The sequence below is a fragment of the Rhinolophus sinicus genome, linkage group LG02 (assembly GCF_036562045.2).
Source record: "Rhinolophus sinicus isolate RSC01 linkage group LG02, ASM3656204v1, whole genome shotgun sequence".
Lineage (NCBI taxonomy): Eukaryota > Metazoa > Chordata > Mammalia > Chiroptera > Rhinolophidae > Rhinolophus > Rhinolophus sinicus.
Window position 1 is genome coordinate 36,015,720 of NC_133752.1, and position 72,089 is coordinate 36,087,808.

The 72,089-nt window shown below is 37.6% G+C and overlaps 1 protein-coding gene and 1 pseudogene across 2 annotated transcripts; both read left to right on the forward strand.

Annotated features, from left to right (window-relative positions):
* The first annotated feature begins 11,718 nt into the window (after nt 1–11,718).
* On the forward strand, nt 11,719–44,851 carry LOC109461429 (large ribosomal subunit protein uL23; annotated as a pseudogene).
* A 2,721-nt stretch (nt 44,852–47,572) lies between these two features.
* On the forward strand, nt 47,573–52,741 carry DDIT4L (DNA damage inducible transcript 4 like). 2 transcript variants are annotated; one of them, XM_074323086.1, is made up of 3 exons: nt 47,573–47,865; nt 48,718–48,857; nt 50,611–52,741. In XM_074323086.1, the coding sequence occupies exons 1-3, from the start codon at nt 47,804–47,806 to the stop codon at nt 51,099–51,101; spliced, it is 693 nt and encodes a 230-aa protein (XP_074179187.1). In that variant the 5' UTR covers nt 47,573–47,803; the 3' UTR covers nt 51,102–52,741. The 2 variants fall into 2 exon arrangements, with proteins under 2 accessions (XP_074179187.1, XP_019613213.1); XM_019757654.2 differs by lacking the exon at nt 47,573–47,865 and adding an exon at nt 47,991–48,411.
* Nucleotides 52,742–72,089: the final 19,348 nt, after the last annotated feature.

Genomic DNA, 72,089 nt, shown 5'->3' on the forward strand with positions numbered 1-72,089 from the left:
TACAAGCGTTCTAATCCAGAGCCTTTAGTAATAACCTCTATACCAATGGTTCTCAACTAGGGATAATTTTACCCCCAGGGATATTTGGCAATGTCTGAAGATAATTTTTGATTGTCACAACTGGAAGGAGAGAGTACTACTGGCATCTAGTAAGTAGAAACCAGGAATAGTGCCTAACATCCTATAATGCGTAAAACATTTCCCCACAACAAAGATTTATTCAGCCTAAACTTTCAATACAGTGGAGGTTAAAAAACCCTGCTCTATATTATACTGCCTCTGGGATGAGTTATACCTTCACTATGAAAACTGGGGTCTGCAGACTAGCAACATTGTATCACCTAAGACTTATTAGAAAAGCCCACTCCAGATCTATTTTTAGAATCTGCACTTTAGTAAGATCCCTAGGTGGTTCATTTACCTGATGAAGTTTGAGAGGCAGTGAATTATATGTTCAGCCCTACTATGCTATATGGCAGGTTTCGATTAAGACAAATCCCATATACCAGTCTGGTCTCCATACACAGGCACAGAGGGACAATGTTAGGAAGATAGTGGTGGGGGTGTGGGGGTGGGAAGATGGACAGATTCATCGGTGATGGGATATTAAAGACTGGAATTTTCTTTAGCAAATGGTTCTTAAATGGATGACTTCCTCATAAAGATGAAAGGTTGCAAGCAATTGTGCTAGCATTCCAAAAGGATAAATGGCCTAGAAAAAAAAAAATGTATATTCTATGGACTATACAAATATCACAGAATGAATCTACATATAAAAAAAAATCCCACTGAGAGAATTCATCAAGCCAGATAACTTGAATTGTGCTGATAAACACAAAAAGAGAATAGACTGAATTTGACTTTTTTCCACTTTTTAATTACTAATGTTGGTGTCATGTAAACTTAGTTTTGAAACCAGTGTAACTCTCAGTCATTTCCAGGCATATCATACGTATTGACTTGTCCTCCAACCACAAAGTATCCCATGCAGTTGGCATATCTTTGATGATACACAAAGATCTGGTCTGACCAAAGCAATGGCAGTGCAGCTCCATCTATTGCCACTCTCCAATTCAGATTTCTAATTGTGTATATATGTTAAACCATTTCCTAGAACCCATTTTTCCCTTTGTAATAGGGATTTACCTAATCTTAATTTTGTATTTCTATATTATTATTTTATTATTCACACTCTTGTTTTAAATAACTTCAAATCCTTATGGAATTGTTGATGAATAAATATATAAAGAGAGAAGAATAAAAATAGAAGTGATAAATTGGGTGTGCGGGACAACAAAAAATAGGTGTTTAATTCAAACTTTCTTGGTTTCTTTTAAAACACTGACTTAGAGGATTGCAAATTAAGTGATAAATATAATTTTGAAAACTAAATGATAAATATACAAATTTACATTTATAATATAAATATAAACTTGAACTCCCAGAAAAGTGTGATCAGCTGAAGCAAGAAACATCCACAAATTAGGGCGTGTAGATAACCCCTTTCTGGAGACAAAAGATGGAAAACCACCTATGTCTTCTACACAAACTATGTTCATACTTCTGACTTTAAACATCTCCCGTAAAAATTTTTTTAGTAAAATAAACATATACATTTTCTTGTGGCTAATGTTTACAAGGTCCTTGGCTATTATAGGCATTGAAAAAAAAGAAAATGTATATACATGTACAACACACACATTTATAGTCCATTATAGTGCAGAATGTATGCACTAGAACTAAAAGGTCAAAGAAGCTCTCCTCTTTCCCCACTCTGAAAATATGTAACCAAACTTTGGTTTTGATTGAAAGTATTTGTTCCATGTTTGTGTGTCATCCAATTTCTAGCTGAGTTTGTCTTGGAACCTTCCACCTTAGCATATCCAATACCTTTGGTTAAAAAAGACCTGTCCTCCCCTTCCTCATGCAAGTAGTAAGTATTTGCTTCTGTTGTGCACCGCTTGGAACTTTGCTTCAGGAAGAAAGCCCCTGTAACTCTCTTTTAATCTAATTCATCCAGGGATAATCCCTAGGAAGTTCCCTGAGAGCCTGACTGGGTTATAGAAAACTGAAATTCTATGTTGTTTTAACTAAATATATTTTTGACCTTATTGTTGGAAGTGGGACTTACTGACATTTGATATTAATCATAGACACTGGAAAAACAGATCGGGGAGTCGGGATTGTCATCTGTGACCAATCAAGTCTCACTGGACACAATCCACTGCTCAGTGCTGCTTTAATTTGTTGTGCTGAAATGTCACACCTGTCAGACAACTCACACATCTTTCCAAGGACATGCTAGGTTTTGTTTTCTCCCTGTCTATAAATGCAACATGTTAGCAATATGCATTGACAGATTCCAGTAGTATTTTTCCCCTACTCTAGCTGTTAGTTCACTTGTCAAACACAGGAATTTCTCTTTCGTCTTCAAAGAATTCAGAACCACAATTAGAATGAGGGGAAAACAGCAAAGCAGATTGACAGGCTACCCATTAAGATTTTCCAGCAGTTCCTTAGCTGTTTATATACACTGCCTACCCTTCCTCCACCTCTCCAGCAAGTGGAAAACTGAGGAACATACCTGGATTTTACAGGTATAGACAACTGAAAGACCAATATAGATGAAGTAGTGATTTAATGAGAGTTAATTTTAAATTGTCCAGTTAACTGGGGCTAGTAATTTTTTATGGTGTATACGCAGCCTCTTTGGTGACCTCCACATGTCTAGAATCTACTCAAGAAGACAGAAAGTTTGAGTGATGAATAGAAGCAGCATAAAACTAAGGAGCAGATGAGCTTGGAGGTGCTCCACAAGAGGCCTTTTTTCAAATTATTAAAGCCACATCAGAAAATGCAAACGATGGTGGATAAAACTGTGCTTAAGTGTAGCTATAAAACATGAAAGTTTTAGAGGTTGCTATTGAACAAAATTGTGGGAATAAAGTAAAAGAAATTTATGGTTGAGTAAAACTAGATTGTCAAGTATTTAAAGCCAAGAACTCTGGACATGAAGCTGAGGATTCTGCTTAAGTGGTTCCTGAGACATCTCTTTGAAGCAGTTTCCTCAAACAATCTGGGAACATAAGATGTTCAAAACAATTACGGTCATGAAAAAGGAACGAAGATGAATTATTCAGGACTCTAGCAGGAACATGGTCCAAGAAGAATCATTTTTATTTTATATAGAAGATTGTAAGCTCTTAACTAAAGAGGCATTTCTCTATTTATGAGAAAATGAGACCATGTTTGGGATTGAGTAAAACCAAGGTCTCTAATGCCTGCAGAGCAGTCTTAAGTTCTGCAGTCCCTTTGGCCATCAGGATTTGCTTCGGACTTCCCACTGCAGCTGCATCAATCCACACATCTTTTTAAAAACAACACTAGTCATCAACAAGGCCTTCGGAGATCCCACTTGTGTTGAATCAAGAGCAGGAGAAACATTCAAAAGTTTTCTCTCCATCTCAAGCAAGCCAGAAATACTCACTTCATTACTAGCGTCACTTCATGTCCTGGCATGTGGCAGATTTACTCACACAGTAATAAGTGAAGAGATGGTTTTTTTTTCTTTTCCATAAAAATTTAAATTCAAAATGATAAGGCTAATAAAAAGCAATTGTGTATATAAGCTACATGTTTATGTCATTGACCTCTCAGGTAAACCAAGGGATGAAACCCTTGATTCACCATCATTTTAAAGAAAACCCTATTGATCCATACTCACATAGCTGACAAAAACTTGGACAGGAATTACACTATGTTGGGCCCTTCGAGGAGTACACAAACAATAAATCTTTGTTGGTGTGATTGCCTCATGTTCTTTGCAAAGCATTTTGTTGCCTCATTTACTATTAACACCTACCTGAAATAGAAGGAGTAAAGTTGATCTCTCAGTGAATGGTTGCATTGACCCAAATTCCCTAGGATCCTGTGTCTGGCCATTCCCTGAGGCCACAAGCATTCAGCCTGGTCGCAGGCTAACAGGAGGTGTCTCCTTTACGCAGGACGTGGCTGCAAAACCTCAAGGACAGCATGACCCACTCCAGTTTCACCATTACCTTGAAAAGTATTCTGCATGACTACTGGTGATTAGAAGGCCACATGGTACGATGGAAAAGAAACTGAATTTGGAATCAGAAGGCAAGTGTTCTTGTTCCAGTTCTAATCCATATTGGCTCCACGACTTCGGGCAAGTCTCTTCAAATCCCTGTCCTCAGTTTCTCATTTACAAATATGGGTAATGATAATTTACCAGACCAGCTGGTTTTTAAATAAAATAATATGTGAAAACATTTTGTCAGTGATGAAACAATATACACATGTGAGAAATTACGTGTAATTAGTAATCAAGGCTTAATATTTCTGATCACAGGATGTCAACAAATTAGCCTACTCCCACATAGTTACATGAACTGATTATTCAAAAGAGGTCAATTAAACAAAGACTGTGGTCTCCTTGCTCAAAGTGCTTGAATGTTTATTCTTCTAACATGGTTATGTTAAGAATCCAGTGTGCACTTTAGTCATGTAACATAGTCCAAAATTTTGCATCTGCTTTCATGAATCCAACGTCACATATTTCTCATGGCCAAGTGAGAAGACTGAGTTATGACAAAAAGAAATGCTGCTCCATTGACAATTTCTGATCTCAGAGGCCTGTTTCAGCCACGTTTAATGGTAGGCAATGAATCTCAGAAAAAGCACCTCCACCTCACCTTTGGATGACCAAAAATGATAGATAAGACTCAAATACAACCTTGTCTGGAGCTGACATGGGCAGACTCCCAGTCAAGGAGTCAGAAAACTATTGCAGTGGACTCAGCTGTGTTAAAAGCACATGTTATGGGGGAATTGTAAAGTATTGCAGCCACTATGGAAAGCAATTTAGAGATTCCTCAAAAAATTCAAAATAGAACTGCGTACAACCCAGCAATTCCATTTCTAGGTGTTTATCTGAAGAAAACGAAAACACTATTTCGAAAAGATATATGCACTCCTATGTTCATTGCAACATTGTTTACAATCACCAAGATATAGAAGCAACCTAGATGTTCATCAATAGATGAATGGAATAAGAAGATATGATACATATATACAATGGAAAATTAAATGAAATCTTGCCATTTGTGACAACATGGATGGATCTAGAAGGCATTATGTTAAGTGAAATAAAATGGACAGAGAAAGACAAACACTGTATGATTTCACTTATATGGGGAATCTAAAAACCAAAATAAACAACAAACAAAACAAAACAGAAACAAACTCATAGCTACAGAGAGCAAATTGATGGTTGCCAGATGGAGAGAGTTGGGGTAGAAAAGGGGAAGGGGATTAAGAAGTATAAACTTCCAGTTATAATATGAGTCACAGGAATATAATGTATAGCATAGGGAATAGGGTAAATAATATCACAATAACTATGTATAGTAGCAGATGGTTACTAGACTCACCGTGGTGATCACTTTGCAAGATATATGTATAAATGTTGAATCACCATGTTGTACACATGAAACTAATATCACATTTGTCAATTATAATAAAAAATAAATTTAAAAATAAAATAAAAGCACATGTTACATCAACATGACACCTAACCTCTATGGAATCTCTTTCATCATCTATTAATATTAAATGGAGAAAAGAGGGGGATTAGAGTTCAATTTTTCCTAATTTTTGTGTGTGTCATGGGTCTCTTTAAATCACAACCACCATATGAGGAGATATTAATATTATATCCACCTTATTATTAGGTCACTTAAGCATAAAGTACTTAAACAACACAAAATAAAATTTGTAACCAGTTCACAGAATTCAAGGACTCACATAGATGACCTATAGAAGACTCGTCAGTTTAAGAGTCTCTGAATTAGAACATATAAGATTTCTACCTGAGCATTTCTTTTCTGAAATACAGGGTACATGTCTTATTTGGGTCACATACAAAATCATGACCTGATGTGGCCTATTTCCTTCCAATAGATAGAAAATTACCTACCAATGGGTATATAACAATACTATCCAGTGAGATAACAATACACCAGCATTTTTTCAAATAATGCTGATGTTCTTCAGTAATAAAAATGAATTCACTTTATCCTAGTGACACCCAGAGAAGCTGCTTCTAGTAAGCCCTGAATTTGCCCTTAGGCCATTCTCCTCCTAAATGCAAACTACACGCAGATTGTACAATTTTGTCAGGGATCATGGACTTTTATCATGTGAGTGCTCCCCTGTAGAGAGCACAACTTTTTCAAATCCAAATCAATATCAATCAAATGTTAGAATAGAAGAAACCCATTTTCAAATATCCAAATTGTCCAAAGAGATTGCTTCTAAGCACTTTTTTTTTTTTTTTTTAGGGAGATTGCTGGAGGTTGTGCTCCATGAATACAAAGAATTAAACCAAAAACATCAAGAGATAAAATCCAAGAAAAGGAGCTGAAATGCAAGAAGAGATCTCTTTGAATGACAGCAAAGATAAGTCCCAGGACCATAGCTAAACAGAAAAGAAGGTATGTGGAAAATAGAATGAAAACTTATTTTAACAGAGCTGTTAGACAATGTGGAAAATATTAACCAAAAAGTAAAAAAAGAGGGAATGAATTCATGGCAAAAATAAAACTTTGCACAAGAAACACATTTAGCAGTGAACAGGTACAAGTACAAAATAATGAAAACCTTGAATGTGCACTTAACCATAAAGCTATTTTGCAAATTTTCAAGAAGAACAAACATGTCTTTGTGCGAAGACGGGTATAAGAAAGCAAAATCCTTATCTTTTATAGTCAATAAAGAACATCTAATACATAAAATACGATGAAGTAGTGGAATAAGGACACTGTTAGAAATATGTAGGTAATTACTGGAAGCAATAGCAAAAAGAGTTGAAAATGATTATATAGGGAGAAGGTAAGGAAAACCTTGTTATAATATTTGTATTTTAAAATTGTATACAATAAATACTTTGACAAAGATAAAGAGTAAAAATTAACAAGGTAATACAAAAGAAAATAGATAGCAGTCACCTCTGCCTCACTCTGGAAGGATATCAGTGCCGTCACTGCCCTTCTCTTCAGATCCTGAGGTGTCCTACCCCTACCTGAAGTGATCTTTACATAACTTTCTTGACCCCATTGTACATTCTGGATGGCATTGGAACTGAAACTGCTTCCTGGTCTTTCATTATTTCTCTTTAGTTATGATTAAGAAGTTACATGGAAGCTGCTAAGGAAAAGATAATATTGTTGTGTTTCAAATACTCATTTTGAGTAAATGATTCAGTGCAATGTTACTGCAACATTGTCAAGTTCAGTTGTGGGAAGTCTTACTTTTGTCCTCAAGTTCAACATGCCAGTGTTTCAAAAGCCATCACTGTTATACTGCTATGTTGCCTGGTAAACAACTCACACAACTTCTGAATTTATGTGCTCTAAAATAAAAATAAAATGGCATACCAAACAGGAAATCCTGACCAAAGATATATTGAGAATGTGGGGTATCCCCAATGCATTTGGTTACCAACAGGAAATGTCCTAGGTCACTACTACCTTCCCGAGGCTTGAATGCACCACAGGTGTGCCAACATTTGCTTAAATAATCTGTTATTTTGCCAATGTGACAGATTATTTCTACTTCAGAAAGGATAACGAAGAGCAAGGCTTCAGAGAGGGTGTCAGTATAAATACAGTTTTTGTCCACTGGATCCATCCAGTAGCTACAATAGACACTGAACTTGGCATGTAACAAATGAATCCATAGTAACAGACTTTATTTTAGGAAGAATCATTTAGATTTCTCCAACCACAAACCCAAACCACCATGGCAAGCATCTCATAAGTTTATACATTCGAACACTCAGGAAAATGAAGAAGACAATGCATGTGGTTTATTCTCATTGTTACTAGGAAAACAGTTCTAAGTATAAATCCTAACATGCATGTTTCCAGATCAATTTTCTCTAGTCTACAAAGTGTGTTTACACACATATTTCACTGCTGAAATAAATTTGTAAAGATAGCTGACCACTCATCTAATGCATATTTCCCACTCTATCCCTGCCAGTTATGCAGCACCTCTAGAGATAGAGATCTCACTTCTTCCAAAAGCAACCTATTCTGTATACCACTGAGAGTTAGAAAGACCTTTCTTTGATCTATGACATGGTAACTTCCACCAATAATGCTTTCATTCCCTTTGGAGTCAAAAAACAAACAAACAAAAAAAAAAACACACACATACACACACAAAAACCATATCTAACCTGTCTCCCACATAGCCCTTCAAATATTTGATGACAGCTTCCATTTCTCCCATCACAAGTTTTCTTTTTTCCTCTACTCTTCCCTATCCCCGCATCCCCAACCTCCACAGTAATTTCTTCAGCCTTTTCTCACAGATTATGGCCTTAATCCCTTTCACTCTTCAGGGTACTGTGAAGAATAGGGTCACATGGGGCTTTGAGCAGGGTCATCAAAGTCAGAAAAACCAGGGTTTTAATCTACATCTACCCTGTATGTATATGACTTTGAGCAAGTAACATCTTTAAGCTTCAGTCTCCTAATCACACACACACAAAAATGCAATAACAATACTTATCTCTTAAGGATATAATATGGGCATAGACTGATCGAAGTGCCTGAAACATAGTAGGGTAGATATCAAGAAAATGCTACATTGCTGCTGTGATGGTCGAGCGTGCATGTTCTGTGGTTTGCACATTCTCTGTAAAGGGATATGCCCAAGTTTCAACATACTGTTCTGAACATGATCCAACTGGTACTAAGCAATGTCATAATCTTGAACGACTGGGCAGAGCTTTCATGATTGGCATGTCTCTGTCACTTGTTTACTCACCCCTCCATCTTACAAAAACTATTAATTTCAACTAAGGCCATGGAGCCACGTCATCATCTGCAACTATCCAGGTCTGGCAGTGAGCTAGAATACAAATAAAGGAAATGCTGAACTATGCCTGACTTCCAAAGGATCTCTCCTATAGCCCAAAGGGGAAAACGGCAGTGTGCTCTCCCTGTCACGAAGGTAGAAGGAAACAAGAGTAATAAAAATCGTCAGATTCTCCTTTCTGATCCATTTCTAGCAATTTAGGATGCCAAAACAACCCTGAAAATAAGACGTTGGATAGCTAAAGTGGAATAATTACTGAGGAGACATCAATGCTAATGACAACTGGACTTTACGTTTATTTGGATGTCAGTATTTGGGTATCAAAGAAAATCTGCTTAAGGATGAACTCCTGGTAATCTGGAAAAATAATCCATTTGAATTGCATTTAGTTCATTTTTTTAAAATGTATCAATAACAGGTGACCAAACAACCAAATGAATGAACATGTCCATGGATTCTGTTGGCATTCTATGGATATAGCCCCTCAGAAAAGAGAAATTCATGAGTTCTCTGAATTTTTGGAGTAAGAAACCACAATAAAGGATAGAAAAGCTAAAAGCGTGACTGCTTAATTAGGATATCAGTAATATATAAATTATGTGAATTAAATGCATTAATTTTTTTTGTAGAACTAAGACTACTCAATTTTTAAATATAATAGTTTTTGCTTTTTGCAGAAAAATTAGAAGACAGGCAGAAAAATATGAAAATATCCCATAAAAACCACTATAGATAATCACTGTTTAAAAACTCTGGGTACAGGGGTCGGCCCGGTGGCTCAGGTGGTTAGAGTTCCATGCTCCTAACTCCAAAGGCTGCCGGTTCGATTCCCACATGGGCCAGTGGGCTCTCAACCTCAAGGTTGCCAGTTCAATTCCTTGAGTCCTGCAAGAGATGGTGGGCTCTGCCCCCTGCAACTAAGATTGAACACGGCACCTTGAGCTGAGCTGCTGCTGAGTTCCCGAATGGCTCAGTTGGTTGGAGTGCTTCCTCAGTTGGACTCCTGCAAGGGATGGTGGGCTGCGGCCCCTGCAACGAGCAACAGCAACTGGACCTGGAGCTGAGCTGTGCCCTCCACAACTAAGACTGAATGGCACCCTCCACAACTAAGATTGAAAGGACAACAACTTGACTTGAAAAAAAGTCCTAGAAGTACACACTGTTCCCCAATAACAATAAAGTCCTGTTCCCCTTCCCCAATAAAATCTTTAAAATAAATAAATAAATAAATAAATAAATAAATAAATAAATAAATAAATAAAATTAAAAACCGTCTGGGTACATAAGGCATTTTTTTACACCATTTTCATAAAAAATACTGCAAAAAATTAAAAAAAAAAAACACCCTGAATTTTATGAGACTAGCCACCATCAACAAAGAACAGAAATAGCAAAAAAGTTATCTCTGAACTCTAGTAGCCAGAACACTAAACATGGATTCCTGTACCTTTCTATTTAATTTCTCCTAACAATTACATCATGCCAATGATTCAGAAAAAAAGGTTTTTCTGGATAATTTCAGACACAATTATAGTTTTGTAGAAATCGTGTAAACCATTTTTGCCTGCCCTTTGTGTTTAACCAGAAGAGTCACAATGTCAACCTGACAGTAAAATTTTAATTATTGAATAGTGGATGGGTTCTGGAGAAAGGAAATGGGATGTGGCTAGTGAAACCAGTTTTTTGCACAGGGAGCTTTATGGTAAACTCAGACTTTTAAAATGATAAAAAGAAAGATGTATACCCAATGAAAAATACAACTTAAAAAATAATGGCTAAGAATGGGACTCGATTGAGGTGGTGGAGTAGGTAAATGCTTTGCTTGCATTCTCTCAAAACCACATCAAAATTACAACTAAATTACAGAACAACCATCACTGAGAATTACCTGAACCAAAACTCTACAACTAAGGACATACAGAAGAAGCCACCTCGAGACTGGAGGACGGGCAGAGACATGGAACAGGATGGTCCCATGCCTGTGTGTGACCACTAAAAACCAAGCGGGATATCTGATTATCTGGATGCTCAATTATCTCATGGAGAACAACAAGATTAATTCAACAAACTACCTCCACTGTAGTTTCTCCTACATTTCTATTTCTTTCCTTGGCACTTTCCTTGTTCCAGTCCTACATGTCTAACTACTCACAGAATAACCCTACTCGGATGTTTATGAACTGCACAACTGGGGATTCTGACAATCTGGGTGGGATGGAAGTCTGTGGGAAACCCAAACAGCCTCTAAAAAGCCTGAGCACAGACTCACTTGCTCGCAGGCACTCACCTTGAGTTCCAGCAGGGAGACGTTGACTCAAGGGGCCTCGGAGACATGCCACAGTAGGCCTTGGGTAGAGGACTGGAGGACAGTTGGCATTTTTGTGAGGGGGTCCTCTTTCTACACAGCCAGCAGGTGGGCGCCATCTTGCCTGCATTAAGCCCGCCCACACAGGCCAAATTTAAGTCTGATTGGCCTGGTGAGCTCCACTGCTCTGCCCTGCTTATTCAACTGGGATCTCGCCCCACCCAACTCAGGCATTGCCAGAGGCAATTTCTTGTGAGCGGCCAGCCCCTTGTATATTGCACTCTTTCTTGAAAAATTATCAGAATCCAGCAGGCCCCAGGCAGGCAGCAATTGGCCACTGTGTGCTCTGAACTTTTGCTGAGTTGCTCCAGGCTCAGCCCTGGCACCAAATCAGAATCTACATTACCCTGGTAACCACAACTCTTCCCACTTGAGTGACTCCCTGAGGCCCTGCCTCACCAACTCACGTACTGCGTGAGGCTTCATCTGCAGCTAATGAATCCGGCATGTGGCTGCAAGCCACTGGGTATCTTGGCTTTTTGCGGAGTTACCCTACACCTGGTTCACAGAGAGGCCTCTTCCACATGCCTCCACGGTTAGCACAGGCAGCAAACAACCACGGATCACTTTATAGCCCCTACCAGGTGGTCCCCAGCCAGTCACAGGCAGTAGCTGACCTAGGCCTGCACCGAAGCCCCTCCCAAGAAGCCCCAGAACCAACATACTTGGAGGTTGGCTTCAGACCACCTTCAGACCTCCTTCAGAGCACCACCCAATTAGCCCCACCTGTAGCACACACAAAGGGCTGCCTAAAAAAGACTTCAGATTGAAAGTCACATACAAACAACTGTAAGGATGGTAAAAGTTATTTCATGAAAATGGAAACAAAAAAGGAAAAAGAAAAAGAAAAGCTTGGGTAGCAATACTTATACCAAACAAAGTAGACTTTGAAACAAAGTATATAACACGAGACAAAGAAAGACCTAGTAATCCCACTTCCAGGTATTTATCTGAAGAAATCAAAAATGCTACTTCCAGGGGACCTGTGCATCCATATGTTCCTTGCAGCATTATTTACAATAGCCAAGATGTAGAGGCAGCCTGCGTGTCCATCAATGAATGAATGAATAAAGAGGAGGTGGTACATATATGCAATGGAATATTGCTTGGCCATGGAAGGGAATGGGTTCTTGCCATCTGCAGTGGCATGGACAGACCTAGAGGGTATTGTACTACGTGGAGTATGTCAGACAGAGAAAGACAAATGCAATGTGATTTCAGTTATAAAAGGAATCTAAAGAACAAAATAAACAAATAAAGAAAACAGAAACAATCTCATAGATACAGAGAACATTTTGATGGTTGCCAGTTTGGGAGGGGGGTTGAGACGGTGAAAAAGGGGAAGGGATTAAGAAGTACAAATTGGTTGTTACAAAGTAGTCATGAGGATGTAAAGTAAATTATAGGGAATATAGTCAATAACATGGTAATAACTATGTATAGTGCCAGATGAATACTAGACTAGACAGGGCAATTGCTTGTTAAATTATATATATATATGTCTTAACTACTATGCTATACACCTGAAATTAACATAAAATAATATTGAATGTCAACTGTTATTGAAAAATTTAAAAGGGTGGGGAAAAAAGATTGATAGGTTATATTAATTCTTCCTTAAATGTTTTATAATGCACCAGTGATTTTCTGGGACAGGACTTTTATTTGTAGGAAGATTTTAAAATATAAATTGTTTTTTATGTGTATGGGACAAATCAGGTTTCCTACTTCTTGAGTCAGTCTTGCTAAGTTGTTTTTCAAGGAATTTTTTCATTTCACCTAAGGTGTAAAACTTACTGGCTTAAGTTGTTCATATTATTCTCTTAAAGTTCTGTACAATCTATAGATATTCCATCTCTCATTCCTGACATTGGTAATTTGTAATTTATCTTTTTTACTGATTGTTCTTGCTAAGTGTTTATGAATTTTATTAACTTTTCACAAACCAAATGTTGGCTTTGGTAAAATTTTTCTGTTGGTTGTCTCATTATTTCTGTTCTTATTTTTCTAGCTTCTTCAAGTAGAAATTAAGATAGTTGATTTGAAGCCTTCTTCCTAAGCATTTAAAACAAATTTTCCTCTAAGCACTGCTTTAGCTGCATCCCACAAATTTTTATTTGTATTTTCATCATTATTTAGTTTAAAATATTTTCTAATTTCCCTTGTGTTTTTGGTTCATAGGTTATTTAGAAGTGTATTTAATTTTCAAATATTATTTTCTAGATATAGCATTGTAGTGTATTGATTCCTAATATAATTCCTGTAGTCAAGGCTTCGATCAACTAAAATTTATTGAGACTTGTTTTATGTCCCATCACATGCTCTATGTTGGTGAAACTTTCATGTGCATTTGAAAAATTGTTGAGTGTAGTGTCCCATAAATGTTAGGTCAAGGCAGTTACTATTGTCATTCAGATCTTCTCTTATTTTTAAAAAATATATCCTGTCAATTCAAGGGGCATTAAAATATCAAATGATGATTTTTTTTTTAAGTACAAATTGGTTGTTACACAGTAGTCATAGGATGTAGGGTATAGCATATGGAATATAGTCAATAATATTGTAATAACTGTGTGCAAGTATGGTGTTTGTTGGTATTAGATTTATCAGGGTAATAGATGGGAGGGAGTTAGGTGGCATGGTGAAAAAGGTAAGGGATTAAGAAATATAAATTGCTCATTACAAAATAATCATGGGCATATAAAGTAAAGCATAGGTAATATAGTCAATATTACAGTAATGACTATGCATAGTGCAAGGTGGGTACCAGATTAGTCAAGGGACTTACTTCTTAAATTACATAAATATCTAACCATTGTGCAATATAACTGAAATTAATATAAAGTAATATTAAATGCCAAAAAAATAAATAAATAAAATTCTGTATTAAAAATAATGGCTAAAATACTGGCAGAAAAGCTAAAATTTTAAAGTCAAAAAAGAACTGAATATAATAAAAGGGGCCTTTTACATTGGAATTAAAGCAGGTAGAATAAAGGAGGTAAAATATCCCTGATTCTAGAAGATGGTGTTATGTTCACAGATGTTTGAATAAAGATAGAAGTCTTTATTTTTTGCTAATCTTCCCCAAGAAGCAGAACGGTCTTTACATTGGAAAGCATGGATGATCACTTAAGTCCCTTCCAACTCCAACAGAAGGGATTCTAGGGATGTTTTACTTTTCAGCAGATTGCTGGAGTTTTGGGTAAATACCACCAGATATGTGATTTTAAATCCAGAAAACTTCTTAGAAATTTCATAACTAAGAGGTAACTTTTCTTTGAATAATATATCTGATATGAAGAGATTGAAAACCTTATATTAGGAATATGAATATGTGTACCCATAATATTATACACATACTCAAAAAATTACATTGCTACCTACAACTAAAAATAAAAAATCTTAAATTTGAAAGGCCAGAGTTAAGGAGCATAACCTTTAGCATTTTATTATAATAACAGTCTTTTTTTTTTCAAAAAAATATCCAAAATCACAGCTTGCTTGAACACATATCGTTGATTTCATTTTTCAGAACATTTGCTTAAAAGTAAAGAAATTCAGGTTGAGTTGAGTCCAAAAGGATAATCCAAACTTCTTTTTCACTCAAAAATACAAGAATGATTTTCCATACTAGTCAATGTGCTGCGATTACTCTCCAACTGTTTTCTCAGAATTAAATGACAAGGAAGCATTGAATTTGTGAATTTTAAATAAATAATTTCACAATTAAATATGTGTATGTATATACGTGTGTGTGTGCATGTAAGCACAGGCGCATGAACACACACACAGAGATTTTTGTTCTTTTGTTTATTTGTTTTGCTTTTTGGTAGACAATGCTAGGCCACAGGATGTTTTTCCAAGAAATGTGTTTTTAACCACAAATGCATATCTGTCTCAAGGAACTATCAGATCTGCCTTAGTAGTACCCCAGTGCTGTTGTTTTGTAATCTGAGGCACACTCAGACTGAAATACATCTATGGAAGTAATTTTATATGTAACTTGAGGGAAAGGGTGTAGTCCTGTGTAATAAATATAACATTTTAAAAATTAGTACGGTTTCTACTCTGTCTTTCTAAGTACATTGCCTAAATCATTTGTTTTTTGTTGTGGGGTGGGAGAGAAGGTACAGATAGTGATTAGAAATGCAAAGAGAACAGGCAAATTCTTATGTTCAGACTAGGACTAGGCAGCAAGATCTAGCTATTGTGTTGAGAGATGGTTTTCTAAATAATTTAATTCCAACCTTCTTTGACAAACCAGTCACCAATCCAAGAAGAGTGAATCCCTACAGACTTTCTAAAGTGTAGAGAAGACAACCCTGTCCTCCACAAGTCTTGGCTAGAAGGAAGAGGGAAAATAAGATGTAAGGAAAGTAAAAGTAAGATACTCCCCTTCCAGGCCCAGTAATGGTAGAAAAAAGAAAGTGAGGGGAAAGTGGGAGAATAAAATGGCATAATGTGGACCCTGATATTCCCCTTTGGTGATTTGTCCCAGCTTCATATCATTGAGGGTAAACAGAGGTTAGAAACAGGCTATTGTCCCTACTCCTTATAAGAATTCAGGTAAGAACTGACCTGTTCCAACATCTATCTGGTGTGTGGCCACTTCAGTTTGCTGGGAAAATGTAGACACATGGAGATGGAATGAATTGACTATTAGCCCTTCCTGAATCACCCTTGGTGCACAGATGGCTCATGGAGAATTTGTTGAGAGTCTGGGTTGAAGGGATTGGGAGGTACTTGTCAGCAGACTTATCACAAAGGACTCTACAGAAAGAGCTATGAAGCAGACCCCCAAAGTCAAGGCTAAATGCGATATCCCATCGGACCTAAGAGAGTACTCTAGCTCCACAAGTGCCCAGGTAATGCCAAGCCAGCTTCACCGCTGAAGTGGTAGGATCTCAACTTAAAGTGAGAGTTACACTAGCCACAAACTTTAGCTGTGTATGACAACAGCCAAGCAACATCAGGTCAACAAGGAACATCTAATTTGAGCACCCAGATCTTCCCCACCTCCACAAGGCCACATAAATTACACCCCTTCTCCATATACCTTAAGAAACAAAGCAGAGAAAGAGGGAAGCTACTGAACAGCTGGGCATTTTTATCCAAGAAAGAAAAACTATTTTCTAAATGGATTAAATTACCAGATCCAATTAAGCTTTAAACCACATAAGGCATTTACATTTTTTTCTTGCTAATTAGTAAATAGGGATTTTGGAGGAAGGCCAATTAGTTATGGACATAATAAAGAAATTGCTTTTTTATTATACATTCTAATTGTGAGATGAATTGCATTTGAGAATCTGTACTCCGGGTTCTGCCCACTCACAAAAATCTTAATTCAAATCGTCTGCTACTTCCATCCTTACAATATTTTTTTGGTTTTGGTTTTTGTTTTTTGTACTGGGATTTTGAGGGTACAACATAAAAGGATTACTGAAAAACAGTAAATCCGTACACTGCAAAAAGAACCAGAGTAACCTTAGGTATAAATCTATAGAAACATCTAGAAAGATACAAATTCAGGTTTTCATGCTTCATTTTCTCCTCCAAAAGAAGTGGGGAAAACCCTTAGTTGTAGATTTTGGGCTTGTCTCCATTCTGATCTAGTCTTCATATGTTGTCTAAGCTTCTCCTCTGCAGATCCCAGGTTTTCTTGTCTCATGTCTTAGATGCTGCTTTCTTTTATCAGGGCCTTTCGTTATTATCTAGGCTAACATACTTGCTCTAAGTCCCCAGAGGTGCACTGGACTTAATGACTGTACAGAAACTGGCTTCCTTAAATATGCATTACTACACTGTGCCTTCCTGCTTTATAATCCTAGGCTTGCCTTGTGTCACCCTGAAGTCCTCTTTCTAGCAATAAGGCTCTCTGTCCTACCCTGGCATGAGGTACACATCTTCAAGACTTACTGAAAAGTGCTCTCCCAGAGTTCAGCACAAGGGTGCTATGAGAGGTCCTATGTAACATCATTAAATATCCCACAATGCACACCGAGTAGTGTGTAGGCTTTACCATAAAAAAGGGATCTTAGACATTGTAAACTTCCTGCACATTTTCCTCTAGATTGATGCCTACAATTACATTTTTGACAGCAGTAGCTTTGCATTTATTACTTGCTACTTTGGATGAATTGCTTGGGTTTTTAATATTTTTTATTACTCTTCTTCTGAATGTCTTAAACTTTTGTAGTTACATGAGTACATTGCCTTTACTTTGTTACATTAGAGTTTAGAACTTGAAGAAGTTATATTTAATGAGATTGTAGGAAAATTTTGCTTGGGAACATTTCACGGTCTAATAATTAAGATTTTTATTCCTCTGTGAAATCAAATGATAACATCTCTCTAATGCAGTCAAATTTTCATAAAAACTAAAAGGAGAAGAATCTTTTCTGTTCTGTTCTTATATAAACACATTTTTCAAATACCAAGAATTAAATGCAGAATAGGAAGATAAATGTTTCATTTCCATGAGATGGACACTTAAACCAATAAACAACACATTATGAGGATCAAAACTAACTCCTATCTTGGATGTGGCTTCCTTTTATCAGGGCCCCTGTTGGCAAGCCTCTGGCCAGCTGAACCCAGACACAGGAGAAACAGAGCCCAGAACTTCCATCTCTGTACAGTGTCTGTCACCTCTGGCATCTGAGGTGAAAGAAAGACATGCAGTCTGAGAGGATGCACTTTGCCAATGGACTACATATTCCCTAAGACACTATATACATGCACTCAAGAAATAATCTCCTATTTTGTACCAGGGACTGACTCCTACACTCTAGAGTAAATGAGAAAAGTTTCCACCATCCAGGTGCTCACAGGCTAGTAGGGGAGATAAGATGGCCACAGATTATCCTAGTAATAAGGAAGGGAGAATGACGGTAACAAATACAGTACCAACAATAACACTAGAGAAGATCAAAGAGGAAAAAGAAGACTTCCAGCTCAGTGTTTGGGAAAGAGTTCAACTAGAAGATGGTTTTCCTTGAAGGATGCATGTGATTTCCCAAAGTAGACATGAGGATTGTGGCTTTTACAAGTGTAAAATAAAAATACATGGAAAGAAAACCAATAAGTCTGGTCACAGCATAGACGTGACAAAAATTCAGAAATAGGGACAGGAGAGCAGTGAGAAGTGCAGCAACAGAGAAGGAAGAGAAGGTGCTGCATACGAGGGGGAAAGGCAAGAGATTCTTGGTCTTCTGCTGCAGCTCTGCTGCAGCTCTGCTCTAGACTCCCAAGGCACTGTCAAGGAATCAGAACCATTTTCAAACACTGGACAAGTAAGGCAGATAGGTTTGTTCAACAAACAATAATGGAGGCTATTTAAGAACATGTTCCCTTGAAACAGGAAGAGCTGACTGTGTTAAGGTACACTGCCCTTCTGCTGTATTAGTTTGAGTTGGTAGATTTAAGAATCTGTGCCTTGTTAGAAGTAAAAATGTAAACAAGACCAAGCAAAATTTACATAAAATGTTTTATTCAGCTGAGTTTTCCCTGAAATTCAAACAGGCTGGATAAAAACAAAAACAGTGGAAGACTTTTAACAAAGTCAGATTTCTGTAAAAATGGCTGTATATTGCAGCCATGATTTTGCAGAAAGGCTGTCAGCTAGAATAAGGGGCCATTTGCTTATATTTCATCAACACTATCCCACCGTCTAGACCAAAGATATTCTGTGACCAATAAGACTTCTAAAAGAAATATTCCAAGAAATTTGAAGAATTCTTTAAATTATCATTTAGCAAAAGTTTGTGATAAATGTAAAAGCAAAAGAAAATTTTTGGCAAAAGTAAAGGAATGATATAGATATTTTTCATCTTTCAAGAGTGCACACAACACTGCTATTCTATTTTATGGCTCTGAAAGCACAACTGCCATAGAGACAACGAAGGGCAACAGGCACATGATTTCAAACTGTCCAATGAACACTGTGTGCCACTGTGATTTATTTTCTTTACTCACTAACAAGTGATTTGTTAATGTGCCCTTTTAATTTGGGGGAAAATTCAAGCACCATAACAACTCTGGCATCATTACCATGTAACGTCAACACATGGTTTTCAATAGAAGACTATCTATGGAGACCATTTACTCCAAACAAGTTAATCATGTATTGCCCTGGTTCAACAATAACTTGGTATCCAAATAGAAAGGTCAGAATCAAAGACACCAAAGGGGAGGAAAGGGCAGCACAACGTAGCTGGGCTTTGTAAATTTTCCTTATTGTTCTGTGCTGTATGGCTTAATATGAGGCTGAAACATCCACTTGCATCAATAAATCTAGCTCAAATGGCTATTTAAAAAGAAAAACAAGTCCAATGCACATTAAAGAGATGACTTAAATTTTCTTCCTAATGATTCAATAAATGTTTGACTAGAAACATGGGGAAAAAAGACTTTCAAGGACAAGATGAAGCAGAAGCTTATCATCCTTCAGCAAATTTGCACTCTGAGGGAAAATATCCATCTTATTTTCTATAATATGCTTAGTCAAATACAGACTTACTACAAAGCTAACCTAAGTATAGATTAGGAAAATGAATATTTTTACATTATTATGCCAATTAAAAAGAAACTCCACATCTCTGCCAGCCTTTAGAAAATTTAAGGAAAGAAAAGAAAAAACTTATTTTAAATGTGCTCTCACCATTAAGCACAGGTCAGCATGGAATGACAGACCTAGAAGAATAATGAATCGCTTATTTGTGACCTTAGACAAGGATAGTGCCATAAAATGTGAAGTTCTCTAATTATTCTACTGCCAAACAATTGCAAATTTGGGGCCTGGGGAATCTGCTTTTTTAAAGAACAATATACACAATCAGTCAAGTCAGCCACCAATTCTTGAGGTGTTTATTGAAAAGTTATTACTTCCCAGCCATTGTTTGGAACATGTGGAGTCTGGTGATACAAAATTAAGACACAGTCTCAATCCTTAAGAAGCTCACCAACTGGAAGTGAGGGGAAGGAGTCAGGACAGGTAGACTAAAAAATTAATATATGAAATGGTAAGTGCTATAAAAAAAAAAAAGAAAGAAAGATTGTGGAGTAAGTGCTGATAAAGTCTGGATTTCAGGAAACCTAGTTCTGTTTCTTTATTTTTTCCTCCTTAAATCAAAATCTTGAAAACAATTTTCTCTCATCCATCATACCGCAAGGTAGACATAAATGTTATCGTGGATAAACTGAAGAACATCAACCAACATGAGAAGCAAATATTTTTACTTAAAAGAAGGAAGCTACCAACACAGGAAAGATGGTGTTTGCCCACTGGCTGCACATGACAAGGGCTCAACACAGGGACAATGGTGGCAGCCCTTCCAGCCCTCACCTGGAAGCCACACAACCCAGTCTCTCCCTGTATGTTTCTCTACCAGAACATAGAGTATAATCTAAAAAATGATTCGTGGTGAGCTGTGGGGCCTTTGGGAGTTCCTTGAGATGCTGTTGCTGTATGTGCCCTAGGAAACAAGCTTTTTGTGTTTGGAGGATATGATGGACATACTTATTTGAACACTGTTGAGTCACATCATGAAAGATGAATGGAAATAGGAAGTTCCTGTTAACATTGGAAGAGATGGTGTATGTGTTGTGGTGGCGAAGCTCCCATAAAGTTATCTTTATCAAAGGAAAGAAAACTGGATAACTTTAAGAAATGGAGTAGGAAGAAGAAACATGTTCTTTCCTTCAATTACTAACCAAACATCAAAATTCTTGCATCATTTTAATTTGTAGTTATAATTCCTCTGATTTGTGAAGCCAAAACAAGTTTTTAAATATGAATTACATATGGGTGTTAAGTATATATGTTGTTACAGCTGGTACTATAAATGGAAATCCACTAGCCTAGGTTTAGCCTCATTGCTTTAAAACGTTTAAAGGAAATTGATAGTGGCCAAGGTATAAGAGATTATGAAAGCATTGCTAATTTTTAAGTTAAGAGTCTGAGAAGTTAGAAACATTTCTATTTAAAAAAATATTTACAGGCCAGCCCAGTGGCTCAGGCGGTTAGAGCTCCAGGCTCCTAACTCCAAAGGCTGCTGGTTCAATTCCCACATGGGCCATTGGGCTCTCAACCACAAGGTTGCCGGTTCAATTCCTCGACTCCCACAAGGGATGGTGGGCTGCGCCCCTTGCAACAAGCAATGGCAACTGGACCTGGAGCTGAGCTGCACCCTCCAGAACTAAGACTGAAGGGACAACAACTTGAAGCTGAATGTCACCCTCCACAACTAAGATTGAAAGGACAACAACCTGACTTGGAAAAAAGTCCTGGAAGTACACACTGTTCCCCAATAAAGTCCTGTTCCCCTTCCCCAGTAAAATCTTTAAAAATACACACATATACACACACACACACACACACACACACACACACACTTATATGTTTACTCTATTATATGTAACATTAATATAAAACAGAAATTCTAAAGCTTAAAATAAAAAGTCTGATTTTTTTTCAGTAAAACATCATTCTCTTATTCAAACAATGTCCCAAATAGCTAAATAATACCTCACATTTACCAAGAGGAAAGCTTCTACTGTGTTGGGAAAAAAAAAAAAAATCATTGACATAATTTATTATGATGATCACAGTATGTTGAAATTTCCTCAAACTTACTCTTTTACAGTGCCATCTTCCAAAGCACACATATCAAATTGGTATTCCTTAACCTGTTGTCTTGTTAGATGTGTCACCAGTAAAATATTATTATAATTTCATCTTCACAATCTATACAATAAAATAGTGAATACTTATCATATTGACAAAAACAGTCACCTCAGCTTTAAACTCCCTATACAAGGGCCTCACTTATATAGAAAGTAATATGCTCCCCAAACATTTCTGGGAACTCTATCAACATTAAGTTTAACAAGTTTTTTTTCAAAAACAATTTTTAAAGTACAGTAAAATTAAGAAGATGTTCTACAATATTAACACTTGCTTATGTATAGTTATGGGACGGTGGGGTAATGGATGCCATTGGATTTTGAGCATCTATCTTGCTTCAAGCATAGTAACTTGAATGCTACATTTTCAAAATTAGGTTTTAAATGTACCAAAATTTCAAGCAATTGCTTTATTGCACCATAGTTATTATTCTTTTACATTAATGAACAATTTTCTTTTTAAGCAGTTATTGTAAACTTTAACAATGAAAAGATAGACCACAGCTGCAAGATAATACAATAATGAACATTGATAACACACAATATCCAGGAAGAATAGGAGATGAATTTGAGGGGAAGGTTTTCAAATGAGGAGGGTTCATTGCAACACAGACTTCACAATTTTGGTCTGGGTCAGAGAAGCACAAGTGCCTTGGAAGAGGGGTTTCAGACTGATGAAGTCTTTCAATTTAGATGAGCATCTTCATGTCAAAAACTTAAGTATACATTAGAAAAACATTATGAAGAAAATCTAGCCCTTCCAAAACAGAGCCATAACCTTGCTGATCTACTGGCCCACATTTTGGAACTGAGAAAAGGGTGAGAGAATTTTGTTGTTCAGGTTTCTATGGTCTGAACACATCTGGCTCTTAACAGCTTTAAGCAATTCCTTTTCAAAAATTTGCTTGTGATTACAGCGTGATGTACACTTAACCTACAGCTTCCAAAACACTTTTTGGCAGCCTCCTATCTCTACTGCTTTCTTCTTACTCTTTCTAATTGTGGGAATGCCCTCCCCATCTGCCCTCTCTGCCTATTTAAATTATACACATCCATTAAGACTTATTCAAATGCCATATTCTCCATGGAACCTCCACAGTGCTTTCGGTTGTGATTTCTTTTCCTTAGAGACACTGCGGGTTTGTTTCTAGACCACTGCAATAAAGTGGATATCTCAATACAACATGTCACACAAATTTTTTGGTTTCCTAGCACATATAAAAGTTGTATTTACACTATACTGTAGTCTATAAAGTATGCAATAGTATTATGTCTAAAAAATGAGTATATCGGGGTGGCTGGGTAACTCAGTTGGTTAGAGGATGCATTAATAACACCAAGGTTGCCAGTTCAATCCTTGCATAGGCAACTGTTAGCTGTGCCCTCTTTAAAAAAAAAAATATATATCTTAATTAATAAAATATTTTATTGATAAAAAATGCTAACCATCTTCTGAGCCTGTTGGAGAAATGTTGTCAATAGATTTGCTCAACACAGGGTTGCCACAAACCTTCAATTTCTAAAAAAAAAAAAAAAAAAAAAAAGAAAGAAAGAAATATCTGAGAAACACAAAAAAATGAAGTGCAATAAAACTAGGAAACTAGGTATGCCTGGATTTTTATGACATTTGATTTCTATCTTGGTTGCACCTACTTGCACTCTAGGAAGAAATGCAACCCATATCTACCTTTTCTGGACATAAGCTCTTTAAGTTTCAGGATTCTGACTTCCACATCTTTGTACACAGTGCACTGTGTTTTATAAGTATTGAAAAACTCCTCTGAAATGAGAAAGAATAAATGAACGCTACATGGCTTAAAGTTACGATGTGTGCTATTTATGAATGCATAGCAAGAGTGATAGCACATACTGTGCTGGCCAAATAGCCATGTCTTTTTGGAAATCCACCTTCATTCACTTTCAGTAATACCACAGAAGCCTCAAGAAACTATTGAACCATAACCCAATTCCTGCCCTTCCAGATGACCTACATTTTAAACTTAAGATCAGTGAACCAATTCACAAATTGGATTGGCAAAGCTATTTTTAAAACATGCTCCTGGATGCAGACACCCTTAAAAGAAAATTTGCTGAGTGCACTCCAGATTGTGGGACTTATCACTGCATTTGCAGCTCCTTTTACCAGAGGATAGCATTTGAGAGGAAAGTAAGAATGCATGTGACCTTTTCCTCCCTGCTTCACCTCTGCACCTGAGGTCACTTTGTCATTGATGTTTCCCCTCACTACACTGGCTACTACGGCACACAGCATACTCCACTTTTACTGCCTTACTTTTTTTCTTTTTCTTAAAGAAACTTTCTAAAGTAGTATATCCTTTATTTATCAACGATGTGTATTCTTTATTGTCTGTCTTCCTTGCTAGAATGTATGCTAGAAGTTTTGTTTTGTTTACCAATTTACTGATATATCCAAAGAATCCACAACAATGTCTTGTGCACAGTAGGTCCTCAATAAATTTGTTGAAGAAATGAATAAATCAGTGATTCGAGGAGGGCTCTTTTAGAAAATATATCTCTGCTGATGAGATAGGTGAAGGGCCAGAAGTAGGACTACTGAAGATATAACATAGGAAGATTAAAGAAATTTAACATACCAAGAAAAAAATGTATATATAATTATGTTTACATATGGAGTCTCTGTTAGGTAAAAAATAAGAAGGGGACCTAATGTTAAACCTCAGCTATGCTTACAATGTCTGGGAAGGCTTGCAGGTATTACCAGAAAGAAAACAATCTACCATTAGCTGATGGTGCATATATGTAGAGGGTACTGCAAAACGTAACTTTTCCCATTGAGTTTCTTTTCAGTTGGTTTAGAGAAGGTTTCTCAGCCACAGTACCACTGACATTTTGGGCTTGATGAAATTCTGTTGTGGGGCTCTCCTGTAGACCATGGGATGGTTAGCAGCATTCCTCGTTTTACTCACTAGACACCAGGATCACCTAACCCCAAGTTATAGCAGCCAAATATGACTCCAGAAATGAAAATCACTTGTTTAGAGACTGTCCAGGTTTGAGCATCTGGCAGTCCTTCCCTCACTGGCCTCCCTTCCTCTTCCTCCCTCCCTTCTTATTCCACATCTCTATTTTCAACCCTCTGACCTCCCCACAAAGTCCATGCTCCAGCCTGGAGGCTTCCCAAGTTTACAATGACCACCATGCCTGACTGTCCTGAAAACCTGGTGTGTGATATTTACTGGCCATTGCATGAGTAAGTTTAGATCAGTCAGGTTTTTCAAAACAGAGCACCTACAAAAAAAGAGGAAGAAAAAGAAGAAAAAGGAGAAGGAGAAAAGAAAAAGAAAAGAAAATTGAAATAGAGGAAGCACGTTATTTTGTTAATATTGATCACTTTTCATAGCATAATTTCTAAGAAGTATGAGACAAAGTTTCTGCCTTTTATACCTTCACCCGAAGCAATGGAAGGAAAGATAAGGGGAAACAGAGAACCTCCTTTGCTGCATATCTTTTGTACCCTGTTTATCTCAGAAGTGGGAAAATGAGCCTCCTCAATAAAGAGCACCCAAAAATGGTACAATCCTTTCAATAATAGATTTAAATCAGACCGCTTTCACATCTGATACATCTGAGAAAGAGACTAAAGTCTATACCGTCAGCTACTGATAGGGGAGTGAGATGCTGTATCTTATTTGTTCTGATGCTTTTTTCTAGTAATTGTTAAGCATCAAAATCCTTGTCAGGGTCTAGCAGCGGCAAAGGATGGATAGACAGAGTTATTAAGAAAGAGAGTAGCCATCAATCTTGATTCTTACCTAAAACAATTTTTTTTGAAGTCTGCTTTAGCCTTTAAATATCTTTGCAAGTCACATTTCATGACAACACTGTCTAGAAAAATGCACTGTGTGCCCAAGGCACCAGTACGGAATCAAAGCACCCACTATAAATATCATGGCGAATCAGATTGCACCAAGGAGCAAGTTTGAGATTTTCCAGGAAGCCTGGGTTCTTTCAGGGCATTATAGGGATCATTTCATGGGCAAAAATTTAGGAGATCTCTGAACACACAGCTACACAGGCTCTCACCCACAGCAAAATTAGATTGGGAACTCATTTTCCTGAATTCACAGCAAAGATATAAACAGCAGAGACAGGAGGTTGATCTACATTGAATACTGTTTCCCTCCTGCCTTTAAAATTTTGTATTTTTTCTCCCTTTACAACCAGCATATTTACTCACAGATTTTTTTTGCCTTGAATGTATTATAAGTAAAAAGATACGAGCCTCCCTTATGTTGCACCTGAAGACCAGATGAAGTTGCTTTCAATTGCAATCAGCCCTCAGAATGCTGGGCTTAAACTCCACTACAACTTCTGCTTTCAGACTCTGGTGGCCCAAAAGAAAGACGGTAGAGGAACCAGGATGAGAAGTGGAGAAAAATCAAAAGCATTTTGGCATCAGCATTTCAGAGCATTCACTGGGTGCTATGAAGTGAAAAGGGAAAATGCTTGTTTATGGAGAAAATAAAACAAACAAATTAGACATAGTAACTTTCTTTTTAAATGAGTGTATGCTAAACATAAACATACTACAAACATTTATCAAAAGACTGATGAGATGTCAAGTAGAATAAGTTTATAATAAGGGAGTCAGACATTTTCTTACAGGAAGGTGAATTTGAGTTTGATTTAAAAGGTAATTAAAGATGCAGCCTATGAGAAAGAATGAGAGAGAATAGTGTTAAAAGAATTGTCTTTATAACAGAGCATAGAAAATGTATCATATCAATTATACTAAAATTGTGTTCTGGTTCCCATGCTGCCAATAATCAATCTCTGTGACCTTATAAATATTTCTCTTCCCTATATCTCTGTTTCCTGGCTTTTTAAGGCAATTATACTGGATTATATTTTAAAGTCTACTAAAATGAATAGACAAAATCTGAGTAGCCTCTAGGAGTCTTCCAGCCCTAAAGATTTATATGGAATATATGGGAAGGTAATATTTTTTCCTTTATTGTTTATTTTGAAAACTCTCAAATTGCTTAAATTATAGTTGCTTTAAAATGTATTAAAGTAAAACAAGAAACATAAACATATCCATAAAATGAGTTCTAGGTATTTGTGGAGTAGGCAATTATTGAAAAAATGTAAAATAAATGGTCTGTAAAGGCCCTCCCCAGTTGTCTGTTGAAATGTTTTAATTTTCAACTTTTAAACTAGACTAAGATATTGTATTATCCAAGAGAGAGAAAAATATAAGCAATCTAATGTATTAACAAGAATTACAGACTATCTGATTTGTAGTGGCTACCCATTCTTGCCTAAAAATAAGAGCACTTAAGGACCGGAACTAAGCCAGGTAGATTTTGAAAGTGGGCTGAAGGAAATGGGAAAGGTCTAGATAGACCCTGAGGCACTGCAGGGGAGGTTTAATGCATCCTATAATAAGGAAGCCAGGGCTTTGGGGTTAAATATCTCCAAAAGCAAAGAGTTGCCATGTAGCCAGGGTAAGAATGAGTAAACTGTGTTCAGGATGTGTAGAGAAAAAGGCTAGAGGGTCACCAAAGATAAAATTCACCGACTTTATGGTTTTACCAAGGACTCACCTTGTTCAGATACAAAATATTTGTTTAAGAATGCTGCCATATACCGAGAAAGACTGGCCAGATCTCTTTATCCCAAGATGAACATGTGGCAACCAATAGTATCGGCACTCTTCCACATCTCATGGACTTCAAGGTCCGTGTGAGACCAATTGTGCTATGTCAGACCAAAGCTCCCCTGCTGGGGGAGGAGACAAAGTCCAAGGAAACTGACCTACTTTTACCAATTCAACTTCTAATTATCAAATGCTGGATTTCTCCCAGAAATAAGGCAAATTGGTGACTTAGTGGCTGAGTCAACTAGTCCTGTTAAACAATCATTGATTTTCTTTTCTTTTAACTTTTGATGTTTTTAAATGACAATTCTAGTGTATAAGAGAATGAATGTGTCAACTTAATCAGTATCATGCTGCCTTAATTCTCATAGCCCATTCGTAAGCTCTGGAACTAAATAAAATATAATGTATAAAAGGAGACACCCTTCTTTTTCTCTTTGTCCTCCACATTTCACTTTATAGGATCCCATTAAAATACAATTTCTCCCTTTTTCCAGATATAAAGGGGTTGACCATAAGATGAGACTATAGGAGATTTTCCTTAACCCTGAATCAGGAAACCAAAAATTAGAATGTGTTGCATTCCTAGTACAAAGGTCAGGACTTCTGAACAGGGACTCAAGCCAACCTTTCCTTCCACAGGGGCTGACTGCCATAATTCTTTGAAGTATGTAATCTAAAGAAGCTTCTATCCCATGAAAAATCTCCCTCTGAGGAAGTTTATTTTTTAAAGGGTAGGTATACAAAGGCTAATTCATCTTCTAAGACACATATTTTATAAGCAATGCATAATCTAAAATGTTATTAATGAGAGGAAAAATAATCATGAGACTAATAATCACGCAGATCTGTAAAATTCCTGATGCGCTGCTGCAAAAGCAAAAAAGAAAAAAAGAAAAGAAAGAACAAAGATTAAAGTTTAGGCCATTATGCTGGTCCATACACATCCCCAATTCCAGAAAAATGCTGAGCTATGAGCCTTATGTTCTGAAAATATGTGGATGTACAAATCAGTTCAGAACAAGATCTTCCTAATAAGGAGTTCTAATTCTTTGTCTACATGTCTTTCTGGTGTTTCCAAAGAGGTCACAATTGGCCCACCATTGAAGAGATATGCGCTTGCCCCATTTTCCCGACAGAAACCATCTGTCATACATTTGTGTTAAGCAACTTTATTCTTTTTCCTGGTTCCTTGATGTAAAATGGTTGGCTTGGATTAAGAACTAGCCTCCTATAGTCACTAGCCATTTGATTCATGGCCTCCAAAGACCATCACACTTCATGCCAATTGATGACCCATTTTGATATACTTGACAGATGTTATTTACATGCACAAAACACCTCCATACACAATGGCATGCATACTAAAAATCTCTCTCCTATTGGAGGAAGACCCCACACAGGGAAAATAGCAACTGTCCCTCCAGTCCTTGCGCAAAAGCCACACAACTCAGTCTTTCACCGTATGTCTCTGACACCCTTGGAGTCACTGTCCCTCCGCCAAAGCCCATGGTAAGTGCTTGCAAGTGGTGAGTCCCTGTGCGAGCCCTTTAAGAGGACATCTGGGTTACCCAGAGCCTTCCATCCCACACCAATGGTCGGAATCCCATTTTTCACAGGCAGATGTTGTGGGGACTCCTCTTTCTGGCACCAGTATTCTGGGCTGGGGAGCCTGGTGTGGGGCTGGGGTCCCTCACGCCTCTGGGGGGAGCCTCTGTAGCTGAAATATCCCTCCTGATTTTCAACTGCCACATGGCAGTTTGGGGCAGGCCAGATTCGTGTTTCTGCCCCTTCCACCATTCTCTACATGGTTTCTTCTTTATATCCTTAATTATAAAACTTCTGTTCAGCTAGACTTCAGATGGTTCTCCAGGTTGATTATTCTATATTTTCATTGTAATTTTAATGTGTTCAAGGGATGAGGTAAGAACAGTGTTGATCTACTCCGCCATCGTGGATCTACAGTCCACCATTTCAGTGATAATTAATCTTGTGGTTAAAGTTTCAGTTTTTAACACAAATCATCTATTTTCCTAAGTCAGTAAGAAAACCGAATCACACAATAACTTGCAGCTGAGACCAACTAAGAAAAAAAAATTGACTTAATAAAATCGCATGAGTTCCATATGAAATAGAAATTATTTGTATAATTTTTAGTCTGGCATTACAATTTGTAAAGAGAGCCACTGATTGTCATTATCTTTCACCTGGGTGGAGAGTTAGAAGGCAAATATGACCAGGCACTAGTGATTGGACAAAGGAACAGCTATTTGAATGTGAATTTAGCAGATTTGCTGTTACTATTTTGGGACTGGAAACAATAGAGCCAGGACTAAAGTGAGGTAAGTAAGACAACTGAGGCACAGAGCTGAAGTGCACTTCCATGACTCTGAGAGTATCTGCCTCCTTATGGATTCCCTCAGTCCCAGTCCTGGAGATAAAAATTAACTATATGAGTTGTCTACTCTATATGCTGAAGATTGAATGTTAGAGATCTGAAAGCTAAAACAAAGCATAGCCTTGAACATTATAATTAATTATTCTACATTATCGTGTCCACCGTGTAAAAAAAATCTCAGGTTAAATAAATCTTATATTTAAGAAAAATAAAATAATGCTGTTTGGGGAGGGTTGATGCAGAACCAATGGTAAAAAAAAAAATTTACTTTGTGATAGGGCTATTTAAATTTTCTTCCAAATAATTATTTTTGCTAGCATTTCCCTAATGGCTGCATATTGTAGATAAGAGCAAGTTGATTTCAAGTCACACTTCTATAGGTAAAAACCTTATTTTAATCTGCTTTGTGAATTCTTACCATAATAGTATAAGCAAGTCAGTTACTTAAGAAATAATTTTTGAAGTGATTGAAAATATCTTTCTTAATGTCATACAATGTTACAATATAAATTGATCAAGGATCTTCTCAATGTCCTTCCAGTGGTCTAAGAAGGAAAAAGTCAGATATGGATTAGTTAATAGTGAAAGGGTGATGGAAAAACCTTTGAGAATCTTCTGAAGATGAAAAAATGTTTTCCTGCAAGTGGTTAATTTTGCAGTCACCAATCACGCCCACAGTTATATATGCCAGACCTGTATTGGCACAAATGACTTACTTCCATAAATTCTCTTTTATCAGCACAATTGCCACAACTGTTCCTGAAGTATAAAAGATGCAGGCCCAAGTTTACAGATGCTCTCGACATTTTTCTTTCCCTTCCAATATTTTCTATTTGGGGAGGTACACTGAGCATTAAACAAGGATTCTCTACTTTTCTTTGAAGCAGCAAGGATGTTTGCTATGTTTTTTTCTTTTTTTCAAATTTTAGCTTCTGTTTGGTTAGAATAGTTATTTCTGATGGCACTTTCTTAAGATTAATAAATTGGTAATTGAAAAAATTTTAAAGAAAAAAAAATCTCTCCTTACTCCCATTCATAAATTGTAATATAATGGTTATAAACAAGAAAAATTTTGAATCTGAGTTAATTTATTTTTTTTTTAATTAAAACATTCACAAAATGTAATAGTTTATATTTCATAACAAATATTTGTGATGTACCCTTACGATAGAATAGGGTGTTCCACTGGGTCATGGCAGCATATAAATAAATAATTCTTAATGAATTATTGTGACTCAAGGACAAAAATAAAATAAATGTATTTTAGTAAAGAAAACTATAATTTGTCAAAAAGCTGTAAATTCGTATAAGGAGCTTTCTCTGATTATTTTACTCTGGAGTGGAAAAACTCTCCCGAAGCAAAATAATTTTCCACTAGAATATAGCTTTTATCTTGTTTAAGGCATGTCAGCTGAGTCAGGACTACATCCTTCTCTACAGCGAGTAAGCTGAAAGAGCTCAGAAATACTTCAAGGTAGGAATTTAAACTGTGGGACAAACTGGCTAACATTTAAGTGGTAATCAATTTGTTCCCTTATGTAGCTTGCAAGACCCCTCAGAACTTGATCTTTACCTCCATCCTTTCCAACTTCATTCCCCAACACCACTCATTCACCCACTTTCCATCAGCAACCTCCTTCCATCAATGTTACACACTTCAGTTATTCTGACCATCTTCCTCGCAACAAGTCACACCTAGAGTAACACTATTCAAATCCTGGTTCTACCACTTACTACCTGTGTAACTTGAGGCACGTTTCTAAGCTATCTGTGTCCCAAAATTCTCATCCTTATTCCTAAATTGGAAACAATAGCACCCAATTCATAGAGTCGTTGTAAAGATCAAATGAAATTGTTCATATAGTAAGTGCCCACTAAATATTGGTTGGTATTAATAGTATTAAGCCCTCTGCCTGTAATGTTCATTCCATGCCTCACTCCCTTTTCATATATCTAGGTACTACATATCTTTCACATATCCACTTAAACAGGAAAACTTCCCAAAATAACCCCATCCCTAACGATGTTAATACGACTTCCATTTGTATTTGTATAAGACCTTACAAAAGGTCTTAACATCACCTGATGTTATTTCATATATACTGTTTGTATTCTCCCACTAAACTGTAAGCTCCATGAAGACAAGTTCTACATCTACACTACTCTTCACTTTATTACCATCCCCCATCAAGCACTTGGTATATATTAGATACCAAGTATTTGTTGAAAGAATAAAAGAATTAACAAATGAAAGCTGACCGTCAAGGGAAAGTTACTTCTGACCAAATTTAGATTTTGTTTTTGGTTGTATTTTAACATACTTATGGTTTCTTCTACAAAATGTTTACCTAGCTAACCATTGGCATCGTTTCTCTTCCACTCTCCAAAACTACTGTTGCTGATAGAAGAGAGAGAATTAGAGTACTTGTTTAATTTGGAACAAGTTGAAAAATTATTTAAAATGGAAGTTACTAGAATTATAAACCCTTCCTTGAACTTCTTCCTTTGTAAGCCTCAGCAAGTAAGACTGCTTCTGTATCTCAGAATCCGGACTATACACTTTGTAGCTTCCTATTCTGACCAATTTGCTATTTGCTTTACCAAAGTATATTTAGTTAGTTTTACTTTAAAAAAAAAAAAAAAGGAAAATTAACAAATTAACATATACCCAAAGTATTATAAAACACATATAATATTAATTTTTTATTTAAAATTTACTATATTTAAAAGCTAACTAAAATACCCTTTCTACTAATTTTTTTTCTCATGCTAAGACTAAATATGAGCTGTAATATTTTGCAAAATTTTAGGTTACCAATTCATATTACAAAATACAGAAGCATTTTCATCAGTTAATTATGAAAATAAGACAAAGAACTAGATTAAGTTAATTATGGAAATTCTAACGGCACATTATAAATTATGTTTGCAATTATCTCGTTTTTTAATACCCATTAAGGTTGTGTCTGAAGTGCTTTTCTGTTCATTGTAGGAAGTTTACATGAATACATAGTAAGCAATTACAGGTGTAATGCTCACAATTGTAATGATGAAAAATGATATTCATTAAATCCTAGGGATTCATGTATTTATTCAGCCAGTATTTATTAAACACCTATTAGGTGTCAGACACTGTGCTAATCAATGATCATATAACTGTAAACAGCACAAACATGGACCTGGCCTCTTGGAAAAGAATGTAAACATTAAATAAATAAACCTCAAATAATTATATAATTATAAATTATGATAAAATCTATAAAGACACTAAGAGAGTTAATAACAGAGGGAATGTAATTAGATCGAGCTGTTAGGCATGTCTTCTCCAAGGATATGATATTTAAAATGAAACAAAAGGAATTAACATCAATTCTACACAAACTCTTACGGAAAATACAGGAGTAAGCACTACTTAAATCATTTAATAAGGTGAATATTACCCTGATATCCAAACCAGACAGAGATATTACAGGAAAGAAGAAAGAGAATGCCAGGAAATATCCCTCATGAAATAAAAGCAAAAGCCCTCAGCAAAACTGGCAAAGTAAATCCAAAATATAAAAATGATAATACCGTGTTTCCCTGAAAATAAGACCTAGACGGACAATCAGCTCTAGTGCATCTTTTGGAGCAAAAATTAATATAAGACCCAGTCTTATATTATATTATATTATAGCCAGTCTCATATTAATTTTTGCTCCAAAAGATGCAACAGAGCTGATTGTCCAGCTAGGTCTTATTTTGGGGGAAACAGGGTATATCAAAGGGAAATGTAAGGTTGATTCAACATTCTAAAATCAATAGATATAATTTACTGTATCAACAGTTTAAAGCAGAAAACCATACAACAATCTCAAAAGGTGTAGAAAATATATTTGACAAAATTTAATATCCTTTCACGATAAAACCTCTTAGCAAACAGTAAATGGTAGAGAATATCCTTCGCATGATAGAAAGCATCACTAAAACACCTACAGCTTACCTCATCGTTAATGATGAAAGACTGAGTGCTTTCCCTCTGAAAGTGGGAATAAGGCAAGAATGTCCTCCAACACCACTCATTCATCATCATACTTGAGGTTCTTGTCAGTGCAATAAAGGCAGAAAAATTAAAGTAAATGCATACAGATTTGAATGAATGGAATAAAACCATCTTTGTTTGTAGACAGCATGATTTTCTATGGAGAAAATTCCAAAATAATTTGTTTAAAAGTTAGTAGAACTAATAAGTGAGTTTAGCAAGAATGAAGGAGACAGGTCAATTTTTTTTTTTTTTTTAATGTTGTATTTCTGTATGTTTATATAGTATTTCTGTGTGGCAGTACTAAGTTCTGGAAAGAATATGGCACATCTGAAACACATACATTGCTCGTGGGAACTGCCTTTTGGGAAACATTTTGGCAGTTTCCTACAAAGTTAAACATACATTTACCATATGACTCAGCAATTCCACTGCTGGGTATTCATCAAATAAAAAAACAAACAAAAAAAAAGTGACAATGTATGTTCATACACAAATCTGTAAGCAAATATATATACCGGGTTTATTAATAATCTTTAAAAACTGGAAACAATCCAAATGTCCTTTAACTGGCAAATGGATAAACAAACTATGTTACATTCGTGTAATGAAATAAAAAGGAATGAACTACTGATACAATAACTTGGATGATTACACTAAGTGAAAAAAATGAGACTCAAAAGTCTACATACTGTGTGATCTTATTTGTGTAACATTCTGGCAGAGGTCATTGTTTCCCAAATGTGGGGACTGAGGCAAGAGATTGATTACAAATACACACAAGGTAATATGCTGTAGTGATAGAACTGTTGTACATATGGATTGTGGTGGTGATGGTTACATGACTGCATGCATCATTCAAAATTCTTAGAACTCTACACTAAAAAGATGGATTTTAATATATTGATAGTGTACCTCAATAGGCCTATTCCAAAAATTAATAGTTACCACTTACCCAGTACACTTTTAAAATTTTTCAAATCTTCATATAAATACAAAATATCTACTATTCTTCCTTTTTTAAGACAAAGTGACAAAGACATGGAATAGTGTTGCCCTCTATTTCTTAAGGTGAGCCATGACTGCAAGCCACATATAACATTTAAAATTTTCTAATAGCCATGTGTTTAAAAATCATTTTTAAAAGTAGGTGAAATTAATTTTAGTAATATCTTTTATTTAACCAAATATATCAAAATCTTACCCTTTCAACATGTAACCAATAAAAAAAATTACTAATGAGCTATTTTACATTCTTTATATTCAATTAAGTCTTTAAAATCTGTTGTGTATTTTATACAATCTCAATTTGAACTAGTCACATTTTAAAGTGTTCAGTAGCAATGTGTGTAATGGCTATGAAATTGGACAGAGCAGACCAAGAACTTTCCCAAAACTGCATCTGAATCCATGATCTCATCTATAGTCAATAATAACACCCATAAACATTTGATGTACTGAATTGCATTTAATTGAATATTCTGTGATCTATATTAAAGTTACAATTTTGTACTGGTTAAAAAGAGGGAAATTTTATTTAACTATTTGAACATTTAAATCAAATTACAGGCAACTCATATCCTTCATATTAAAGGATATTGTTCACTGCTCTGATGCAGATTCTCTCCTTAACAAATGTTAAAGGGCTTTTGGCTTCAAGAAACATAGCAATATCCCCACATAACAAAACATCTGACTGACAATTTAATATAGTACAATCGTGGGAAAAAAATACCTATATATTATATATGTATATATATGTATGTACATATATATACATATATAATATATAAATATATTTTTATGAAATAAATATAAATATATTTTATATATTTATACTTATAAATATAAAAAATAAATATATATTATTTACATATATATGTATATATATATTTATTTATTGTTGTTGTTTCCTGAGCTGACCAAGGAATGAAATTATAATGATCATTGTAGATACAGCCCAAATGCTTTTCCCCAAAAGTAGGAATCAGAAAGAATGTGACATATTTCTAATTTTTCCTGAGAATTACGATTAATACTTTCCATTTATAGTTTCTCCCTTTTTAAAATTAGGATAATATCTTTCCTACCTAGAATGAGAAAAATTACAACTCCTAACAAATAGGCTTCTAGAGCATATTAAAACTGCATAAGAAGGCATAGTGGATGCTTAAAACATTTATGATGTGAGTGAACAAATGTTGGAGAGACTGTGAGGAAACAGGAATTCTTATACTTTATTGGTAGGTGCCCAAAACTGCACAACCCTATGAGGATAATTTATCCAAACTGTTCAGAACTATGCTTTGCACATTTATTCTTTGCTGCACAATCCCCTCCTCTGAGAATTTATCTTATACGTTTACGTTCCCAGACTCAAGTGACTTATGAATAAGATTATCCATTACAGCATTGTATGTAATTGCAAAAATCTGTAAATAATGAAAATATCTCTCTATATGGTACTGGTTAAATGAAGATCTATAAAACAGAACATTATATAACTGGAGAGAGAGAGAGAAAGAGAGACTATATATTCATATGGAAAGATCGCTAAGCTTTATTATCAATGCAAAAAGAAAGGTTGAGAACCTAAGTATAATATTAATATTTCCCTTTAGGGTAAAAAGAAAAAAAAAGGAATAAAATAGGAATATATGTTAGTAGGTGCTTTTAGTTCCATAAGGAAGTTCTAGAAAAATACATAAAAACTAATAAAAGTGGCTACCTCTGGGAGTAGAAACGTGTGCAAAGAATTGCTTGAATGAGTCAGCAGCAGGAATTTGATCTTCCTTTCATAATTTTTTAACCGGCTATTTGTTTGTAAGTTCAAAGACAATTCTACTCTATTAACTTTATCACTTTATTTCACTTTGAGTTTTACAGGCCTGTTTCAGTAACATTTCTTCTGGATTACTCCAGATAAAAGTGTAAGAATTAAAATTAATTTTTATAGTTACACTATTAGATTCTACCTACATAACTGCTTACAAGTACCCTTGTTATAGTACCCTAGTTATAGTACCCTTTTTATGTTTATCTCTAAACAGCTCCCTGATTTAGAAAGTACAAAAATATTCCAGACTTATGGATTTTTTGTAGTAACTACTTAAATACAGAACACATTAAAAACACTTTTTAGGAAGTACTTTATATATAGATTTCTTTGTAGACAACACTATTGCAATCATGGATAAATTTAAAACTGGACTAGATTTGGAACTCTTAAGTTGGATATAAATGCTAAAAGTGGAGATTATAAGAAAGCTGCTTTAAGATGTATCAATTGAATTTTTAAAATTAAATAGCTTTTCATGAAAATAGAGCTGAAAGTGAAGAAGGAAGCCCCTGCCCCTCTCAAAACCAAAGCCAAAACAGGCTGTGAAGGCAATGAAAGCAGTACTGAAAGGTGTCCACAACCACACACACACACAGACACACACAAAATCCACATGTCACCCATCTTTTGAAGGCCCAAGACACTGTCGCTTGGAAGGCAGCACAAATATTCTCAGATGAGCACCCCCAGGAGAAACAACTACTGAGTTAGGGGAACTTGCTGATGGCATAGTGGGCAAGCTTGACAACAAGCACCAGAGCAAACAGCCTGTGAAGAAGCTCCACAACATTGACATAGCCAAGGTCAACACCCTGATTAGGTCTGATGGAGAGAAAAAGCATATGTTCTACTGACTCCTGACTATGAAGCTTTGGATGTTGCCAACAAAATTGGAATCATCTAAACTGAGTCCAGCTTGCTAATTCTAAATATAAAAAAGTTTGAGAGAAGGTCCAAGATGGCAGACTAGATAAACATTGTGCCTGCTTCCTTTCATGAACACTTTAAAATTACAGCTAAATTACATAACAATCAACCTGGAGAACCATCTGAAGTCTAGTTGAACAGAAGTTTTATAACTCGGGATATGAGAGACTAGTAAGAGGGGCAAAGATGAAAAACGGGCTGGCCCCAAACTTTCATGTGGTGGTTGAGAATGAGGAGGGATATCTCAGCCATGGAGTTTCACCCCAGAAGAGTGAGGGGCCCCAGCCCCCCACACCAGGCTCCCCAGTCCAAAGTACTGGTGCCAGGAAGAGAAGCCCCCACCACCATCCAGGTGGGATGGTAGGCTTTGGGAAACTCAGATGTCCTCTTAAAGGGATCGTTCACAGACTCACTCACTTACAGGCACTCAGCTTGGGCTCCAGCAGAAGGACGGTGACTGGTGAGGTGTTAGAGCATATGGGCGACAGACAGAGGTGTATGGCCTCAGGAGAGGAGAGAAAGACAGTCAGTATTTTCCCTGTGTGTGGTCCTGCTCTCATGCAGCTGGCAGTTGGGTGCCATCTTTTTGTGTTGAGACTACCCCCACCAATCTGAATCTGATTGGCTTGGTGAGCTCCGCAGCTCCACCCTGCTGACTGACTGGGACCTGGCCCCACCCAACTCGCCCAATTCAGAGTGCACTTTCTCCATGAGCAGCCAGCCCTCCCCACACTGCACTCGTTCTTGGAAAACTATCAGAGTCTGGCAAGAGCCTGGCGGGCTGCAACTAGCCTGAGTGTCTCTGAGACTTTTGCTAAGTAGCTCCTGGCTCATCACTGGCAACAAACCTGAATATACATCAACATGGTGACCACAACTCTTCCCAATCTAGTGACTCCCTAAAGCCCTGCCTCACCCAACTTGCATACCATACAAGGCTCTATCAGCTGCTGAACCTTAAGGAAGCTGACAGGTGGCAGAAGACCTCAGGATGTCCTGGCTTTTGGCAGAGCTACCCCAGCCCCGGTACTGGTGACAAGTGTCCCAGGCTTGCAGTGTGGTCTTTCCCACATGCCTCCAGGTTTAGCACAAACAGCAAACAATCACGGATCACTTTGTAGCTTTTACCAGGTAGTCCCTGGCCAGTCACAGGCAGTGGGTGACCTGGGCCTGCACTGGTCCCCTCCCAAGAGGCCCCAGAACCACATACTTGGAGACTGGCTGGCTGAAGACCACCTCCCAATTAGTCCCACAAGTAGCACACACAAAGGGCTGTCCCAACAGGCACTAGAGCCCACTGGAGTGAATCCCAACCAATAGGGTAAGCACCCCTGCCACAGCACCCCATGAACTATGAATGTGACCAAACCCCTCAGCCAGTCAGCCTAAGGGTCAATCCCACTTACTAACGTGCCAATAGCAACTAAGGCTCAACTATAACAGAAGGGCACACAGAACCCACATAAGGGACACTTCTGGAGTACCTGGAGCAGGTGACCATGGAGAATGTACCAGTGGGCCCCTTAGGGCACCTACTACATAAGGCCACCCAGCCAAGACTGGGAGACATAGAAGCCCTACCTAATACATAGAAACAAACACAGAGAGGCAGCCAAAATGAGGAAATAAAGAAATGTGTCCCAAACGAAAGAACAGGAGAAAATTCCTGAAAAAGAACTAAACAAAATAGAGGTAAGCAACCTACCAGAGACAGAGTTCAAAACAAGGTTATAAGGCTGCTCAAGAATGGGTGGTAGCATAGCCAAGTGGTCTAAGGTGCTAGATTGAGGATGCTCAAGGAACCTAGTAAGAACGTCAACAAAAGATAGCAAACATAAAAAAGACATAGAAACCATAAAAAAGAGCCAGTCAGAAGTGAAGAACACAGTAACTGAAATGAAGAATGCTCTAGAAGGAATCATCAGCAGACTAGATGAAGCAGATGATCAAATTAGCAATTTGGAAGACAAGGTAGCAGAAAATACCCAATCGGAACAGCAAAGAGAAAAAAGAATTTCAAAAAATGAGGAAAATTTAAGAGACCTCTGGGACAACATCAACTATAACAACATTCACATCATAAGGGTATTTGAAGGACAAGAGGGAAAGCAAGTATTGAGAACACATTTGAAGAAATAATGACTGAAATTTTTTCTAACCTGGTGAAGGAAATAGACATACAAGACCAGGGAGCACAGAGAGTCCCAAACAAGATGAACCCAAACAGACCCACACCTAGACACTTTATAATTAAAATGCCAAAGGTTAAAGATAAAGAAAAAATCCTAAAAGCAGCAAGAGAAAGACAACTAGCAACTTATAAGGGAGGTCTCATAAGACTATCAGGTGATTTCTCAACAGAAACTTTGCAGGCCAGAAGGGATTGGCATGAAATATTCAACATGATGAAAAGAAAAGACCTACAACCAAGAGTAGTCTAACCAGTAAGGTTATCATTTAAAATTGAAGGAGAGATAAAGAGCTTCCTAGACAAGAAAAAGCTAAAGGAGTTCATCATCAAACCAGTATCACAAGGAATCTTAGAAGGACTTCTTTAAGATGAAAAATAAAATCAAAATTATGAATAATAAAATGGCAATAGCTACATATCTATCAACAATTACTTTAAATGTAAATGAATGAAATGCTCCAATCAAAAGACATAGGGTGACTGAATGGATAAGAAAACAAAAACCTTACATATGCTGCCTATAAGACACTCACATCAGATTGAACGATACACACAGACAGAAAGCAAAGGGATGGAAAGAGATATTTCATGAGAATGGAAATGAAACAAAAAAGCTGGAGTATCAATACTTATACCAGACTTTATAAAACAAAAAATAGACTTTAAAACAAAGGCTATAACAAGAGACAAAGAAGGACCCAGTAATCCCTGAAACTAATATAATATTTTATGTTAGCTATATTTTTAATTAAAATCTTGAAAATATTTTACACTGTAAAAATTTAAATATATTTTTCAGAAGTATAACTATAGTTATGTTGGTAAATAGATTAAATAATATCAATTTTTGTTCATATACTGGTTATTTAACAAAGTAACATTCTGAATTGTTTTTTGCTATTTAGCTTAATAGCTGATATTTTTCCTTTATTCCACTAAAGAACAGATAATGTAATGTCAGTCATTCTTCCCCTTCATCATACTCATCCTTCCACTACATACACCAATGCTCATGTCAAGGATATTAAATCCTGTGCAATGCTGAGGCTTCAGGAGTGGGGATGAAAACAGTCTCCCTCTAGTCATTTGTTGTCCACAGGTTAAAACCAAGATGTCCATCACTTGTGCCCTTAGCATCACTTTAGATCTCGCCATTTCCTGCTGCTCTGTGTGGTTCTCAGGGCACAACAGCAATCTTTTCCAAATATGAGAACCTCGCCTAGTTCCTCTCCAGCATTTTACTACATCCTAGACATTGCCAAAAAGCCAGGCCTAGTCTCTACTACTCCAAAATCCACAGATAACTCTCTCGTCCTTCAGCCTGGGTGAATCTCTTTTCAGTTTCTCAAAACTCCCAGGTGATTTTGGGACTCATCTTGTCCAAAGTCAGAGATCAAGTCAGTATAAATGAATTTGAAATCTAGTCTGGTTGAGTTAGAGCCTAAAGTCAAATCATTAATGTGTGTTGCTCTGCTCCATGTAGAAAAGGGAGTGCTGTTTTCATGTTTAGGATATGGATATCTAAACCTAGTGAAAAGGGAATTATGTATTGCAATAAATTAGTTTGCTAAGGACTGCTTATTACTCAGCTTAGATATGATGCATCAATAATGCCAGACAACTGAATGTATTCCAGTGTACTTACAGCTCTATTGACATCTCTTGAAAATCTGCTTCAACAATTTATGATTTAGAACCTCCACCACGATATATATCATCTAGAAAAACAGTTCTCAATTACCAGCACAGTATTTCAAAAAGCCAAGTCAATATGTTAAAGTATTTTATTACACACTCCTGCCAAATTCATTTCCCAAATACAACCTTCCACAGACCAATCATTTTAAATACATTTTATAATGTAATCCCTATCCTGATGGACTTCTATTTCATGAATAATTGGCTTCTATTTCATCAACGTTGAAAACAATTTATGGTTTGATAGTTTCTCAAGTTTATTAAACAGGATTTTATTTTTTTATAATACAGTCTTCTCGAAAAACTGGACTGTTTTTACATAGCTGTGTATGGTTTTATGAGCCAGGCCCAAGGGCTAATAACTACACAGGATTGATTGGATTCATCAAGGCCAGTATGTTTTATTGGAGCTATGGAGAATCCACCAAGAGAAGGGCAAGATTGGGAACCCACCTTTGGTGTAGGCCATGCCTTGCATATGACAGGAACTCAATACATATTTTTTATTAATTGGCCCAGAGAAAGTTTTACAAATGCTTAGATGGTCTTACTGTTCTGCTTATTCTCTTTATAATCGGTGCTTCCCAAGTTTTAATTGCATACAATATGAATCACCTAGGGATCTTTTTAAAAAGCAAATTCTGTTTCACCTGGGTTGAGGATTGAGGTTCTACATTTCTTACAAGATCCTAAGTGATGTTCATGCCACTGGTCCATGAATAGCAAAACTATAAATCTTCCTTTGAAATAGATTAGTGCTTACTTACATCATTATGTTGCCATAGCACCCAGTACTGCTCCTAACTTATCTCACTAATTGTAATCTTCTATTTATTTGTCTGCATGCCTTTCTAAGCTATAATCTCTCTAGGGACAGGGACTCTTATATTTCAGTGCCTAACAGGTAATACTCAATAAATACTTACTGAATGTTGATCAACCAATGAACAAATATGTACAAAAGATACATTTTTATACACTCCCTGGAACATATGTAAACACCCCCCTAGCTACCTTTTCATAAAAATGTCACCAGGGCATTGGGGATTTTTCAAAGTCCGGGCAAAATTCGTAATTATAATCAGGGCTGATTTATTTTTATTGCATTGTGTATTAACTAATTTAATCCCCACAACAGCCCTTTATGATATAAGGTATTAAAATTTTCATTTTAAAAATAGAAATGGAGGCATAGACATATTAAGTACCTTATCGAAGTAGTTCAGGTTTATACAGCTATTGTAATTTCTGGGATATGAACCTAAGTAGTCAGACTCCATAGTCCATACCCTCATTTACTACACCATGAAGCTCAAACAAACAAACAAACAAACAAACAAAAACAGCATCTCTTTGTGACTTTGTCAAGCTTTTTAACCTTAATGTGCTTTACATCTGCAGAATGAGGATCAAACCCATTGTAAAGACTACTCTGCAGAATCCTCTATCTAGTTCATACTTGGGCATTCTTGGATTTAATTATTTTCTTGTGCAGCGTCACAGGTTTATGTCATGAAGCAATGTGTAATTTTTCTGGGACAAAAACATGATGACAAAAGTTGTGCAAAGCTTGTCCATCAGAATAAGGCACTTGGCTTGTATAGGGTGGGGGACCTATGAAGGACCAGCACCTGCGTGAAAAAATAGCTTGATTTTCTCTTCTTTGTTCACATAAAAATTCCAGAAAAAAATGATATGTTATGGTGATATTCTCAAACTCGAGACTTGCAAAGGTTTTTAGATGCATCCCAAGAAAAGTACAAAGGACCTACACCAGGGGTATCCAAACTATGGCCCATGAGCCAACTGCAGCCCGCAATCCATTTTTAATTGGCCCACAGCAAATTCCAAAAATATATTTAGTTTACTTAAATAAACCAGGTAAGACAATACGTACTTCACCTCGAGTGAGTGGCCCGGCTGTTTGTGTATTTTACCACATATGGCCCTTGGTAAGAAAACGTTGAAAAAAGTTTGGACACTCCTGACCTACATGAATCATGTTCCTGACTGACATTCTCTTATGTGGGCACCTGAATTATAAATCTTTGCATAATTAAGAAAAAACAGAGACTGTGTACATTTAAACATGAGCTTTCCTTATTTAAAGGAAGATAATAGACAGCATTGTTTATGAAGAGAAAAAATCATAGAACTATTTTAAGAGATAAGTCACTATGGTAACCATTTCTCTGCTTGAATTTAGAGAGGCAGTGCCTTCTGCTACTGGAAGACTCTCTCAGCTGTTAGCAGTAGCTATTATATACTATTTTATATTGGACTTTTTTTCTTATACTACATAATGCTCCACCACCTTACTTAATGAAAAATCCTTTATCATTCTGTAGAATTACTCATATGCATATTTAATTACTAAATGGAAATTTATTAGTTGGAGTATCCTCAAAGACAAAAATGATAAAATATCTCATACAAAATGTTAATGGAGGGTCATACATATCTTGACACAATCAAGTTTTCAAAAATTTCATTTCTGTATTTTCGTTTCAATGATTTCATTTCAATGATTTCTGTAAATTTTATTCTACTTTAATAATACTTCCCCAACCCCATTTAGCCCCTTTAGTGCTTGCTGCACTGAACCAGAGAACTGCAATTTCAGAACAATAAAAATTGCAGTGACAAACCCTTTTCACGAAGACAGCACCAAAAGCGAAGAAGGAAGCCCGTGCGCCTCCCAAAGCCGAAGCCAAAGCAAAGGCTTTGAAGGCAAAGAAAGCAGTGTGGAAAGGCGTCCACAGCAATACAAAAAAAGAAGATCTGCGCGTCACCCACCTGCCAAAGGCCCAAGACACTGCAGCTCAGAAGGCAGCCTAAATATCCTCGGAAGAGCGCCCCCAGGAGAAACAAGCTTGACCACTATGCCATCATCAAATTCTCCCTAACTACTGAGTCGGCCATGAAGAAGATAGAAGACAACAATACACTTGTGTTCATTGTGGATGTCAAGGCCAACAAGCACCAGAGCAAACAGGCTGTGAAGAAGCTCTATGACATTGACGTGGCCACCGTCAACACCCTGATCAGGCCTGATGCTGAGAAGAAGGCATATGTTCCAATGGCTCCTGACTATGCTGCTTTGAATGTTGCCAACAAAATTGGGATCATCTAAACTGAGTCCAGCTGGCTAATTCTAAATACAAAAGTTTTTCACTGTAAATAAATAAATAAATAAATAAATAAATAAATAAATTGTAATGATAGTAACTACTATCACTCATTAAGTACTTGCTATGTACCAGGCCCTGTTCTAAAACTTCATGTGGGCACTAGATTTACAAATTTAGCACAACCAAAGAAAGCCAGAGACAATGTACATTTAAAGAGCTCAGATTTGTTTATAAAAAGGGAGATAATATTTAGCATTGATTATAATCCCTTTTAATCCTCACAATAGCCCTGGAGCTTGCTAAGGAACCTTGGATATTGTACGGATCAACCTCTATGTCCTGTAAATCCTCCCTGAGTCCATTATACAGTTTAAGAAACTCAGTCGTGTGTTTTTTTCCTTTGGTGTAATAGTTTATGAAATGAAATAAGCAATTCATTGAATGTGAATGTATTAATAAAAGCTCAGGAACAATGGCTCATACTGAATAAGAGAGAAAATTGGCTGGTGAAACATGTAATAAATATTCAACACTCTAAATCACGAATACACAAGACACTAGTAGTATTTCCTATAATAATACATTAAAACACCACATTTGTTTTTTGTTTTTGTTTTTTTGCAATATCCCTGCTATTCTGAATTTATATTTCCTGTAAGCAATGATATTATGAATACTATTTTATACATAAGGGGGCCTGGAACTTAAATATTTGCATATCTATCAGATGAACATACTGTTGTCATTCATTACTGCTGTTTCTGTTTTGCAAGAAGGTGGATGAGTAAATCACAGTAAGAAAAAAGCAAGCATGCTTATGATTTTGGTACTTTGTTATAATATATTGGTGTATGAAAGACAATCAAATTATTTAATCAATTAGATTTTCTCTTTATATACAACTCTTATTTCCAAGGAAGAACCTTCATAAACTATTTTTAAAGTGTTAACAATAGAGGACATAATAAAAGAGCAATGAAGTGTGCTTCATCACTGCACCTGATAAACACCTCAAGTACACCAATATGATGAACTTTCAGTTATAAATAATCACCTGTATCCACAACATTAAAAAATCATATAGACTAAGTGTGTCATCTCATGACAATACTATGATGGCACTTAGTTTTCCATAATGCTGTTCCGTTTCTTTTTTTAAAATCAGCTGTTTGTTTAAACTTCAAAGATGCAAGCCAATTGTAGTAGAATAGATTTTTTACCCTTTTTAAGTAGATAAAAAACAAACAACCTCAGGGCTGCCGGATGGCTCAGTTGGTTAGAGCTCAAGCTCTGAACAGGGTTGCCGATTCAATTCCCACATGGGCCAGTGAGCTGTGCCCTCCACAACTAGATTGAAGGACAACTCCCTGGAGAAACATACTGTTCCCCAATATTCCCCAATAAAAATTTAAGAAAAAACAAAAACAGATAATCTCCACTAATTACTCCAGGTATGTGTTCTACATCAGTCTTTTCTTATGCCTTATAATTCCTCCTGAAAGCAAGGCGCATTCAGCCAAACAAAAAAAAAAAAAAGAAAAGAAAAGAAAAGAAAAAAAGGATGGCCTGAGAGTAACTGCTACTTTCTAAAGTTCTACGGATCTTTCTGGCCCTTTGGGAGTACTTAATTCAAGAGTTACGCCTAAACACCCTAAGGAAATTGAAACGGGCAATTTCTTTATTTCACTAGGGTAGGTTCAGCCCACTTATTAATCCTCATAAATCTACTTGGAGGCAGGTAAGAGGCACCTCATTAATATTGCCCCTCAGATAAGGAGGAGGCTCTGTGGCCTGCACCCAGCCACCCTCCTTCCCACTGCCAGGCAGCTGGCCTCTGAGACCTGACAAGGGGCACAAATCCATTGGTCCTGAACACACTAGCCCCTAGAACCACCTTTTAATCGGCTTAAATCGGCTTGTTTATTTTCCACTTTTCAAGTATTGAAATAGAAGTGGAAATCTGCTTTCAAAGATCAACCTATCAGCATCTCCTTCCGTGGCTCCCCTGACCTTCGGGCAGTACAGCTGTCTGAGTCCAGTTAAAAATGGACTGTCAAATTGGCTTTAATTTCTGCTGCTCTGCCTCGGAATGTCCTCCCACTGTTTCTCACACCCTTCTTACCCCTTCTGTTGTTTTTCTCATTGAGTTTTTAGCTGGGACAGCTGAACTTGCCTTTCAGGGCCCTAACCTGCAGATCCTCGTTTGAGTAACAAAGTAATCCTAGAGGACCGGGAGCCAACACTCCAACATCCTACGGTTCTAAGCCTTCTCCCTCCAGGCATCCCCGCCCTTTCCTTCCCCAGACCCACCACTGTCATTGGGAATGACCACTCTGAGCAGATCCTTTACTGGCACACCGGAAGAGGGAAAGGGGTGGCTTAGAAACTTTGTAAGAAAACAGAAGTTTAGCTTCTTGCTTATGGGTTGGGCAAGCATGTTGACTCTTTCCTCGGCTAGTCTGTCCCTCACTGCATTCTCGTTCAGGACTGCAAGCATCACGCCCCACGAGGATTATCCCTAACCGATTTTAAAACTGTATCTTCATTGCCCCAAGCCCCTTCTAGACCGCCCAAGCCCAAGTTCCTCCTTCTGACAGGGCTCGCCGGGAACTTCTGCCTCCGGGAATGACAATTGCTCTCAGTGATCCCGCGGGTGAGGCGGCCGCTGAGATCCCACTAATGGTTTTGTTTAGTTTCTTGGCAAACTCCCCTTCATTCAAGTTCCAGGCGCTTCGGAGCCAGGTCTAATTAGAAGAGTACCAGGCTCATCCTTCCCGCGGAGAAAGCGCATTAGTCACAAATGAAACAGCAAGTAGGGTGCCAGGAGCCCTGGAGTGCAGTGGATGTTGAAGACCTTTCCCAAAATGCTGGAGAGTCTTCGGTGCCGGAAAGGAAAGCTAGATCTCACCGCGTTCAGGAGAGGACGTAGAACCCCTGGGACACAGAGTAGAGTTGACTTGGTTAGAAGCCAGAACTAGGTGCATAAATAATGCTCAATGAACATCGAAACAGAGTTAAGCAAAGTGTTCGGTATGACACAGCAACGTCTTAAGTCAGGGTAAGAGACAAAGGGCGGACAGCTTCCCGCTGCCCCGGACAGAATCTTTGCAAAAGCACCAGCAGAGCGGGCGCGCTGGGGGAGGGGTCGCATGAAAGCATCCAGGTTGGTGGTGAAGGGGTGTGGTCAGTTTTGGGCCAGTCGCGCACCGGGAATTGTGGTCACGGTGGCCCACCCTGGAAAGAGCAGGTATCAACAGTACTGCAAACTTGTCCTCGACACCCAGCAGCTAGCTTTAGGAAGCTAGAAGTGTTGGGGTTGAAATGCGACCCGACCCGGGGAGGGGCGGTGCGCCAGGCCGGGGCGGGCGGTGCAGGTGGGCGGGCCGGGTGAGTAGGCTGGGCCTATAAAGTGCTGGCTGCCCCAGAGGCGATGCAGCTCTGTGGGGCCCGTGCCGGCAGCGCTGGGTGGAGAAGGGTGCGGATTACTGCGGGGGTCTGCAGGTCCCTGAGCCCCAGAGGGAAGGGGCTTCGGAGGAGAGTTCCTTCCTCGGTTCACCCCGCAGCTTTGCCAGAGAGCGCGTCCGCCCCAGCGAACTCCCGGCAGGTGAGCGAGGAGGCGGCCTGGATGAAGGCAGCAGAGGCGGGGGCGGCGGAGAGGGGGGCCCTTGCCAGGACTGCTGGGATGAGCTCCGCGTGACAAGTGGGCTCCAAGTTTTGCTAACTTTGGTTGCGCCTTTCGTTGGCCTCTCCGCTCCCGAGGCTTTTGTAAACTTGAGCTGCAGGGGCGGCTTCCTTCCCTTTAGAAAATGAGTGCCTCAGCTAGTTCGCTCCGGGGACTCGGGGCAGTTTAGGAGCCTCCACACGTCTTGCCTGCTCTTGCAAATCTATCCTTGTTCCTTACTTCTTCCAGCGCCCCGGAAAGACCGTTCCACTCCGCGAGGGAAACCGAGCCGTTGACCATGGTTGCCACTGGCAGTTTGAGCAGTAAGAACCCTGGCAGCACGTCAGAGTTGCTGGACCACGGCTTCCAGCCGGGGAACCTGCTAAATGGTGAGTTTCCCAGCTGCCGGCCTCTCTCCTTTCCAAAGGTTGAGCCCTTCGATAGATGGGATCGGATTGGCGGCCGTGTGGTGTCGCCCTTTTCTTCAATGGAGGTGCGACAAAATCCACCTGAGGAAACTCATTTACAAACTTTCTAGTAACTTCTGTCCATGATAGTGAGAAACAAAAGTAGTGAAAAATAAAATACCTAGGGCTGAATCGGTCTAGTCTGCTACTAATAGGCTCTTTGGGATGAAAAGTTATATAGGTTCCTTACTCTACATGGTTGTGAAGTTTTGGTAAATTTTAAGTGTACAGTTATGTGTGTTTTAACAAATGTAATCACCCCTGTAACCACTACTATGACCCCCTCCCCCTAAATTTCCATGTACCCACTTGCCATCAATTCCCCACTCTCCCTCTCCCGGTTTACTTTCCCCTCTAAGTTCATGTAAATTGAATCATAATATGTACTCTTGTATCTGGATTCTTTCCTGCCACCTAATTATTTTGAGACCCTTCCATGATGTTACTTATATCAGTATGTGTTCTTTTTTATTGCTGAGTAGTATTCTATTTGTGGATATACCCAATATTCCATTTTTAATGCCAGAAGGAAACTTTAAAACAGCAGGGATGCTGGAAATACTGTCATTTGCAATTTTCAACAGCACTTTCTAAGTTAACACACAGCTCTGCCACCGAGGAGCTGTGTGGGCACAGACAAATCGCTTAAGATCTTTGGGCCGTCTTCATTTAGAAGGTGGAGTGGTTGATGATCTAATTTTATAGGCCAAAGCTCTAAACTACTTCATCTTCAACATAGATAAACTATGGAACCTTATAATTTGGAGTGCATTTGCTTCATTTAGTTATTTTTAAAAAATGATCTCACTGAATACATGATGTGGAGAGAGGAAACCACAGCAGCCTCTGAGGGTGAAGTAGGCTTAAGGAAGGGAGCCCTCAGGGTGTCTGGCGGTGCCTGCTTAGTTGACTTGTGTGTGTGGCATCTTGCCAAGTGGTGGGATTAATTTGGAAGGTAGGTGACCAAATGCAGAGCTATCTCTTTTCCTTTGCGCAAATCTAATTTTGTTTTCCTAGGATTATTTTGTTTTGCTTGGCTATGGAAAACTACCCAGCCAGTTAAAAATATCCTCCTGGAACTCAAAGGTCTTCTTTGAGCAATTTTTAATCAAAGAGGTTGAAGCTAAAATTGGCATCTACAGGCCATTCCAGTAAAGACTTTTAAAGAAAGAAACAAATTTGATATTTAATATAGCTCCTCAGATTAATGTTAAATTCTTCACGTAAGAACAAGAGCAAAAATGTGGTATTTTACAATAATAAATTCATATGGTCTTAGAGTTAGAAGACAACAGTACCTTAGTCAAAAAAAGTATAAATATTGTTATTCCAGAAGTAATGCATATTCTCTGTAAGACAAATAGAAAACCCTCATAAACAAATAAGGGAGCAAGAAAGAAAAAAATCAGTAGTAATATAGGATAACTATAAATAGATTTTTGATGCATAGTCTTCAAGCTTGTGTGTGTGTACACATAAAGAAAAATGGTTATATCCTATCTAAAACCTTTATTTCATCAATTTTCAGTCTCAGAGGTTAAATGACTTGCCCTATTACTCCACTAGTTAACAGCAAAGTGAGATCAGCAGACTCATAGAAATAACCAATGTTGCTGCTTGGTGTGCTTTTCCTGCTCCTGGATTTCTTTTAATTTTAAACTTCTGTTTTCTACAGATTTTGACTACTGGGATTATGTTGTTCCTGAACCCAACCTCAATGAGGTGATATTTGAGGAAACAACTTGCCAGAGTTTGGTTAAAATGCTAGAGAACTGTCTGTCCAAATCAAAGCAAACCAAACTAGGTTGCTCAAAAGTCCTTGTTCCTGAGAAACTGACCCAGAGAATTGCTCAGGACGTCCTTCGGCTCTCCTCCACGGAGCCCTGCGGCTTACGAGGTTGTGTCATGCATGTGAACATGGAAGTTGAAAATGTATGTATAAAGCTGGATAAGATCGTGTGTGACTCTAGTGTGGTGCCCACTTTTGAGCTTACTCTCGTGTTTAAGCAGGAAAACTGCTCGTGGACCAGTTTGAGGGACTTTTTCTTTAGTCGAGGTCGCTTCTCATCCAGCCTCAGACGAACTCTGATCCTAAGCTCAGGATTTCGACTTGTTAAGAAAAAGCTTTACTCCTTGATTGGAACAACAGTCATTGAAGAGTGCTAAAAGGGAAACATGTAAAATGGGATTTTTTATGATTGGGTGATAAAACTGCATCTGCTCAGTTACGGTCATTGTAGTTTTGCCCTGCCTGCTCTCAAAAAAAAACCCCAAATCAAGTTCATCTTCCCTGTGTGTTTCATGTACACAGCAACCCCAACTAAAGGTCTCATTTTGTGGCTTTTGAGAAATGATCCAAGAGAGAGTGTACATTGTCTGCATATGTCACATTTTTTATGGAATGGAATGGAATAAGGAAGAGAAGAAGCAGTCCACTTTAGTTTTATATTTGATTCCCACAAACTTTTCCAGGTAGTCTTGCAAATAGACTATTAAACAAACTTAGTTTGATTTTCATATGTCCTTTTTTCTGTAAGTTTTCAGAGTGATTCTTTCAATCACATAATCTCACTGAATGATGCTTAGTCCATCCAAACTACCAGAAGACCACATCACCAATTTGCTGCTACTACTCAAATTTGAAGAATTCTTATACAGAAGGATAGAATTAAGTGGGTTAGCATAATTAAAACTTAACCTCATGCAAAGTGATTAAGAAATAACACAGGGAGAAAAAAACTATTTCACTGTTTCTTTGCATCCTCTCCACCCTTCTGTTTTGAAGAGGTGGCAGAAGCTCAAGCTGTCATTTTAGTAACAACAATATTGTTTTCAATAAGTTTATGATACAATATAAGCTCAGTTTTTGTAGTTCTCAAGTATTTAATGTTATCTTTAAACTAGAAACATGGAAAATATTGAACTGTTTTTTTGCATGTAGTTGATTACTCTTCCCATTGAGTGAGTGGTGAATGCTTATGGAGATGGGAAACGAATTCTCAGATCCTGCTTCTTTCTCATTCATTTGGTAATCTAGCTTCTTTTCACTATTACATGTGCTTAATCCCAAATGTAGCCTTTCGCCAGTCCTTGTTCTCTCTCATCCCTAGCCTCTCCTGGGAACTCGAGTTTATCTCTTCTTTACCCAAATCTTCAAAGGAGATAGCTGCAAACATCAGTTTTCATTATTAAGATGGACCTATCACAAAGTCTGCTTTGGCACCAGAGGGAACAATAAAGGCCTTATTTTTTTGTTGTTGTTGTTCCTACTACCTAGATCATTATCTTTTTTTATGTTAATGAGAGAATGTAACCTCCACAACTATAATGTTTATTTCCACAAGGCTTTCACATCTTTGCTGTAGGTCATGGATAAAGAGCTTATTCAGATCTTCTGACCAAGCTATTAGCACCACTTTACATACCTGAGGCCAGGATGGGGGGGACAGATGGCTTCATCCTGGTGTAACTCTAAAGCGGGTGTGGGATCCTGTTACTGATCCCATAAACGACCTAAAACTTGACTGTTCAAATCACAAAGCCATCTATCTCTAGGACTGGGCCAGGATAAGTCAACCTTGTTTTGCATGTCTATTATTAGGTCTCCAAGGGTGACCGATTCTGTGGGCCAGGCTTCCCTGGCATGGGTGTACAAATGTCCTTATTCCTCTAACAGTTGTCTTTGACTCTCTTGTCTTTTATGCTCACAAAATGGTAATGCCTTATGGAGACTCTTAAATTAATATTCCTGTTAAAGGAAATTAAAGTTTGTCTATTTTTGACAATAAAGCATCATATATTTTTAATTTTCTTGTCCTCTGTCTTTTCTGAGTTTATGCAATGATCACCCTAAAATATGTTTGACAATATTTAAGGGAAGATGACAAAACAGTTATCCCCTTTTTGACAAAGGCTGTTTGTACCTTTCATTATAATATTCCAATTATATGTATTGCATGTGCTTATGTATCTATAAAAGGTGACTTGCTTCATAATTTTTCAAATACAGTAATACGTTTTATAAGAAGACATTAATAATTTAAGCTCCCTTGGCAATCGCCTTTAAAAAACAAAAACCCATTATGTAAAGCCTTTTTCTGTGTTTTTTTTTCCTAATGACCAAATGCAAATATATCAAATGATGAGATCAATGCACATTTTTATTTTTATCAGAATATCCTATTTGAACAACATATCCTTCTAATATCACTATTATTCATCAAGTTGAATTTTTAATCTTTCTTTACCTGTTTTGTCCAGCTCCTCAAATTTATGGTCATTAGCTCCAATTTCTCTCACTACATAACCCACATTTAGTAAGACTTGCTAAGTGCTAGGCACTGTTCCAGGTGCCTTACACAAATTATCTCAGTTAGTCCTCACAAGGCCCTATGAAATGCGACTACTGTCATCTCCATTTTATAAAGGACCAGACACTGAGTTTAAGTAACCTGCCCAAAGTCACCAAGTTATGCAGCAGATCCAGTGTATAAAACCAAGCCACGTGCAGAGACTGTGCTCACCCTGCTGCCTCCAAAAGCACAAGGCAACGCAGAGACCACATCCACATCACCAAAAGTCTGTGCAAAATCAATGTCAGAAACATTTGCCTCTAAATCTAAAGAAATATTTTTAATGTGGTTTCTTTTCAGGTGGGAAAAAAATAAGGACACTATAGTACTGACAGTATTCCCCATTCACCGGAGCAGAGCTGTGCTTAGAATAATAAAAAGTCAAATATTTAAAAGACATGCATATCCTGGAACCTTCATGCCTATCTTCTGCAATTGGCCTGGTTACTTTTTCATGTACCTTCATAAAAAGATGTGATCTTTGCCACAGCTATCGCAGTAGGGAATAATGTTAGCTGTGTTAGCTAGAGTGTGTGATGGCCTCCTGAAAAAACAAGATATCTTTTTCTTCCTCTTATTAATAGAAAGAGTACTTTATAGTAATGGGTTCAATCTCCTGAATCTGTTTCTCCAATGACATAATCTATATCCTCATGGAGTCAGCTTCATGGTGCACTATTGACAGTTTTCCCATTTGCATATTGGAAGGATGTACAAGTATAAAAATCTTAGGTCTAGTATTACACTCAGTTCTCAATGATCTATATTGGTTTAACAAATGATAATATCAAAAGTCCAAGGTATGTTGGTGGCAGATGAGGACGGAGGGGTACAGTGATGAGCTGGGAGGACCATCATGCAGATATTCAGAACACTGTCTGCTGTCTAGACTCGGCCATTGATTCTGTACTCATAATACTCCACTGGATCCTATGTTGGTGCCATAGACGAAAAGAGAGACGGAAGGATCTTATGGGGAACTTAGGGGGTCCAGTGTAGAAGTGATGCATGTGACTTCTGTGTACATCCCATGTAGAACTCAGTCACATGGCCCCATTCAACTGCAAGAGGAGCTCGGAAATGTGGTTGAAAGGTGTGCCTAGGAAGAAATGGGCTTGATGAACTGTTTCTACCACACAGGAAGGGACGAGTTAGTCTATGAAACAAGAGAGCCCAGACACAAACCTATACGTATATGGAAAATTGATTTACAGCAGAGGTGGCACTTTAGATCATGGGTAAAGAATGGTGTTTCCAATAATTGGTGCTATAATAATCATTTATCTACATGGAAAAAATGAAATTTGATGTATATACATCAAACATAAAAATCAATTACAGGTTGATAAAATTCTTAAATGTGAAAGGGAAACTTTTACAAGAGAGTACAGTTTTTATGATTTTGATGTAGGGAAAGATTTTTTAAATATGATACAAAGAATGACTGAACCTTCTGTTTATCACATAACACTATAAAGAGAATAAAAATGCAAGTCATGAACTGGAAGAAATCATCTCCTACATATAACTGAAAAAGAGTTAGTAACCAGAATATGTTAAGAATTCCTTCAAAGGAATTAGAGAAACACAAACCCAAAAGAAAAAATATTGGCAAAAGCCTGAAAGGACCTCTACAGAAAAGGAAATTCATGTGGCTGATAAACATACGAAAAGATGTTCAAGCTAACTAGTAATTGGGGAAATGCAAATTAAAAGCTCAAGACAAATGTATACACATCCATACTAGTAAAAAAAAGAAAGTTTAAAATCTGATCATTCAAATATTGGTAAGGAAATGGAAAAAACTACAACATGCATATATGTGTATCTCTTCAGTCTGGCATTAATTCCATTTTTTGTTATCAAACCTAGACCAGTGTCCTTCAAAGTTTCTTGCTTGCTACGTCTCTAAAAAAATTTTGTAAAAGTACACCCTCTGTCATATTTTTAAATAGCCATCCAAAATTTTCACACTAATTTTAAGAAGCTGTAAATGATATAAGTTCCAGTGTGTGGTAAATGCTGATCTTTTTTAATAAAATGATTACATCACTTTGTTAAATGTTTCCAATGGAATGTAAATAGCATAGTAATTTAACACCAATATTTATTTAGAAAACACTAAAATAAGGTCTTCAACAATAAAGTTTTCAGTGTTACTTTTTCCTTTTTTCCTGTATCTGCTTAAAGTCTAGATTTACACTGAATTTTACCTTCATGTTATGTTTAAGCTTGCAAGTCTTTTATTAATATTTGTTCTCTATAAGAAAGACAAGATTATAAATTAAAATTATATTTTAAAAAATTTTCCTGTGATCATACGGCTATTTTAATTTTTTGACTCAATTAACTTTAAAAATAAAAATACACGATCGAAACAACTTTAAATGTTTTGAACTTTTTCAAATTATTCAGCACAAAATATCATCCCTTAGTAAGATGACTTAGTTAATCTGTAGATAAATATTGTTTTTCACTAGACTTACAGGATTAAGCACCTTTCCTATTTTTTGTTTCTATAGAGGTAAACTCTGAGAAAATATATTCTTCATATCAATAAGTAGATGGGAATCAGGGCGATTTGGTTATTATATCAAATTATCAATATTTGAGCTACTTTCAAGATATATGCCAAAATCACATAAGTATCACCAAAATATTATTTTAAATAATCAATATACAAATCATTCCATTAGATTTTATTTCAATATTGTTGAAATCAAAGGACTAAAAACAATTTGATTGGCAAAAGGACTTGTTACCTAGGTCTATTAATCTGAGTAGGCTGCCTTAGCAAGGTATCACAGATTGGGTGGCTTAAAGAACAGAAATTAATTTCCTCACAGTTCTGGTGGCTGGAAATTTGAAATCAAGGTCTCGGTAGGGTTGGTTTCTTCTGAGACCTCTCTCCTTGGCTGTGGATGGTTGTCTTCTCCCTTGGTCTTCACATTGTCTTCTCTCTGTACATGTCTGTGTCCAAACCTCCTCTTCTTACCAGGAAACCAGTCATATTGAATTGGGGCCCACCCTAACCAGCTCATTTTAACTTAATTATCTCTTCAAAGACCCTATCTCTAAACACAGTCACTTGCTGAGGTACTGAGGATTAGGACTTCAACACATGAAATTTGGGGGGACACAAACCAATTGAAATAGCCTAGGTGGGAGCGGAGAAGAGTCTGAACTAGAGACAATACGATTTGTAATAAATATAATAATGATGATAATAATTTGTTCAAGAGTCATTACAGAGAAAAATAAACTGGCACTGGTGTCTGGATACAAGGAAGAGAAAAAGGGCAGTATCAGTAAACTTCTGATGTTTTGGTTTTTCTGCTGCTTGTTTAATGTAGACAGTAACATCATCACCCAGAATGGGTAAGGAGAGAATGTATAGAAACTACCATAAGATTAACAGCCACAGATTTTGTATCTGGCATCATTTCTGTTTTAATAACTGCATTAAGTGGAGTTCCCTGGAAATAGTCTTAAGATGGAGATTTGCAAGCATCAAGCTAGTTAATGCCCTTTTGATCAACACTTGTGGAAAAGAGAAAGAAGTAGAACTGCGTAAATAGGTGAATAGTTGATACTGTCACACAGTAAGGCCTCACGTGGACTCTCAGTGAGCTCTGGAGTTAGAACACCCTTCTGAATTATTTCCCCTGAGGCAAGAAGGTTTGACCTTTATCCCTTCCCTTATTGACCACTTGTTAAAAACTAGCTGCCTGGGATAGGTGTGTGTGACTTTGAACAAGGCAACTCTCTTGAGCTGAAAGCAACTCCTGAGATGTTGACTCAGCAGTGAGCTGTCAGCCATCACTTCTAAGAGTTTGGATGATGCCAGCCTCAGATGTGAAGAAGAGATCTGAGTGACGTATTGCAGCAATCACCCCTGTTCATCATCACTTGTGCCATTCAGATCTACTTGTGTCATGTAATAAATTCTGGGTCCAGCTCTTACAGGATTTTGTCTGGTCTCTTTTCCTGGAGAAACTGACAGAGGAAGGTTAGTGGGACAAACTACAGCCCTGCCACTGCAGGTGGCCCCAATGCCATAACTGGGCATCATTCCCTTCTCTACAAACATTCTTGATTCTTCTGTTATCCCCTGACCATCTGAATTACTAGTGGGGTGACCCAGACCGTCGTTGCTGAGAGTTCTAAGCTCCTGGTCACTGTGTCCTTAGCTCCTGGTCACCATGGTTTCTTCACTTGTTCATTTACTCCTGCCTGTTCACTCTATAGTAGCTCTTACCCTATAGGCCAAAGCATCAATATGTTCTGCCAACTACCAAATATCTCCATTAGAATTACACATTTGGGGACCAAGAAAATGACCACTAATTGCATCCGTGAGTCCAATACATACACTTTAAGCTGGACTTGGGCCAGGACTCCGGTTCAGGAACCTGAGTGGAAGACTGTGACTGTTTATTAGAATGTCCACCTCCAAAAAACAGGGCGTGGCTTTGGGTGGGGACAATTACTGGAGAGGGTCTCGACTGAAAGTTGTCACCATCAACATTCCCAGCAGCTGAAGGAATGAGTGCTCCTAACCTGGATGGTGAACGGTGGTCTATCCATTATAACAACTGATTATTTTAAGGCTAATGTAGAAAGGTGAAAACAAGAAGTTAAAGTTTGGTTGAAATGTGGAAAAGGAAGAAATCTAAAACTGTTTTAAATTCCACATTATCAGAGTTTCTGTCTTAACTCTGCCTCAGTCTCAAAGGGCAGCTTACAATACTGTGTTCTCAGGCTCATGTAGAATAATTCTGATATACTAAACCCAAATCTGACTAACATGTCATGTGTCTATAATTAAATGAAGGAAGTGTTTACCAGTGAAAGGGCTTTGCTAGGGTCTAATGTATTTGTAGTAGGTGGAGAGAACAGCTGGAAAATTCTGACCTGACTCACTGAAAATGATGAAAGAATAACTCCCTAAATGACAAATGACAGTACTAGCTCTAGAAACTGTTTCATGCCCTAGACTTCTCCACTTAGGATCTTAGGTATGATGAAAAATAGCCAGTTCATGAGAAAACTTTTTTATAATCAGTTCTCCAAATGTGAGGGGGCCCAGTTGAAATAAAGGCCCAAAATAGCATTACTGTGTACAGCACCATACCAGATGGCTTCTTCCAGTTCCTGTGGGGGCAAAGAGTACTTTATTGCTGGAGTTACACCAATACTGGTGTGCACTATGACAGCCTAAGTTCAAGGCTGCCTCTTCATTCAAAGCCCTGAGGAGTATTGCTTTAGTTCATGACAATCAACTCAAACTGCTATGCATTCAAATCCTTTCATCAACATATAAATCATGAGAAAGAGTGGAGTGTTATTAATTTAAAACAACTAATTCTTATTGCTTTTTTCTTTACTAAGCAAAAAGAAGTCACAATACATTTAATCGAATGTAATATAAACTATGCGGTTTCTAGCCTCAGAGATGTAACTAGAAGAGCAATGAACAAGGCTGTTATAGAAGAAAAATATTTCTCAAATTCAAGCATTGTTATTATGAGTTGGTTTTTCTTTATTACTCTGAGTTTACAGAGTATTACAACAACTTACACCATTTACAAAAAAATATTTTATGACAGTTTTATATTGTATTTTTTCTATACTTTAGCTCAAGTAGGAAAAATAAACAAAATAAAGTTCCCTCTTTTAAAAATTTAGGACTAGACCAAGAAAACAAACAAACAATGCTAAAACAAATAAACAGAAACTACCTCTAAATATAAGGTAACCTTCTGTTTAATTTCATTTATAGCTTCTACTGACAAGTACCCTTCCCCCATCACCTGTATTTATTCTATCCTACATCTGAGCCTCATATTCACAAGATTTGTACTTAATATTTACAAAGCAGTTTAAAAATTCACTTAGTCTGTCTATATAATTTAAAGGGAAAGCTTTTGTTATTGTATCATATTTGATAATGAATATATCATACAATAGAAATATGAGCAGACACTTCACACAGCCTGCTGTGTTCATTGTGGGGACAGAGTCCCAGAGAGCAGTTTTCAGGCTCTCAGCCTCATGTGGAAAGGTGCTGGCTCGGGTAGTAGATGGCCATCAGCTGTGGCTAGTTGGCCATCAGCTGTAACCAGTTAGCCAATTAGCCACTGATATAACTGCCGCGGCTGTGTTGGTTGGTCAGTTGGTTGGTTGGCAGGCAGAGAAGCGGACAGCGGGTTGCAGGTCGTGTGGATCGAGCCTCCAGTGAGACTATAGTGGTATGAATCCCCTACCTATGGTTCCGTGGGTCTTCCTTTCTGGCCTAGCCATATCCTGCATTCTTGTGGGGAGCGGGACTGGAGGCCCCGCATGCAACCTCGCATGACACATGGCACACAGTGACCAGGGTCTCCCGCATGACATTTATCATTGGTGTGATGAACATCATTGGTGTGATCAGTGGATGAAATGATGTCTGAGAAGATTTGCTGTCATGCAGGGTGTCAGGCGGGGTCTCTGGTCCCGCTCCCCACATAAGAATGCAGGACATGGTGAGGACAAAAAGGAACACCCATGGAACCATAGATAGGGGAGTCTATATGTGACTATAGTCTTGCTGGCGGTTGGGTTGGAGACACAGGAAGCAGGAGCCACATGATCCACAACCTGCTGTCCACTTGTCTCTGCCAACCAACCTCACTTGCTAACTGCAATCCGCCTCTCTGCAATCCACAATCCACACTCCGCCGCTTGCTAGCTCAACCACCACCTTCTTGCTAGCCCCCATTTGCTGCTAGCATAGCCACAGCAGTTATATCAGTGGCCAATGGCTCACTGGTTACAGCTGACAGCCAACTAGCCACAGCTGATGGCCATCCAATCACAGTTGATGGCCATTTACTACCCAAGTGAGCAACTTTCCATGTAAGGGCAAGAGCCTGGAAACTGCACTCCTGTCTCTGTCACCACATTTGCCTTAAAAGGACTGTTGCAATAAAACCAGACAGCATGGAGGATCCTACACAACAGGACAATTTAAATCACAACAGTGGTATTGTTATTATTTTTTAAAGGTGCCTTTAATTGAAGGTGATACTGTGTTAATATGGGGGGGGGGCAGGTAGAAGGACTAGCCACAGTAGGGTAGATATAATGCAGGGACTCAGCTCCTGCTCTTTGCACAAGAACGCAGGATATGGTGAGGCCAAAAAGGAACCTCAACAGAGCCATAGATATGGGAGTCATACCACTATATTCTCGATGGCAGCTGGTCGAGACACAAAAGCAAACATCCTCCAGTACCCCAATGAGGGGTCTTCCTGCACCCCAGTCTCGTTGGCAGCCAGGCAAGAAGACACAGGAAGTAGGATCAACACAATCCACTTGCCAATTGCGCTTCCTAGCTGCAATCTGTGCTTGCTAGTGTAGCCACAGCAGTTATATTACTGGCTAATGGCTAACTGGTTACAGCGGATGGCCAACTAGTTACAGCTGATGGCCATCTGATCACAGCTGCTGGCCATCTACTCCCCAAGCCAGCACCTTTCCACGTGAAGTTGAGAGCCTGGAAACTGCTCTTTGGGACTTCGTCCCTACAGCAGAGTTGCCCTCACTTGTATAATGTAGGAATCACCTGAATTTCCTGTGAACAGATAACCAGAGCCATCCCTGGAGATTTGGAATCTGTAGGGTATTGTGAAATCTGTATGTGCAACAAGTTGCTCTTGGATTTGATGACTGGGCAAGTGAGGGAAGTCCCCATGCTTCTGCTCTAGCCCAATGCAGCATTCTAAGAAACCTCCTTTTTTGCTGAACTGCATTCTAAAAATACCACTGTTCACAGGAAAAATAGGATTAGGGAAGGCCATCCAAACCTGTGTGTTGCTGTAACCAGAGTACTACCGTGTTTCCTCAAAAATAAGACCTAGTCAGACCATCAGCTCTAATGCGTCTTTTGAAGCAGAAATTAATATAAGACCTGGTCTTATTTTACTTATATTAATTTTTATGGTAAATGATATTAATTATAGTAAATTATAGTAAGTATATTAATTCTTATAGTAAAATAAGACCCGGTCTTATATAATGTAAGACCGGGTCTTATATTAATTTTTGCTCCAAAAGACACATTAGAGCTGATTGTCTGGCTAGGTCTTATTTTCAGGGAAACACTGTAACAAAAACAATAACAATCCTAATTAAACAAACAAACAAAAAGCTACAACAATAAAGAAAATGTGAATGGGCCCCATCACAGCACTGTATTCTTCTGTGGCTTGAAGTCTCTCACTGTGTTAATATAACCCACACTCAGTTTTTGTTACTTGTTGGCAACTGTGGTAAAATTGCTTATGTCCAAACCAAATTCCACATTACATCCACATCTCTCCCAAACTATTTAACAATAGCTTTTGAGGTAACATGTGTAATGGGAACACATGTTCTAAAAGCAAAGAACTTAGACTGGGTATGCTCATGGCTGCAGGAATGTAAGTTAAATTATTCTTTCTAAGGGAATATTTAAATAAGGATACTTTCTAACTCAGTGACTTCGTTGTAAGTATCCCTAAGGATGCTGCTGGCACCACTGTCAATGTCCACATGGGAAACTGGCTGCCACCCTTCTGCACCTATGAATTCTGCACAGCCCCACTTCTTCAGCACTCTATCCTTCTATTCAAGGTAAAGGGAGTCCACATACTAGCTGCAAGGATGGCTGGAAAATCAAATATTGGATGTACCTTTCACCTTGTATGGTGGGGGAGACTTCTAATAATAGAAAAGGGGTTCAAGTTCTAAAAGGAAAAAGAAAAAGCCACATCCTTTAAAGATATCAATTTTATAGAAGTAAAAATTGGAATTTTATCAGGTAACTTGTTAAATTATGATATAGCCATATGCCCATAAGATGGGATTTATGTACTAGGATTTGAAATCTGTTTTTTACAGACAATTCAACGATTTGGGAAATTCTTAACACTATTTCCTATTACAATATCTTTATTTATTTTACTATATATTTACAAAGAAAAAAACTAGAAGAACATATACCAAAATGTTATGTGCATTTATCTCTGGTTAAATGCAATTATAGGTAATCTTTACTTCTCTTTTTATACCTTTCCATATTTTCTAAATATTCCTTGATAATAAAAAAGTAATAAATGGGTTTCTTTTTAAGTCAGGTTTGAACTTTTGACAAAAGACAGGTTGTAGCACAAAGCTGAAAAAAAAAATCAGGTGAACAAACGTAATCATCTCAGAATTTTTTTAATAAAATGACAGTTTGAATAAATTAATGCATAATAAAATTGTTATGTTTCTTTCATTGCATATATGTTGTAAACAATCATTCTAATTGATTATTTTTGATAAATTTATGTTTTATCAATTGTTCCCATAGGTAAGGACAACATAGGGCCCAGTTGTTTAAACTTGGAATTGCCAGCTATTCAAAGATTGTAGCAAGTACTTTTATCTTTTCCTGGGCAACTATCTGAAGCTTAGGATAAAGGCTCAGCTGAGATTTTAAAAGTCTAGTTGGAAATTGCCCAGTTCCTACTTCCCGATAACAATTATAATAAATAGCATTTGAACACTTTTGTGTTACACACTACTAGACATTTTATATATGTTGCGGGTTAATCCTCATAATCCAATAAATAAGGTATAATTTCTCCATTTTGCTAAGGGGTAAACTTGAAGAGATATTTAACTTGTTCAAAGTCTCACCCCTGTTAAGTTGTGGAATCCAACTGCAAACCCAAGCCAGGCCAGCCAGGCTTTAAATGCTAGAAAGTCAAGTCAAGTCAGGTCAAGGATTGAACGTAGAGGGGACCAAGTAAAAACACCACGCTCTACACCAAGTCCAGGTGGCGGTGAGTGCAGAGCCTCAAGTTCCACATTGGATGAAGACTGGAGGAGAGCAAGAAGGTCAACACCAAGCAATGCGACTTCCTCGGCCATTGCAAGGATACCCAAGAGCGCTTGCCACTGTCTCCGTGGGCTGGTGTAGAAGTGGCATGAAGCATGTAGGGAGGTCAAGCCAGCTGAGGGCCAGACAGAAGGCAGAGAGCTGATCCTGGCCTCTGCCAAAATAGGTATTTTTTTTGCAGTCCAGCTGCAGTCTGTGAAGGAATTTCAACTGGTAGTGAAGACCCAGGCAACTAGACTGAGCTGTAGGAAGAAAGACGAACACATCCTGGAGCCAAACTCCTGGGCTTGAAGCCCTGCTTTAACACTGATTAACTGTGTGGTCTTGAGTAGGTATTTTGTGCTCAGTTTCCTTGTTAATAAAAGCAAGGCTAAGGCCTCATAGACGTATTGTGAAGATTTAATGAATATGTATATATAGCACTTGGATGGAACTGAGCCCAGCACAAACTTAGTAGCCTGTACTACTTGTTTTTAACCATGGCCCTTTCAGTCTAATGGAGACCAGCCACACACACACAGAGGGAATTTGTGAGAGAGGATATAGTCTAAAGCTCATCAAGTCACCAAGGGGCTAAATTCCCTCCAAGTTCTCTCAACACCAGGTGTGGTCAGAACAGACTATTTTAGGATCCCACTCACCCATACACTGCCAGCCATGCTCCCACAGGTCCAGGGACTTGGCAGGAAGGAGCCCACAGGTGACAGACCTTCAGAACTCTTCCATGGGTAATCCAGAGATTGACAGATTCTTCAAACAACAAACCAGTCATCTTGACTTTGATTTAAGACAGGATTCTAGAATGCATTATTAAAGTAATTATCAGCAATCAGATGAAAAGAAGAGAGCACTAGGGACCAGCCTGCATTCCTTACCATTCATTCACAACAGACTAACGATTAGTTTCTTTGATTGACTCCCTACACCCTAAATTCAGTAAAGAAAGATAATAACTGACTTTGAATATTTGAAACACTGTTGTGTGCATGTGTGAATATTATATTAGTTCAGCACAACCCTAACATCCAAGGAATCAAAGCTATTGAAAACCGGACCTCAGTTCAATAATAAGAGGGGACTTTCTAACTGTCTAAACCAGAGGCTGCAAACTCCCTACCAGTGGGTCAGATTTCACGCTTGGGCCATCTTTTGTTGGGTTCCCAAACAGCCACATGACAAGCAGCCATGCAAGCTGTATACTTCCACAATTTGTGCAGTTGCACAAAGTGGCCCAGAGACTTGCTCTTCACAATCCGGATTTCTGCCTTCTCGTGAGAAATCTGCTGACGTGCAGCACGGCCTGCAGTCCCTTACAGTAACAAGATGCTGGCACAGATGGAAGCCTCTTCCTGTGGATGTGCATTCCAGTCGGCCACTGTCCCCACCCGACCCATGTAACGTTTATAGCACCTGCCTGGGAGGCATGTAAGTTAGTATCTCACGTAGTCTTAATAGACACAAAGAAAAGCCCCCTTCCATCATTAAAGTTCTCTGATTTTCTAACTTCCCGAGTCTAAAAGTCACTCAACAATCTCCATTTGTTGTTGTTGTTGTTATCAGTTATTTATTAAACTAACGGATCCTGTGTCCTTTTCAATAAGAACCTAGGGTTGTTTTCTGTACACATGCGCTACTTGGTAGCTCCTCCGCCAGCTGCTGCAATGCTTCTCTCGCTCAAATTTCAAAGCAGCTTTGAGAATAAGGACAGGAAATTCAAGTGCTTCAACACTCGATGCTCTCCTGTGACTGATAAATGCATGTTGAAGCATAAATTACTACAACAACTATCTATTTTTAAGTGCTCTCTGTCACATTACTTTAATACAGGCTCTAATTAAATATATTGAATTTCTTCATATTCAACTACATCAAGACTCCCTCCTTGAACTTTCCAGACTTTATCGATTTATATTCTTGAGAAATTAAAAATCATGAAAGCAACAGTTTAATTAATGTGTTAAGGCAGATCATGCTATTATCATAAATGAGAAAAAATAGAATTGTTTTTCTTTCAATTGTAGCATTGTTAAAAATAAAATGGTAACCAAAAAAAAAAAAAAAAGAGAGAGAGAGAACAACAAAAAACCTAGGCAGGGTTTGTGGGTACTATGTAAATAAAATAGGGTTGTTTTTGCAAAAGCTAAAACTGTTGCCTAGCCCTTGGATGTAGTAACATGTGGGAGGTTATGTTTCTAAATATAATGTAAATGAATCCTCCTGGTCATTAGGTATCAGGCTGCCATACTCTCCTCAAAACTCAGAAACAAGAAAATCCTTAGAGAAATTCTCAGTAGAAATGTGATATTAGTTAGTTAGCTTTTGTAAATGTGTCTACTAAATATTATTAAGTAAAATATTAATTTCTGTGATTAATATACAATATGAAAATAAACAATAAAATATTACTTCATGGAAAGCAAGCTACCTGATGTTTGAAAAAGTGAAAAATCCACTTCTAAAATATTTTCTTGCTTAAAAATATCCAGAATCACCTAACACTAAAGGTAACCAATTTTTTTGTTTCTATTATTTTTAAAAAATAAATTTGAATTTATTCGACTGAAAAGTTTTAGAACACAGATATATTTTGAGCAATTTCTAGGATTTTCTGATTAAGAAATAGAATATGCTACTTAAAGACCTCTAAACATCTGTTCCTGAAATATTTCCAGCTCCATTTTAAATAAATAAATTCGACAAAAATACTCAGTTTTTTTCTGCAAAAATTCAAATATTTCTGGTTCAAAGTCTTACTGACATGGTTATTCCTCTGTAAGTTTAAATTACTTTAAGTAAAATCAAGCAAATTTAAACATGACAAAAACTTAAACCCTTGCCTCCACTTTCTTCTCAATAAAAGTACATGAGTTCTGTAGTATGAAATCATTGAAAAAAAAACTGTCTGTCTAGAGTGACAGGGGACCTGAGGGGAAAAAGGTAGAGTCCTGAGTATGGACATTTGCATTAAAATTTACAAGAACAGAAATGAATAATTTCAGGCAGAAGTGATAGTTTGTAGAAAATTATGGTGATGGAAAAAACACGGTGTATTTGGAGAAAATCAGAGTTTCCTGTGCCTAGAATAAAGGTTATAGTGAAATAACAGGTGTTAGGAAACACATTTTTAAAATTATATGGATCTCAGTCTAAATCCTGATGCAAGTTAATAAAAATATTTTATTAACAAAATCTTTTAGGTGAAAAAAAAATACACATGCTAGTAAGGGATAGGAGTGGCTTGATACGGTTTGTATGAAAAAATAGTTAATGATGTCTGTTCTGTGCTCTACATTCTAAGGGAAACACTCGTAACCGGTTGAGAACAATTAAGAGAGAAAATGTAGTTTAATTTGAAGAAAGGACTAACTGAATATTTGAAGGACTTTCATATAAAAGATAAGATCAATTATGTGGCCTTTTGAAGAATAGTAGACTTGTGAAAGGACGTCTCCATCAGACTAACAGAGCACTTTGTAGTTATTAGAACTGCCTTATGATGCTTTACCTAGACTTAAACCCCTTCTCTCTAGAAAGAAAGGCTGATGTCCATCCAGCAGAGATGCTGTGGGTCAGATTCCTGTGGCAGGCACTGGACTCCCTTTGGCTTTTTAAAGCCCCTCAATATTCTAAGATTCAATTGTTTTATCATTTCAAATGTTGGCTTGCAAAAGTCAAAGGAATTCTCAATGTTTTGATTCTTCTCTTCATATCAATTTTGAAATCTGTTTCTTATTCTTACCCTGCCCCTTTTTATCGTGTTAAAATTCTACGTGGGTCACGTTTCCCCCTTGTCATCCTATCTAACCTTCTATATTGGTACTCATAATAAGGATGTGTTCCCTCTAAAATATTTATTCACATTAGTCTTAAGCTGCATGGCATCACTCCATTTCTCACTGCTGAAAAACTGGGAGAAAAACACACACCAAGATTCTCACACATAAACAAATTTTAGAAAAGTAATAAACAACAATTTATGACTTCAAACCAACAAAAACAAAATTACACTTTCTTAAAATTATTAAAATAGGGCCAGCCCGGTGGCTCAGGCGGTTAGAGCTCCGTGCTCCTAACTCTGAAGGCTGCCAGTTCGATTCCCACATGGGCCAGTGGGCTCTCAACCACAAGGTTGCCAGTTCAATTCCTCGACTCCCGCAAGGGATGGTGGGCTGTGCCCCCTGCAACTAGAAATGGCAACTGGACCTGGAGCTGAGCTGGCCCTCCACAACTAATACTGAAAGGACTACAACTTGACTTGGGGGAAAAAAAAAGTCCTGCAAGTACACACTATTCCCCAATAAAGTCCTGTTCTCCTTCCCCAATAAAATCTTTAAAAAAAAAAACACAATGATTTCCTACTCTAGCTGTATTTTTAAAAAAATTATTAGAATAGTAATAATAGTGCAATAGAAATATCTAGCTGGAACAGAGTGCCTTAGAGAAGCAGGCGCTATTTTGGAGTTTTGGCCTTCACTACATAATCAGCCGACAACCCTGCAGGGTAAAAATTACCATCCCCATTGGTAAGCTAAGAAACTGATGTTCAATGCAGTTAAATAACTTGCTGGGGGTCAAAGAGCTAAAAGAATTGGCTTTGAATTTACGTTTTGATTCTGAAACATAAATGTGTGTGCTTTTGGGGCTTCACAGACTCTTTCCCCTTAGCAGAAGTAAAATGGCATTTACAACAGAAGCTGTGTTTTTAAAATAGGTAAGGAAATAACAGTAAGCAGGACATTAACTGAAAATCTATAGGGTTTTGGCACACAGCTTCCAGATTAAGAGAGAAAAGATCTCAAAGTTATGCATGTAAAAATGTTACAAGACAGGTGCAAAAACTTAGCCTGAAGCAGCTAAATGGTACAGTATTACCAGGCATCTCCCAAGCCCAGAACAAGTCCCTTTTAAACAACTGCAATTATCTAGTTGGAGAAGCTCAACTGCTAATATAGAATTGTCAAAAGTTGTTTAGTGCTTTTTTAACTTCAGTAAAACAAATTCATGAGCCTTTTTTCAAGAAGGCATCTACATCACATACCAGAGCACTTGGCACAGTGTTAGCACATTAAAAGTCAGGCAAGATTGACTGATTAAATCTATTAGTGAATTAATGAATGAGTGAATGAATGAAATTTCATAAAATCAAATGATGTGGACACTTACAAGAATAACACGTAGGTACAACAAAGCTTTACTTATACAGAACACTCCATGCTTAAAGGATCTCTGTCACATTTGCCAATTGGTAGGATTTCATGGTTAATAATAATCCATTCACTTTTCTTGAGCATTTCTCGGTACCAGGTGCTGTGCTAAGTATTTTGCATGGATTTTCTCAGTTATTGCTCATAAATATCTTTGAGACAGTATAGTATTGAGGTTGAGAGCACAAACTCTGGAGCTAGACGGCATGGAACCAGCTGCACACTTACTAGCAGTGCCAACTTGAGCAAGATACTTAACTTCTCCATGCTTCAGTGTTCTAACCTGTAAAATGGGATGTTATCACTCAGGTCTAGAGCCACACTGCCTGGTTCTAATCCCCTTTCACCTCACACTAACTAGATGATCACAAACAGGTAACTCAACCTCTCAGAGATGCAATTTTGTCATCTGCAAACAGAGAGCCATAATACAGCCTGGAGTTATTTATCGATTACTTAACTCCTGCTGAGAAGAATGCCTAAAAAAGAATGCTTACAAAAACACTCAACAAATGCTGACTGTTATAATATAATCCTCATTTTATAGATGAAAAAACTGAAGATTTCAAACCCCAACAGCCAGGTTCCATGTCAAATTCAATTTAGATGTCTCAAAACAAATGTTGAAATTTTAAAGAGATTCTACCTAGCAATATTTTATATTATACCCCAATTATTCTGGATATACTATTGGATGAGATCTATAAGTGTTGGACTGCAAGCAGCCTTTGTATTAGCAATCCTTAAAAATGGAGATATCTGTCTTGAAGGCAACATCATAAAATGTTCAGGAAATCTTCGATTTTCTAGCAGTAATGCTTGGCACGAGAATTCTCAGAGAATCTTAAATATGTCTGTCTCTCCTCTTCCTCACTGCTTGTGTCCAAATTCTAACTACTTCAAATCTCTATATCCTCTGATTTCTCATTTTCTTCTATTTTGCCCTGAAAGACTACAGGCTTACCCAGTACCAAGCAAGTATCCCGTATGGGGGAGAGGGGGAAGCATGAATTTTGTTGTTAGACAAACATTAGTAAATTAACATAACAGAGGATGTTATTTTGTGAATATTAAAACAATGTTCTTAATTTCCCCCTCCAAATCCTGTCAGCTTTTCTTCACCAATTTGAGCCTTGAGGTTTAAGGCTCTAGGGGAGGAAAGAGCCTCGAACAAAAAACACTATTGATCAGCTTTTATTCTCAGAGCTGACTTTCCTAACCTCTTTAAGACAGAGAGGGGATTTGAAAGCCAGGTTGTCAGGAGAAAGAAAGATGTCTAAATCACAAAGCACCACTTTCAGCCCTTGGAGAGCCAGAGCTGGTGTACCAGATCCCAGAACCCAAGGTGTGACATAAAGGAGATGGGAAGCCCACCCTTCCAGCCTGGGTGAAGAGAAGCAAGTCAAAGTAGGTGAAACGTGTGTGTCCTGCTCTATTGCAGAGGCAACAAGGAGAGTGTATTTTATTTAGGAGAATATCTAAGACACAAACATTTTTGTCCTGCATTACATGGGGAAATAGGTGGTAGCAACAGAGTAAAAGTAGCACAACGTGATTAGACAGAAGACGGGTCTTAGTTGAGTTCTTCTAAGATAGATGTTCCCACCTGACCCCACGGTGGCACACAGAAGTCACCTCATAGTATGACTTGACTGCTAGTCAGAGAGTTAGCATGTTAAGAACAACGTGTTCAAGGACTGAATGGATATCACAAAGATCTTAAAGCCAATAAGCAAGGAGAAGTAGTTGGCCCTGACCTTGAATTAATAGAGAATAGACAACCACTTTGCCTCTGAGGCTAACAGAACAAGCAGTAGTCATAGATAAACAAGAGGCATTTCCACAGGGACCAGAGGACAGTATATAGCCTTGAAAATAAATCTTAGGGACTGTCTCTTTCCCATAACCACAGGATTTTCCTCCCCAATAGATCCGAACACCATGTTGGAGAGGAGCAGATTGAGATGAAGGAAACCAAAATACTAGGATTTAGACCAAAATCCACTAGGATGACTGAAGCCTTAAACTATTAGATTACACTAAATTATTAGATTAGAATAAATTGTTCCATCTCCTTACTTAGTAGATTAAGTACTTAAAAGAAAGATCAAATAAGTGACAAAGAACATAAATTACGTTTTCTTTTTACACCTGTGTATGGTGTATGTAAATTTATGACCTCCTTATGCTAATAGATTTTCTTTTTGAATAACAGTCAGCAGTTTCCAAAAATTTTATTAGCACAAAAATCAGTCATACAGAAAGGAATTAGCATTTATTGTTGGAACCTTATGTGTCATCTAACACAAATGTTGAGGACACTGAGAGTCAGAAATAATAATAACAAACATACACTGAATGTTAACTATAGTAGTCCCCCTTATCCACAGGCAATGTGTTCCGAGATCCCCAGTGGATACCTAAACCAGTGGATAGTACGGAACCATAATTCACTTCTTCAGCTCTGCCGAAAATATGGCAGCAGCTGCTTCATTGGCAGATGAAGCCTCTTCAGTAATTTTTATATTTTTCAGTCAAACCTATTTCTGAATCTGCGTAACCATCCCTTACTTGCTGTACATAGCTTCCCATCACTTTGATCAGGGGTTCCCTTGCTGAAGTCTTCATATAAGCTCAGTGCTTTCTGGCACAACATGTTGCCGCCTGTAGGAACACGTTTTCTGTTCACCCACAAATTTAATGCCCTTTCCATATTTACTAACTACTTATCACCCACTGTGGCCCTAACTTTTGAAGTATGAGGTGCAACAGCAAAACCAGCATAAATTTATTTTACCTTCTTCACAATTTCACAGATAGAAAATTTGTTCTTACAGTGGGTCTCAGCACCCTCAGCATACAACTTCTTTTTTGCCTTATTAAATTGAGAACTTTCACCTTTTCATTTAAAGGAAGCACTTACAGCTTCTCTTTGGCATATCCAAATTGCCAGCATCACTACTCTTGAACTTTGGGGCCATTATTAAATAAAATAAGGGTTGCTTGAACACAAGCACTGTGATACCACGACAGTTGATCTGATAACCAAAATGGGTACTAAGTGACAGGCAGGAAGCTATACAGTGGAGATACTGGGCAAAGGAATGATTCATGCCCCAGGTGGGAGAGAGGAAAACGGTTCTATATTTCATCACACTACTCAGAATGGTGGGCAATTTAAAACTTATGAACGTTTTTTTTCTGGAATTTTCCATTTAATATTTTTAGACGGCAATAACTGAAACTGAGGAAAGTAAAACTGAATAAAGGGAGGACTACTGTAGTGCACTTGCAATAAAACACGAATGATGACTATTAATAGCAGTTTCTCTTAATGATGTTCCTCATAAAGCAGTAAAAATGTTAATTTTATTAAAATTCAAACCTGAAATGCATGTATTTTTAATATTCTGGGTAAAGAAATGGGGCATTTGCTGCATAGCCAAGTACCATGTTGGTCTGAAGGAAAAGCACCAGAGCCATTGCTGTGACCTGAACTAGCTGCTCTTCTTATGAAACATCATTTTTACTTAAGAGACAACTGACAGTCCTTATTGTAGTTACTCAGACTTGGGTATTTGGCAGATATTTCTTGAAAATGAACAATGTAAGTCTGTTATATTAAGAAAAACAACTGATAGTATTTGTTGGCAGTTATTGAACTTGAGCTTTCAAAAAAATTTTAAAGTTT

Bases quoted from the DNA above. Each gene is read 5' to 3' on its own strand.
- DDIT4L (XM_074323086.1), top strand. From the start codon at position 47,804: ATGAACATCGAAACAGAGTTAAGCAAAGTGTTCGGTATGACACAGCAA. The intron at 47,866-48,717 runs GTAAGAGACAAA...TACTTCTTCCAG, and splicing joins CAGCAACGTCTTAAGTCAGG to CGCCCCGGAAAGACCGTTCC. The intron at 48,858-50,610 runs GTGAGTTTCCCA...TGTTTTCTACAG, and splicing joins GCCGGGGAACCTGCTAAATG to ATTTTGACTACTGGGATTAT.